Here is a 72,089-nt window from a genome sequence, read left to right as displayed (position 1 = left end):
ATTCAAGTGACTCCATCAACCCAATTTCAAGTGACCCCATCAACCCAACTTCATGTGACCCCATCAACCCAGCTTCAAGTGACCCCATCAACCCAGATTCAAGTGACGCCTTCAGCCCAACTACAAGTGACTCCTTCAAAGCCGGAACCAAAGAGAATCACAATAACAACTTCACAACATCCTCAGATTCAAGTCAGCAACCTGTCCCTTACTACTCCCCCAGCTGCTATCAGGTCACCTACTGTGCAGTCCCCTAAGGTGCAAAGTCCAACATTATCCTCAACTCCAGCTCCGCGGGTCCAGAAGCAAGCAGCAGCAACAACATACAAACAGGTAAGATTTTTTTTAAAGAGCATTAATTCTGCATCAAATTGAACTCGTGGACTTTTGTTCAAGTTTTGAAATGTTTCTCATAATCTCATGTCATAATTTTTTTTTAAATATGGGGTTATAGTGACTGATGCTCAGCATAATTGAACTCATACTTTTGTTCAAGTTTTTAAACAGGGATGTCAGTTTTGAGGCTTTATAGCCCAAATTTACACGCTTTTTCAGGTTTTTCCTGCCAAGTCACTTCAGGCCACTTTCATCCCTGTTTAAATGTTTCTCATAATGTCATAATCTTGAATCTGGGACTGTGAATTTGTTAGTTACAGGAGTAAATAACTCACTTTGCTTCCAAGTTGCATGTGTTTTTATGTGTTGGAAAAGTCAAATGGAAAAAATCATTAGCCAACAGCATATTTTGATTTATGTTGATTCTACTCCAGCTCTACAAATCTACATGGACATAGCTTAATTAATTGTGTTTTGTCTCAACTCATGTTAATAAGAACTTAATAAGGTACATCATATCCATACCTCACAATATCCACCCATTAGCAATTGCACATAAACAACCCAGGGTTGTTATAAACATTTATGTTAGTTTCTGGTTTATGGCACTATAAATTCTCTGAAGCTTTGAATAATTTGAGGAAGATGAACCGGCAGCCCCAAATGACCTTCACCTTCCCATGTATCATGTCTGCATTCCTTTCAGGTTGTGTTACAGCCTCATGTACAGATCAAGACAGAAGCAGGTCAAAGTTTACCTGTGGTTACCACGGCAACACTTCCAACAGCGGTTAGTTGCACCACTGCACCAGTTATCACAAGCATTCCAGTGTTGGTGAGCAGCGAGGCTGCTGGAGACAAAATCCCCATCACACGATTGGCGAGTAGCAAGACTTTGGAACTGCCAGGCATACCCAAAAAGGGGGAGAAAAGAACGGCTCATAATGCCATTGAGAAGCGTTACAGGTCGAGCATCAACAGTAAGATTTTGCTGCTGAAGAGTATGGTAGTTGGACACGATGCCAAGGTCAGTGTGTGTGAAAATATGCAAATTAATTTGTGCATGCATAATTTAAGAAATCAACTCTTTGCAGAACTTTTGGGTTAAATCAAGATATATGCACGTACCTGGGATGGAAGTTTGTAAGACATAGCAGATTTGGTGTTCAAGTGTGAGAAACTTGTTGGATTTGTTGATACAAATTGTGATTGCACCTATTGTGGAAAGATGTTGTGATTTTCTCCCCGATTTACACATAGCAGAGCAGCATCAGGTAATTTTAACTATAAAAAAAACTAGAGGCAAATGGTGGTCATAGACCACAAACCTAGCTGGGCATGTTGGTACTTTGGAGGTATCTGACCCTGCAAAATGTTCCAAAAATGTCCCCGTGGTCATGAGGTTTGTTGTCACCGAGTTTGAGCCTCGTACCTCTTACAGATGTCCAGAAAATAAAATTCTAAGATTTGACCCAAGATAACCTTTGACCTGACCCCTGCAATGTGTTCCAAAATGTTCCCATGGTCATTAAGTTTGTTGTCACTAAGTTTGAGCCCTGTACCCTTCCAGATGTCCAGAAAAATGCATTTCTAAAATTTGACATCTGCATGACTTTGACCTGACCCCTGCAAAATGTTGGACTGGTCATGAGATTTGTGAGCCACATACCCCTTACAGATGTCCAGAAAATGAAATTATAAGATTTGACCCCTGATAACCTTTGACCTGACCCCTGCAATGTGTTCCAACATATTCCACTGGTCATTAAGTTTGTTGTCACCGAGTTTGAGCTCTGTACCACTATCAGCTAGATGTCCAGAAATTGCATTTCTAAAATTTGACCTCTGCATGACCTTTGACCTGACCACTGCAAAATGTTCCCATGGTCACAAGATTTGTTGTCGCTGAGTTTGAGCCCCTTACCCCTTACAGATGTCCAGATAATACAATTGTAAGATTTTACCCCCTTAATGACCTTTGACCCCAATTCTGTGTACAAGTTATGGGCACTGGGTATAGCCAATGCATATGTGCAAGTGATGTCATTGAACTATATAATACTAGATTTTGCGGTTCTCGGGTTGGGTGGTTCTTGTGACTATCTCTAATTACCCAACACCTGTTACCCATATAGGCCTACTTGCCTTGACCTTTTAAACTACTAATAGGCCTCTGCACGTGTGCCGTTTTGGAATCCGATGAGATGCACCTGCACGATTAACCACACTGTAATGCTTTCCGATGCTCACTTTGCGCCGCCGGTACTCCAGCGACTACGCGACATCGCACCGATCATTTGTACCCACAAGATGGCGAAAGGCTGGCGGCCTCTATTATGATGATGTGGCAGAAGAAGCATTTTGAAGGTATCTGGTTATATACCGGAAATGCCCCTTTAATGACCTTTGACCCCAATTTCGTTTACACCCTATGGGAACTGGATATAGCCGATACATGTGTGTAAGTTTTTGTTGCCAGAAAGAAGCAGAATCAGATAGCATTAGAATATTTAGGACCTAGCTCGGGGGTTGTAAACCCCCAGCTAGGTAAGAAGAAGAAGCAGGAAAGAAGAAAGATCGGATAGCAAAACAGTACCTAGCTTGGGGGGTTGTAAACCCCCAGCTTTAGGTAAAGATCGGATAGCAAAACAGGAATTGGATAGAAAAACAGTAGCTAGGTAAGAAAGAAAGAAGCATCGGATAGCATTAGAATACCTAGCTAGGTAACAAGAGCAAAATGCTATTCGCAGATCGTGACATCGCAATTGCGTAATTGGTGCCTTTTGATTTGGTGGTACCGTTTGTTTACGTTCTGCCAAGTTCAATTTCACGCGATACTGCAGAGGTCACATTCAGCTTTCGGTTAATAATCCTCAAACTGACAGGCATTGCGAAACTCGAGGATTACAGACCACGACAGAGTCGTGTGGACATGCACTCAGGGATTGACTTGGGGATCGCAATCCTCGAGCACGCCGATCCTCGAGGATCTAATGGCCCCGGCTAATGGCCGTCCTGAACACGCCTACTTTTAACAAAAACAAAGTGCCTTGGTATAGGCTAAGCATGTCTTCAACACCTACATTTGGTCAACTAACTTACTAAGGGACTTCACTTAGCAATAATAAATAATTATCAACCCTGCTCATCATCGGAGAGGGTTCGTCCGATATCATTTGGATATTGTGCCACGCAATACAGGAGCAGGTAACAGGTAATACCTCCCATAAAAAATTATTGTCATTTTAAAAAACAATATCCCCTCCTATCACTTATCAGTTATCACATTAAATAGAACATTAAGGGGTGGTGCAATAATTATGTGTACCCCGGGGTGAATTATAGGGGGCAAAGATTTTTGGCAGGCCAAAAGGGGGGCAAGCATTTTTGGCAGGTCGAAAGGGGGGTCAAGCGATTTTTGGCAGGTCGAAAGGGGGGGGGCAAGCAATTTTTGGCACAGATATTTTGGGCACCGTTTATATTACGCCCTAAAAAGGCGTGAGGAAAACGCTTCTGAACATGTTCAAATATGCAAAATTTCCTGCTCATCTCTTTCGCATTATATGTTAAGACAATTTAAGGTTTTAAATTGGGTTCCCAAAATCTTGCATGTGTAAGGGGGGGGCAAAGATTTTTGGCACGTCAAAAGGGGGGGCAAAGGTTTTTGGCACGTCCGAAAGGGGGGGGCAAAGGTTTTTAGCACGGCCAAAGGGGGGGGGCAAGCGATTTTGGCAGACCATTTTGAGAATTCACTTCGGGGTACACATAATTATTGCACCACCCCTAAACAAATCATATCACTTGTCAATATTACAAAAGACAGTGACCACGAAAGACAGGTGACTGCTATATATTGTATATACACACATTACTTGCCTTCAAATGCAATCCACTTTAAAATCCTAAATTACAAACTGACTATATAGAAAACCAGGAATCCACAACAAAATGACCAACTCCAACAAATTCTAGGTCAAATCTGGTAGTTTTCCTGGATTGCTTAGGGGTGGAGCAATAATGTGTACCCGGATGGTGAATTCTAAAATGGTCTGCCAAACATCACTTGCCCCCCCCCCTTTGGCCATGCCAAAAAATCTTTGCCCCTCTGTTGACGTGCCAAAAAACCTTTGCTCCCTCCCCCTTTTGACGTGCCAAAAAATCTTTGCCCCCCCCTTACACATGCAAGATTTTGGGGAACCCGAATTTAAAACCTTAAATTGCCTTATCATATAATGCTTAACGGAGCGAGTACGAAATTTTGCATATTTGAACATGTTCGTAACGGTTTCCTCCACCTTTTAGGGCGTAATAATATAGAAATGGTGCCCAAAATATCTGTGCCAAAAATTGCTCCCCCCCTTCGACCTGCCAAAATCGCTTGACCCCTCTTTTGACCTGCCAAAAATGCTTGCCCACCCCCCTTTGGCCTGACAAAAATCTTTGCCCCCTAATATTCACCACCCCCGGGGTACACATAATTATTGCACCACCCCTTATAGCATCAAGACTTTATTTCTGCTCTGGCAGTAACCTTCTGAAGCGAAAATCTTCACAACCTGGCTTTCACAATTTACAATGCTGACAACAAGATTTTCCACAAAACAGGTGGTGTCCAATTTCAGATTGGTTCATACTAGGGCTACTACATTTATAAAAAGGAGGTTAAGTCTACCTCCCATACATTGTAAACACTAAACAGCCCCTACATAATTATTTGCACATGTGACATATATACTGCGCCAATAAAGTAGGGGAGATTGGGGTTAGTTGGAACGCGGGGTAAGTTGAAACATTGTATTTTTTTCTGACACAAAGAATTAATTTGGTAAAATACTGGCACCTAGTAATAGGTATTAGTAAGGGTCATCCACCAAATTAGCAACAGCACTGATGCCCCACCAGTGTTGGCTTGGGAAAGGAATATCTGTTTTTTGACTTACTTTTATGACGAAGTTTTATACCCCTCAGAAAAGATGCGTTATCTCCATGTTGTTAGAAGATTCAGGGGATTATTTTTTGAGTATCATAAGCACTAGTAGTAAGTCCCAGAATAATGTTAAATAAAAGTTTTATTGTATTTCTTATTTTGTGTAATGAACTTTGAAATGTAAAAATAGGCATCGGGGTTAGTTGAAACTTTTGAGGTGGGGTTAGTTGAAACGTGAAAATCGCATAGAAAAATATGGTTAAAAATTTGACTTTTAAAAATTTGTAACATGTTTACCATTTCTTCAATATTGCAATAATATGGTTAAAAAGCAATAATACAAGCAAAAAGTGCACACAGAAAGTACATTTTATAATATTTTAGGCTTCTCATAATTTGGTCCATGGTGACACTCGTCACCTTGTGTCCAAAGTATTGACCCGCACTCCCACATATTTATTTATTCATTTTTTCACACTGCTTGTATGTTAAAGGGTGCCTTCAAGGGAAGTATAACCCTAACAACACAATAATAATTATTTTGACATTTTACAAGCCATGTTTCAACTAACTTCACCTATGTTTCAACTTACCCCAGGGGTGGGGTTAGTTGAAACACTTTTTTTCAAATTTTCAAATTGGATTATATGAATAATCATAAGCAGGTCCAATAAAGTTTAAGGTTGTATTTGTAGCATGTATGTATATGTTTATACTGATATGGTTAGTGTTTCTTGAAAGTAATCGGTTTGCGTTAAAAAGACGATTTTGTGAAAAATGTTTCAACTAACCCCAATCTCCCCTATCCTTACACTTAGAAAAATAATCACATTTTCCAAACTGAACAATATTGGAGTAAATTTGTTTTTTAAATAAACTATCTAATCCTACAGAGTGCACATTATGACACCACATTGAATCCAATGTGACTTCAACATGTTCAAGAAGTAACGTTACAAGCATTTGATTAGACGAAGGTTCAGTTTCAAAAGTGACACACTGGCCTATTTAAAACGCCACAGACCACAAATCTGGTTTGAGAGTGGTGAATGGCTAATTTATGCGTTTGGCTTTAATTTAAAAAAAAAGGAACAAAAGAAAACTGAAACAAAAGAACTGACAAATAAAAGTAAAACTGAAATAAAAACTACTTTAAATAACGCTTCATTGAAGAAACTGTGTTGTCTCTTTGTTGCGCTTTTGTTGGAATCTTTTTGTGCCTTGTATCTAATAGGCCAGTTTGTCACTTTTAAAACTGGACCTTCGTTAGTGCATCTATTAAAAATTTACCCCAATATTGTTCAGTTTTGAAATTGTGATTATTTTTCCAAGTGTAAGGATACTTTATTGGCGCAGTATACATGTACTACATCAAATGTAAGGTGACACCACATCAGTGCTGCAGCATGGATATACCCAGTAGACAAGTAGAGAGTTCATGACCTCGACCTGTTCCAATTATTACAGTTTTAAAGGCTCTGATACTATTTTCCCCAACTTCATGAACAAAAAAAGATAAGGAAAACAAATGAATTCATGTCCCGCATTCATGTAGGCCTATTCCATTTGCAAGCTATTTTTGTGTTGCGCATAATCTTAAACCATGTTTAATTTCACTGTAAAATACAAGAACATCAATTGTTAATGTTTAATGTTTAATTGTTAACTGGGATTCAAATATAAAACTTAATGCAAGATGTTTTTAATCAAACAAAATAAGATACATACTCTAAGATATAAGTATAAAATAAAAAAAACCTAACATCAGAAAACAAGAAAATCCCCCGACAATCATTTACTTTTAAAAACAAAACATAGAGCCTGTAAACAAATGCTAGTTAGAGTTTGATATTAACTGCCATGATAATGGCACTGAAAGAATTAAAGTTCCTACTGCAAAGGAAACACATCTGATAGTTTCATATACCGGTACTAACATTGGAATTACTAACCAAGCCAAAAACACATTCATTACAAAGAAAGAGGCCGGAGAACACTTTCATTACAAAGAAAGAGGTCGGACATAACCATACAGAAATAAATGCTAAACATTTTAAAGCTTGGCTCATTAATCCCCTGTTTCCAAACATACCACCAAAGTCTGTAAAAAACGGGTGCAAAATCAAAATCAAAAGATAAGCCAGAGCCTAATAATACTTCAAATAGTAAACATAATGTTAAACCCACGAATTTATATACTACAATTACTGTTAAGGAGTGCCTTTAACACACCTGATTCATATCAAAAAATCGAATTCCTATTATTATTATTCCTATCAGTTATACCATTATTGTTTCTCATATTCTGCCAGTTTCAGGACATATTATACAAACCCTGTGTATCCATACCTTCCCCCTCACTCACAGGGGATGAGATTTCAAACCCCAATAACTAAATTTCCACTGAATCTAGTGATCTACCACACTGAGATCAAACCATGTCACAAAAATGAGGCTACAACAATGCTATAATTGAAACACAAATCGTCAATTACATGAATTAGCTGGCAAATCTCTTGTCAACATGCCAATGCCTCAGTAATACATGTAGTAATCACCTATCAAAATCAGCAAAATAGTTAACATTGGTCCTCTCTCGATACTCTCATAATTTCCACTGCATTGACATTTAACCTTAAAGGAAACCTTTGGCTTTGCTTTCAGCTAAAGTTATTCACGTTGTTGATGTGTCCAAATGCCATTATTTCAACTATTGCTTACTACACCAACCACTGTCACTATTATCCAAGTTTTCTGCAACAACCTTTCAATTCCCAAGTGAGCCCATCAAAAACCATATTAGCCATCAATCCTCTCATACACACATTCCCTGCGCTTGGAGGAAGAACAGGTGATTAATTGCGTTTTTAACTGATTAAGTGCCCCAGGTTAAATAAGAAATTACACGAACAAACTAACAAACACATTCATTCCTTAGGAAAAACAATGATTCAAAAAGGCCAAACCATATCTTCACTAGTCAAATAATTCTTACATAGCATCAAGTCAGGGTTTCATACTCAAAGGGTAACAAAAAAAACATGTGCAATTTCACTTAGTTGCCAGCGGAAGAAAACGGGAAGATTACAGTGGTTTGTTTCCAGCGGAAGAACCCAACGATTACAATACCTAGCTGGGGGGTGTAAACCCCCCAGCTAGGTAATGACATCCAAAGTTTAGTCACCATAAATAAATTACATTACACAGTACAGCTGTTTAAATGTCTACTTGCACCATTGCAACCCGCAGATCCAGAAGTCGGGCATCCTTCAAAAAGCAATTGATCACATCAGGTACTTAAGGAATGCAGTTCAGAAGCTGAAGCAGGAGAACATGATGTTACGTGTGCAAATGGAAAAGAACTCCATAACGGTCCAGGAAAGCTGTATTGGTAAGTTGTTGTTATTTGTTTGATTTTAAATCAATTGAAGTCATTGAAGAGAATAAGCTCAATTGTCAGTTTGTACATTTAGTTTGTTTGAATGTATTGTGTGTTCTCTAGACTATGCCATAGTCTATTTTTGATAAATAAAAGCATGATAATCATGATGAAAGCATTCAGTTGAACTCGAAATTATACTGATATTTAATACATCAAAATACTAGTATAAAATTGTTATGAAAAAGTTAATATAATTATATTAGTGACAGTAAAAGTAAAGTGGCTTATATTATTGAATGCAACATATCATAATGTCATAATTGTATTGGCACTTCAGTACTGAACAATTCTGATTTTAGAATCTGCCAGTTTATTAATCATGCGAAATTCCAGGTTAAAAATAGACTATGGACATTCAATTAAAAACGTGATTTTGAACAGGCAAAGTCCCTAACACTCACACTGTCAATCATACTTGTTTATCAATCAAATTTAACCGCAAGCAAATACAAGACGCGCTCATTGACTTACTGACGTTCATGCAATTACACAACACAAAGGCGGCGTAGGCCACATACTTGTGTACCATGTAGTTATTAATGGTAATGACAGGTACCGGAGGATTTAAACCATAACGAGATCTGGGCGACCAATCACAAGCCAGATCCATTTAAAGATGCATTACATCATCGCCAATTTTAGTAGGCCAGATTTCCGACAATCTCATCCATAGAAGCTCATAGACAGCCGTGTTAAGCATGTAAACCGCAATCCAATGTCAGTAGTCCACTTGGGAAGCTAACAAACAGAGGGAGTAGGGTGACTGAAAAGATCAGATGTGAAAATCTATCAATTGTGCACACATTAATTAAATCAGAGTTTTAAGCTTAAATACAATATCCAGAGTATGCACAATGGGCAAGTGGACTACGGGGTAGTCTATGTGTTCTCTGAAATCTTGGCCAAACAATCGTCATTATGATATATTCTTTGTTTGTTATAGATACCGAAGACATTCACATCAAAAATGAGCCACTTACTCCGCCTCCATCTGATACCAGCTCCCCTCATCGCAGTCCATACAGCACTGATGTGAGTAGCCCAGAGATGTGCGATGAGGAGGCTATGGATTCGTATGATGATCCATTTGATAGTGTGAAAGAGGAACCCATCAGCCCTACCGCCGGACTGCTGGATCGTACCAGAATTGCTTTGTGTGTCTTCATGTTTGCAGTGTTGGCATTCAATCCATTTGGTATTCTGTTTGACAAAGGGTTTGCAGGCATGAAGGTTGAAGATGGTTATGCGAGATCGATGGGTACAGGACGGAACCTTGCTGGAATAGCTGGTAAGTAATTTCCCATACACAGGTTGGCCCAAGTTGACTAGTTTGGAGCGATTACCAAATAGGGTGCAACTCTACTAGTCACAAGACTGCTCTATATCCTAAACCCTAACCCTAAACTCCGTAAGCGAGGACTGGCCTCAAGTTTAGCAAGTTGCACCCTATTCGGTAATTGTACTACTAGTTCTCCCAGGCATTCATTTCTCAAAATTGCCATTGTTTGATGAAGAATTACGATGCAGACTAGGTTGCAATTTGTTCTACTTAACAGATATGAATACTTGTGAGTCGTGACATGTAAAACTTACCACTTCCTTTCCTCTTGTTGCAGATGAGCCAGAAATTGGGTGGTTAGAGTGGCTTGGACCTGCTTTACTGGCTTGGTGCATCAACTTTTTGTTGGTATTTAGTTTTCTGTCTGGGATGTTCATCTTTGGTGAACCCATCACAAAACCATTGACTGATGCTGCCACTACTTTCTGGAGACATCGCAAACAAGCCGACCTAGACTTAGCTAGGGTAAGTATGGGGATTAGAAGGACAAACTCTTGTGATAATTATATGGCACTTTTGTGGCTTTTGAAACTTTTGATTGGGGAAGAAACCACATCTTTGTAGATGTAAATTTGTAGATTGAATTTCGTCTAAAAAATGTCCATGGATGCAAAATATTCTGTGTGCTAGAAAATAGAGCAAGTCTCCTTACCATTCACAAATTTAAATGCATGCAAATATTTACCGTATACATACTGATCTGCATCCGGATCTTTCATCGACACTGTCAAATTCCCGACTCTGTTGACTTGCAATTTGATAAAAATGGCCACCATGAACAAAATTAACAATACTAAGTTTTAATAAAAATATGTCTGTTTGCTTGAATCGAAGGGAGATTATGCTGCTGCAGCAAGCCAGCTTCGACTGTGTTTGACGGCACTAGGTAGACCATTACCTACATCAAAACTGGACCTGGTGTCTTCCTTGTGCTGGAATTACATGCGTCATGGGTTGAATAGGTTGTGGATCGGACATTGGTTAGCCAGCTTGGCTGGAGGGTTGCGTAAAGAGAAGAGTTCTGGCAAGTTCAGCAATGCGCAGACATCTGCAAGAGAGGGGGCTCTCGTCTACCACAAAATGCATCAGTTGTACATGTCAGGTATGGATATAAGATAACAATGGAAAGATTGAAAAACAGTATTGGCATGTGATCACTGTAGCACTAGCAAGAAGACTTGTTTCCCTTCATAAGTAAATTATATTGTTAGCACAATGTTAATTAATCTTCAAAGATTTCCTTGTGCGCCCATTTCAAAGAGAAGCACACATGCCAAATTTTGCGAGTGGAAATTGCTCTGCAATTCAGCTAATAGGTCTAGCTGACACTAAATATTTTCAATTTGGAAGTGAACTGAACTGTATGTCGATGTCATTTGCCTTAGGGCTTTTTTCTGCATCATGCACATTCCCAGGGTAGTCCATAACCTTTCACCAGCTAGCTGTGGATTGTATTTCATGCTATTAGCTCATGATGCATGGGAAGTAGACAGGTGCTCATTTGTCATTGTCAGTAGTCAACACCATAACAAAATTGTGGGTTAAGTGAAAGATGACCCTATCTGCAATTATAGCTGCCAGGGAAAAATTGTGTACAGTAGAATGCAAAAAGTGTCAAATGTCTTCAGGGCAGCTATAATTGCAGATGAGGCCTTCTTGCTTTAAGTCTAACCTTGGCCCTCAAAATATGATATGGAAATTGTATTGCACAGAACTAAATTTGAAATTTGTTGGATTTCTCTTTGCAGGATATCTTTCTGAGGGACCATTGTATGCTATCAACATGGGTCTATGTGCCATGAATCTTGCTGAGAGTGCTGGGGAGGCCATCAACAGGGAAACAGTGGCAGAGATCTATGTTACCCAAGCCTTGTGCATCAAGACATGCTTCCCACAGAGGCTGCATTATGCTGCAGTAAGTAAAAGTCACTCACATGGACCAAAAATTAAAACAAAGCACTTTTTGCAAGCAGCTATCACAAAAGTAATGTACAAATAGAATCTTTTTCTGTATGTAGGTATATGATGAGATGTCAAATGTACCAGACATAATAACTTTGGAAATGGTCCAAAATCAGTGGAGGGAGAAAAATTGAGAAATGTCTACCTTTTTAGGAATAGAATGAAATGTTGTCTGCAAAGTGATCTTTCTCTCAAATGTTATTTCTTCAGTATATTTGTTACTTCAGTAATGTTTGTAATCTTGGTTTCTACCTGACAAGTCAAATAACTAATGGTTTGCATGTTGAAATTTTTGTTGCAGAGATACTTTTTAAGCAGAGCTCGCCACACTTGTGTTAAAGGCGGCAATACAGCACCCCCGTCTTTGCAGTGGCTCTTCCATCCACTGGGTCACCGATTCTTTGTAGATGGCACATGGACTTGCCAGGCCAAAGAAAGCATGTACAGCATCACAGGCAATCTCAGTAAGTTCTTTGAACTTCATTACCAATGTTTAAAAACGTGCAAGAGATAAAATTGATTCAGTAGCAGGAAAGCTGTCTTTGAAATAAAATATTAGATGGAACTTTTTACTAATATGACAATGCCAGTGTGAATTCAAATAACTGTAATATATAATCAAGTATTTTCCTCTTATTTTCAACAGCTGATCCACTTTCCTTTGTGAGTCAAGCATTCCGTGAATATCTCTTGGAGAGGGCATTGTACTCTTTGGTGTCGCCAGTAGGCAAAGGCAAAGCTGCTGAGAGAACAGAAAGGTGAGTACAGTTGAGCATTTTAATTCTTACTTTGTACCATTTTTGTTGGTCTGTGGGAAAAATAGTTTTATTTTCGTTTTTTAAGTCGGTTAATAGCTAGCAAACATGTATAATTTTAAACATCTCTCTGCAAATTCTCTTAGCACTATGATAATATAAAAGTTTTGAATCCCATTCAAGTTATATGATTAGATTAACATGATAAAGGCAATTTTCAACCATCATAAATAAATACATATAAAACAGGTTTTAAAATTAAGAGCTGCTTCACATTGAAGGACAAGTGAGCAATTATTTTTTCACAAAAATCAAACTTGTCCTCCATTTATTCATGTGCCATCATGTTGGACACAGCAGAGGCACCTACCCCAACGTCCCTGAAATACCTGACCCACACAATATGAGGTGAAATCAAATTTGTAAATTGCACACATGCTTTCTTGCAGTGATCCTCAATGTTCTGAGACGTTACAATGCCTCCAGCTGCTGAGTGAGTGTGCAGAGGCAGCTGGTGCACCAAGGCTAGCTTCATTTGCAGTTGGCTCTAATATGCTCACAGTATCAGGACCTGACCCAGTTGCTAAATGGTGGTGTAACATGGTGTCTGTAGCAACGCATTGGCTGCTAGGGGATGACTCTGCAGCAGAACGGCTCTACTCTGGTATGGATTCACTGCCACAACAACTACAAGAAACAGAGTAAGTTGGATCATTTCATTCATGTTTTTGTGGATCATAAATAAAACAGGAAGGTGGTGGTGTTCTTGATATTCACAAGCTACTAGAATATCTTGCCAAAGTTCTATGAAATATTGAATACAGCATATTTAAACAATGATACATAGTCAGATGTTGGGCCATGCACTCGCATTGAAGAGATGGAGCAAGTAAATTAGGACACAAGCATATTAACACAAAAAATACTATATTAATTGACACAATAAGTTTATTACAAGCAAATTGACAAAAAGAAAATCGTGTTTGATTAACAAGAATAATTGATGAAGTATGCGGATTTGTTCTCATTTTCTCCATTATAGGGATGGACTACCAAGTGCTACTCTTCAAGCCTTCAAAGCTAGGAAAACCTTCCTGATGGACAAATCAGACCAGCTTCAAGAAGAATGCGTCAAATTGTGCAACAAATCCAGTACAGATTTACAGACAAGTCTCAACTATTCAGGAGCACAGAGACATGAAAAAATTACACAGGTGAGTTGCAAGCTGATTTATGAAGACAGAATGGCAATGCTCTATTTCAGATAAGCCAGGTGGACTCGACTTCTGGAGCTGACTTAACTTGTGAGCAGCGGCGACTGGGAAGCGATGATTTCTACGTTTCTTGTGTGCCGTGGTGCATTGTAGTTGCATTGCATGTGAATTGTGAACCTGCAGTGTATCTGCAGTGCAACACGGAGGCAAGATGATTCAACAAGCTCTACCAGAAACCTGTGACGAACATCGGAAACTGATGAATGCAAGTGGTGGAATTGATAGGAGCCAGTTGTCACTTTCATCCAAGTTGTAATATAAAGTAACAGTATATCTGTGTTGTACTTTGTTTTCAAAGATGTTTGATATTGGCCTGAATTTTAGTGTTCGGGTGAAATTGGGATACAGTCAACAAAAAATAATGGTGTGTCTGAAAGCTCGCAAAGATTTTCAAATCCAGTGTGAAATGCTGTTTTCTCCCACCCTTTCTGCTTCCCCCAACTCAAAATTAGGCAATTTCTTTGAGGCAAATATGCATCGCAAAACAAACTTGTGCGCAAGCTTTGAGACAATTATTTTTTAATTTTTGCCTAAAATGAAAGTACCGTACTAAATGAACTTGGAAGGATAATGAAATAGTTTATCAGCTCATAATCTGCGGGAATTGTTAGGCTTTTCCCACTACGCGGAAGAGTAGACCGACCTTTGGAGTGATATTGTTGACCTGTATGGTTCATATTTTGCATGAAGAAAGTATAGGACTTAAATGAATATTTCGTGACATTTCTGGTGAGATGTCACAAGACGATTCACAAAATAAAATAGATAATCCCCGCTGATTACAAGCTGATCAAACTGTAGGAAGAAAAATGTTATTTCTCCAAGATTTAATGTTACATGATTGTTTCTAATTTTGTTTTCCTTACAACATGTTTGGAGTGGATGGTATCTTTTAAATATTGCTCATGTTTTCAATGCATGTTAAGATAAGTAGGGCGGAAATTGCAATTTATTGGATAAAGAAGAAATATTTGAAACTGTTCACTATGTTCTAGAGTAACAAGACATTGAATCCCAATTCCAATTTTTGTTCTTTACAGGCCATGCAAGTATTGGTGTGTGACTGGTTGCTGGCAACCCGTACAGCAGTATGGCAGAAGCAAGCGGACGGCTCCAACCAGGTGCTGCAAGTTGTGCCCTCGGAGCTCTCAGCCTTCCAGCATGATTTAGCCTGTCTAAGAAAACTGTCCACAGTCATCAAAGCAGTGGTCCCCAGGGTGTATCTGTACCAGGCTACAGCTAGGCTTATAGCAGGAGCCCATCCAGCAAAAACTCAACAGTTACTGGACAGAAGTCTGAGACGAAGAATAGTTACCAATTCGCATGGTGCTCATTTGAAAGGTGAGATGCCTCATATTGTCAGTGGTACTGATTCTGTAACTAAAGACCCTTTGCATGGTCATCTCAAAATGAGGTTCATTTGCAAGGGCATTTGCATTGCAGATATGAACACTTAAATTCCGTAGAAATGAAAAATAAGAAATATGAAAAGTGTGAAGGGTCTATTTTTAGGTTAGGCTCTCTGATACCCGCCCATCCTAAGGTAATTTCTGGAAAGGGTTACCTGTAGGTCATTATTTAATATGTTTACAAGCCATTGAGGGCACTGGCCTTGTTCTCTGGACAAAGCTCGAAAAGTTCAATGGTATCAATCAGGAAGTTAAACTAAACCTGGTCCCTAGCCACAAAATCTAAACACAAAGGAGGCCAGAGCTCAGTAACTTGCACCATACATTTTAAAGATCCAACCATGTCAAAACCTGAAAATCCCAGACTTCATTAGGAACTTTGCATACATTGTATCATGAGAGAGTATTGTGTAGCCGAAATGTCGGTAACCTATTTAAAACTTTAGAAAACCATGTGTTCGATTTAAAATTCTCAATGTTCTTTTCTTTTGATAACAGATGATGAAGAGATTGTGGTGAGCGATCGTGACCGTGCAACGGCATTACTCATGGCCTGCAGGCACCTACCCTCTGCACTTCTTTCATCTCCAGGGCAGCGTGAAGGCATGCTAGCAGAAGCAGCAAGATCATTAGAAAGAATAGGTGACCATAGAAGGTTACAAGACTGTCAGCAAATGCTGAAGAGTTTACAGTACACAACATCTACAACAACACAGGCTGCAGCAACACCCATTGCTTGTTGCTGATGACTGTGTATGTGTGTGTGCTAACTTGTTATAATCCTGAAACTGAAAATTGTCCGTCCAAGTCAAGTGTCACACTTAGTACTATTAAATTCACCATTACTTTGCAGCTCTTTATGCCAAGTGGTATACATTGTATATGCCAGGTTTTCTTGCTGTATTTTCAGGTGAAAGGGAAGAGATTAATTTGCATTTTTGAATTTGCTGGCAAACTTGCATGTAATATAAACTCATCTAGCCAGTTGTGATAACTTGAGGTGGATGGACAGAATTGTGAACTTATTTTGTGTATTCATGGTCCGATTATTGAAGTTGGAGGTGACTAGTTTGTTTCAATACAGTGAATGCCATATTGAATACCTTGCCAATTAAAATATCTACTTGAGATTTATGGGAATGATGCTTTGTTGATTGAAAAAGAATGAGATGTTGGAAAATGGGTTGCCAAGATTTTTAGAGGTTGATTGAAGTATGTATGTATGTATAAAGGTAATGATAAGAATAAGTGTGTTGAGGTTTCCAGTGGAATCTTCTTCAAGAAATGTACACTTGGGTCGTACTTTATCACAGTCAACATTGCAGTAATAGTTGCAGCCAAGTGCGGTTTGGAAACAATTACGTATGAAGTTTCTTGCCTAGAAACGGACTAAACAACTTTAAAAGACTGGACAATAATTTTCTTGTCTTGGAATAGGTTGAAATGAATATAATACTACCAAGTTGAACTGAGCATTTTTTTAAATAAATTTTTGTTTTCTTTCATTTCAAATTATATAAGGAGTTTGTTTATTATGTAATGTTATTTTTTCCCAGATGAATGTTAAATGTAAATTGCAATTGACATATCAAAATCAATTACAGTGCAAAAATATTACCCACTCGTGCTAATTTTCTTGGTGAACTGAAATGTGTGGAAAAGGTGATCTGAAAACAAGCTAATCTCTAGTGATCTTGCTTTCCACATAAAATCACCTTTCATGTTGAATGAGATGTATTTTCAAAAGGAAATTGCTTGCCAAAGTTTTTGTAGTATGCTAAGACTAAGAGTAAATGCATTGCCTGGGTAATGACCAAGTCAAGTACTCATCAAACTTCTCTTACGTTGTTTTGTTTATGGAATTTTTGAATTGGGCCATAAATAAAACTGCAAGTATCATTCAGCTTTTCTCAAGTTTCAACCAAAACATAAAATTATGTTGTGGATTTGTTCTGTGTGAAAGGTTTGGTGCCAATTACACTGGCATGGTTAAGAAAGATTTAGAAATTGAAATATGTTACTTGAATGGGATTCAAAGATTTAAAATTTGAATATTCTATTTTTTTTTTGTTCTATGATTTACTAGCAGCTATTTATTGCAGAAAAAAGAATTTTGACAAGTCAAAATGAGACAAAGTATATTTTATCAAGAGACCCTTGTTTTTGTATATACATGTATGTAAAGAATTACTACACAGACAAGTGATCAACATTGCAGCAGTACATTCTTTTATTTATGAGAAATTTCTATGTGCCACAAGTGTGGTTGAATAATAAAATAATTTTTGAAACAAAATCTGATGTGTTCATGTTTCGTTTGCTGTTATGGTAATTTTGAAGAAAAAAAAGCAAGGACCAATTTCGATGGAGGTTTGGTTCAGTGGTCAGTTGTAGGGGGAAAAAGATAAAAATTCCTGGTGGTCCCGTCATTTTCACCAAAACTCAAATATTGCTCCGAAAACAAAAACCAGTCCTGCACCTTCAGGGGTTTCATTCAGCTGAAATAGCTAAAGATCAGGGGGTGCTCAATTATATTAACTCGCGGGCCACAGATGACCGAATGCACCTTTTGCTATACTCCCCATTCCAGAAAAATACAGCACTAATTTTTTGGGATTAAAAATTAACTTCTGCCAAATGAAATGTAGCTCAATCCTAATCATTCATTTAGTTCTAACGGGCAACAAAGCAGTGGCGGAACTAGGGTTGGTAGCGCCAGGGGCAAGAAACAAAATTGGCGCCCCTACCCCCACCCAAGAATATCTTGGATGCAGGGGTGTATTTTGATAATAAGACATGAAATTGCAATCGTGCTCATGCATGCCAAATGGTAGGTTCAATATTTTTTGAAGTGAGGCTGATTTGGTGGTAGCGCCCAGGACACATTGCCCCCCTAGTTACGCCACTACAACAAAGGTCAATTTTCACTATTTGGCCAAATTTATGAATTGAGGAAAAGCATACATTTTTAAAAGGGTGTTAAAACAATCAAGTCTAAAGACTTTCAATTTATGCATTCTAATTTTTGGAAAAGGTGTTTCATTCTTAAAAACAATCACTTTTAAAAATTAAAACACTAAAAAGTGAAACTTGAAGCAAAATTTCTACATATTTTTATAACTTTTTCTTTCATCTCCAGTTAGTACTAAATGATCGAACGATTAGGAGTGAGCTTTATTTCACTTAGCAGAACTTGCTAATATTTTTTCAATCCCAAAAATTAGCGCTGCATTTCGGAGCTGTTCAAGGGCTGATGACCACAATTGGTTGATATGCCAGATATCATCTTGCCCATGAGCCACCCATAGAGGGCCCCTGCTATAGATCATTCGCACCTTGCTGCTGTTGATGAGGTGAACGATGTCACATTAGAAAAAAGCGAAAAGGGTATTATACCATTCTTGAACTTGCTTTCCTCGCTTTAGTGCATGATACGAGGTTTACAGAAATTACACCCCACAAATGGCAGATGGGTGCCAATTATAAGAATGGGCGTATAATATTAGGGGTCATGTCATTAAATAGATATTCAGATTTCCTTTTACAAATTAACCATCGCGTATACGTGCACGACGTCAAGTGTGTGTATTGGACCATGTGCAAAATAATACGCGCTGGACGGCTAGCAGTACGCTTAATTTGTAAAAGGAAATCTGAATAATACTTTAAATGCACATACAGTAAGCCAAAAAATTAAGGTACCAGTTGTGTTCACCCCTGTATATCCTATATAAAGAAAGATGTGTCAAAATTAAAACAAGCAGCTAATACTTGTGTTCTTTAGCTCTGATTTAAGACCTCATTTGTTGAAATTGGTTGAAAATTAAAGAAGCGGTGGTCTAAAACCTAATAGAGGAACAAAATCAAGTTGCACTTTTGTGTTCAATCAATGAACTAATCAATGAAAGCACGTCGCTAATTTTAATGTGTTAATCAATGGAAGCACGGCGCTGGTTCTCTTGTTCGTGAACGCATTGTGTGCAAATCAATATAGGGCACGCATGGAACAAACTCCAACTTTTACATTGGCATCTTCCTTGGGTTTTTGGATTGTCATATCTTTATTTCTTGAACAATTTCAACAAATGAGGTCTTAAATTCAAGCTAAAAGATGCAGCTATTGGCTGCTGGTTGCAATTATGACATATCTGTCTTTGTTTAGGATATACAAGGGGTAAACATAACTGGTACCTTAATTTTTTGGCTTACTGTATTTACTGTGTGCAATTTTGCTGGCTAGAGTGCAAAGAAATACATGTATTTGAATGGGCTTTTAACTATACTGCGCCAATAAAGTATCCTTACACTTGGAAAAATAATCACAATTTCCAAACTGAACAATATTGGGGTAAATTTGTTTTTTTAACAGATGCACTATTTAATCCTGCACATTATGACATCACATTGAATCCAATGTGACTTCAAGATTAGATAAAGGTCCAGTTTTAAAAGTGACACACTAGCCTATTCAAAACTCCACAGACTAGACATCTGGTTTGAGAGTGGTGAATGGCTAATTTATGCTTTTGGCTTTAATCTAAAACAAAAGGAACAAAAGAAAACTGAAACAAAAGAACTGGCAAGTTATGAAAAGTACAGAGAAGTAAAAACAAATAAAAACTGCTTTAAATAACGCTTCATTGAAGTACTGTCTTGTCTCTTTGTTTCACTTGTTGGAATCTTTTTGCGCCTTGTATAGGCCAGTTTGTCACTTTTAAAACTGGACCTTCGTCTATTCAATTGCTTGCAACTTTACTTCTTGAGGTCACATTGGATTGAATGTGGTGTCATAATGTGCAGGATTAGATAGTGCATCTATTAAAAAAACAAATTTACCCCAATATTATTCAGTTTTGAAATTGTGATTATTTTTCCAAGTGTAAGGATACTTTATTGGCGCAGTATAGGTCAATACTGCTGTTTTCCTTGTTTTTTGCCAAACTTATCTAATGACTATTTTAATGACTTATCCTTCACTTCGTAATTTTTAAATATTCTATTTTCTTACACTTTTGCTGGGATCATTGAATGGGCCTTTCCCAGTCAACACTCAGTTACTCATTATAAATTCAACCTCCCTTACGCACAAGAAACAAATTTGTTCGATCTTTGGATCGACTGTCGATGCTGCTTCGATGCTTGTTATTAATGAACTATCAGCTAATTAATCGGAATTAACCCTAAATATTTATTGGTCAATATCACTACATACCCAACTTTCTATTTCATCACCACTAACAATAGCAAATCAACTAATTTCATAAATAATAAGCAAGGATCGACTAAGCATCGATGGTCGATCCAAAGATCGAACTAATTTGTTTCTATTGCCTTATCCTGACCTCTTTTATACATATTTCTCTATTATCTTCATAGAAAAACATGTTTTTAATGCTAGCACTTCAGACATTCAATGCAGAATTACGTATAATTCACTTATCTGGATTGTTCACTATTCGGCCAATGCTTGGATGGATAAGAGAGGTTAAGACTGTATAGACAATTACAATTGGTTGAAAACACTATTTTCTTCCATGTGTTTGATGTGCACAGTTTTGTGTGTCAGTGCACCTTATTTATTATAATACATGTACAATGACTATAACATGATCTTCTAACCAATGGATACAGAAAGTGACTTATAGCCACTCTAACAGCACGCTGAAAGAGCCTCTTGAAATGCATCCTGAATTAGAAATTTTAACAGCTACAGTTTCTTCGGCTTATAATCGATGGATGCTTCGAAGTACTTCCTTGATCCGATTTTCCTGTGCATGACATACTGACGTATGTGTGACGGAGACCAACATCCGTCACTATGTAATGCACCCGACGACATGTTTGTGCACTCATAAAATAGCCATTTAATGCAATGGATGTATTATTAGTTACCCCCTGCTTGTTCATGAAATAGTAGAAAATACCTACAGTCTGGTGCCATATTCCATAAAGCCAAAGGCTGAATTGAATACAGTACCAGACTGTAGATTCATGTAATTTCCTGTATTCCTTGAGAACAAGCAGGTGGTAATGATTTAATCCTTTAGTGAACATGAATTCCATATCTTGCACCTTGATGGTAAACTTAGGTGTAGTACAGTACTTCAATTTTTCTCTTTTAATCATTTTTAAAAGTAGTCCAATATATTCCTTGATTTTATTATTATGCAGCCATACCTTGTGAAGAACTTCCACGTCTTAGGATATGCATGTTTGTATTACGCATATGCGTACATGTAGGAGTATGTGGGGAATATGGAAAACATCTGCCTGTGTTATGCTATAAATATTCATGAAGGTAATATGGATTTTTATCCAAGTGGTTGACCAATTGAGATTACAGAATTTAAAGTCAATTAAAGGATAAAAACATGATACCCAAAATATGAGCTAAATATTACAGCTGCCATTCTTGAATAGCTCAGTTACTGAACTATGTAATTGGAATGAGGTCATTTGGACCCATAGTGGGTATCAGCTTTAAAAGATGAGGCCGATTACTATTAGGCAATTTCAGTTGAAATCCATACACCCCCTATGGAAGACATGCTGCACAGGGAGTGTGAATAAGAAATGGGGTTACCTGAATGGGTGATGACTCAACATTTCATGTCTTCCATATAGTGGCGTGTATGGATTTCAAATGGGATAGCCCAAGCAGGCGGCAGATGACATGATCGAGCCGGCAACTTGTGAAACTGCCCGGCCGATGGCATTTTCCAATATACTCGGTTAGTTTTGTGGGGTTCATTATCGAACCCCAACGGTTTTAGCTTGTATTTATATTATTTATCAACATAGGCCTATTTGTTTGTGATATTTCAAGCGTTTTGAAATTTCAAAATAATCCCATTCAATTACACGGTTGACGATGAAAATTTACTGAATTTAGAGAATGCAATGTGGCCACCACCTGAGCCCAAGGTAAGTTCTTAATGAGTGCCAATGCAAATCCAATATACACCATTTTCAAACTTTTTGAGATAGACACAGGGCCTATAATAACGCTGGCTTTAAATTGACACCCTACATAAAAAATCCAAGTAAATTTGTGAAAATATCGAAAGTATCACATATTTTTGTATTATTTTCTTCATATTTGACTAGTTTATATTTGACAATATCTCAAATTGAGAAAAATTGCTTTTGCATCGGACCTCTTAACTTCTACATCAAATTTGACCTAAATCCTTTCAACATTTGTCCAGTTTTCAAGCCTTTGTAGACTCTTCTCATGGATCCACCTTCTTCCTACCAAGATGTGGTTCTCCCTGCAAATGAATGCGCAAAGGTGCATTTTTGTTATTTGCTGTTCTTGCACACACTAATGCAATGCACCAGAATGCTTTTACAAAGTGTACATGGTAATTCAATCATGCGTATAAAAGACACACAATTCAAGTTGAGTGTGAGAAGACTGCAAAAAGGTCACAGACTTCCAAGGCTATCTGAATAGCTATGCACTTTCATGTTACAAAATCTGTCCTGACATTATTTAGTACTTCTTTTTCTTGAGAATTTCAGGCTTCCAGTTGAGGGGATGTGTTTCTTCAGTCTGCAAAACAAAGAGAGAGAACAACATTTGAGTATCAATTCCAAATCAAACAACTGTATATAAGTACAAACGAACTGTTGTATTTATGGTAACCTAAATCAACTGTATTATCATCTTAAAGGAGCATTTTGTGATCTTAGCATCCGGTTTTATGACATTTTTCAGTAGATATCCACATAAAATGCTTACTCCCAAAATGTCAGTTGATTCCGATTTTGCCTTTGCGAGTTCTGCAGTGTATTACACTGCTTCATAGGCCACTGTTGTAATTTCGTTCTGGTGTACCAGAACGAAATACATATTGGACAATATTTTTGCTAAACAAATTAATCTGCAAGAAATTTTTTGCACATAAACATGTAGTCAGGTTTCCAGTGATATAAAAATCTCAACTTTTTTGTGATAAGTGGGAAGATGAGGTTGTAGACTACAAAAATCCAAATTAGTGTTCAGAAGTACCTACAATGCTGCAGAAATGGGATTCATTTTGACTTTCTGGTTTATAGATGGCACTTTTTGTGTGTGACAATATATCTATAGATGGGGCAGTTTTACCAAAATATTTTCAGATATAAGTCTCGTTTTCAGGCTTGGAGGCACGTCCATACCCAAATCAAACTTCAACCCCCCCAAAACAATTGGCTATTCCAGTTAAAATCCATACACCCCTATGGAAGACATGACCATAATCTTCTTTACATGGAGTGTGAATACCAAATGGGGTTATCTGAAGTGATGACTCCATCTGAAATCTACACCCCTTGTGTGGGAGATTAAGGTCATGTCTCTTACAGGGAGTGTATGGATTTCAACTAGAATAGCCAATTTCTTTCACACTTACTGCTTCATCATCTTCCTTGTATATCTTGATGGTTTTATCGGCTTCTGCTGTGATGAGACGACTACCACTGTTGTCAAACATCATGGCAAAAACTCCTGCCTCGCTGTCTAGGGAACCTGATTGAGTAGGAGCCTGGGTACGCTGAAAGTTGAAGCCGGTTCTCCAGTCCCAGAAATGTAACGATCCATTGTCACCTAGGATAGAATAAAACAGAATCTTATAGTAATAGTATACCATTAAAGCATTTTTAGGTATGTACAGTTGTACACCCCTACTTGTAAGGCTAAAAACCTCCCCAGATGCTGGTGAAGTGACTTTACCCATTTGTTCAGGGAGTGTATACGAGTGTCACAACTCCGGTTGTCCATCATCCATTTGTTCCTTATTTGAAACACTGCTTTCCAAATTCAAGTTTCCTCCTTTCCATAATTTCCTCCTTTCCAAAGCTCATTGATGGATGCCCTTAAATTTATCATCCTGTCCATAAACAATGAAGTAATGTGGGGAGGGAGATTCTTTGACACTGACCCTATTCAGCTCAAAACATTTGATATTGAAACTTTGTATAGTCACATCAAAACAAGGCTCTACCTGCAAAGTCTATGTTGTGTGAGTATACCATTCATACGCAAGCTTTAATTACCGTGTACGGTTCGCAAAAACTTTCTGACACGTTGCTAAGAAAGTGTGAAAACAAAGATGCGTTTGCAGGGAGAACTTTGTTTTAATAGTAAGATAGTTGATCCGTGCACAGGGTGAATCGAGTTGTAAAAGTAAGTTATCTTACCTCCTGAAACTAGAACATTGTCTGAATTGACAGCCAAGCAGTTGACAATAGCTTGATGACCACTCAGGTTCTGGATGAAGTTACCATCAGGAAACTTCCATTCTTTGATGTTGTCTGGTGATGCTGATGCCATCATGTACCTGTCAAGAAGAAGTTTTACACCACATAACCATAAAATCAGGGCACCCGAAACAGGTACATGTATGTGACAAAGTATTTCAAAAGGAGGCACTTCTGACCTTGAATGGAGAAACAGCCAAAAAAAACAGCCAGGGTGATTTTTATGTAATTTAATTTGTTTGTTTTGTTTTTTGCAAATATGTGATGCTCATTATAATACAGTGGCAACTTGTTAACACAAACCCTCTTAACATGAAGTTCCTGATAACAAGAAGTATGTCTTACATTATCAAGCATACATTTCACATGTTATTAGAACTAGATAACACGAACACCTGATAACAAGAAGTAAAATTTGAATTCCGCACAACTTTGTGTTAATGAGTTTCCACTGTAATGTTAAAAATGTTTCGGACTGAAATTTCATCTGCACCTTCCATTTTTCTTTACACTTTTAGACGTAAACTTTGATCACCTTCCCACAAAACATCAAACTTAATCTCATTTTAAGACACTTTGACTTTGGAATTCAATCACTAAGCTTATGAATATCTGATTGTAACAATAAAAGCAGTGTTGACAAAGAAATTATCTCCTTTTCCAGTTAACTTACTGAGTGCAATTGGTAGATTTATGAGGGCAAATTTGTGCTCTATCTGCAACTGCCTAATTTGATTGTTGATTGGGAGGGTAAGTCTTAATTTATGTATGGATGTTACCAATCATGAATTAAAATAGAAACTCTGGTCAATATATGTGATGCGATCAAGCAAATTCAGTCGGAACTAGGATATATTGACTTTGAGATATAGCTAAACAAAGGAAATATTTCCTTTTGTTTTCTTTTGTTTTGGAAACTCTTGATTTGCTCATATCACTCGAACTGTTTGTTCGTTTTCAATGGGATTTTCGGCAAAATGCAGCTTTGTAAATGCTTTTTACTATCCTATAAGAAACTGACATTTTAATATTTCCGAGTTCTGACTGATTTTGCTTAATCGCATCACATAATATATATAAATACTGTACTTACAGCTTTGGATGTAGCACTAATGCCCTGACACTCTTTTTATGATTGGTGAGTGTTGCTCTGGTTTTGCCTCCTGCCAGATCCCATAACCTTACTGTTGAATCATGACTACCACTCACAATCTGTTCACACAATGACACAAAAACAAAGAGTCATCAAGTTGTTCATAATCAAACTGAATCATTCAGACCATTTCAATCTGGTAATTCCTGCCAGATCCCACAACCTTACTGTTGAATCATGACTACCACGATTCACAATCTGTACACACAATGACACAAATACAAAGAGTCATCAAGTTGTTCATAATCAAACTGAATCATTCAGACCATTTCAATCTGGTAATTCCTGCCAGATCCCACAACCTTACTGTTGAATCATGACTACCACGATTCACAATCTGTACACACAATGACACAAATACAAAGAGTCATCAAGTTGTTCATAATCAAACTGAATCATTCAGACCATTTCAATCTGGTAATTCCTGCCAGATCCCATAACCTTACTGTTGAGTCATGACTACCACTCACAATCTGTACACACAATGACACAAATACAAAGAGTCATCAAGTTGTTCATAATCAAACTGAATCATTCAGACCATTTCAATCTGGTAATTCCTGCCAGATCCCATAACCTTACTGTTGAGTCATGACTACCACTCACAATCTGTTCACACAATGACACAAATACAAAGAGTCATCAAGTTGTTCATAATCAAACTGAATCATTCAGACCATTTCAATCTGGTAATTCCTGCCAGATCCCATAACCTTACTGTTGAATCATGACTACCACTTACAATCTGTTCACACAATGACACAAATACAAAGAGTCATCAAGTTGTTCATAATCAAACTGAATCATTCAGACCATTTCAATCTGGTAATTGAATTTCCAGCACTTTCACAAGGACACAAATTTCTGAAGGGATATGATCAATGAGATGCAGAGAGTGCAGTTTATCGAAATAAAGTAAAACAAGAGCACCAATGGTGCTGTAGCTCAATTGTTTCTGGATATATGCATGTCATTGGAACTAATATAGAATTATATTATTGGTATCATGGTATTGTAGGTGCATAATATCACAACTTATTGTCGGTTACCATATTCAGCATTATTATTATGGACTGCGCAAATTGAAATTGGAAGTATGAGGTAGAGTTATTTGAAAAACAGCTTTTTTGAAGAGAATTGGACAGAGCTCCACCATCTGACAGCCATAAGGAACTGTCGGTATAGGGAAAGCTCTACCATCTTAAAGCCCCATTTAAGGAATTGTAAGTGAGAAATGGAGGATTTATCAAAGAAGGTTGAAAAATAAAGTAAAAAAATTGAAAAATTCCACTAGATTAAAAAGAATGATGAATTTGTTCAAAATGCTTATAGCTGAATCAACATCTTGTCCTCTCGACTAGCAACCATTACACCATCATGGGTGCATGTGCATAATCTCTCTCGTTTTTGAGCCAGTTTTTTAGTTTTTGGCATGAAATACTTTGTTTTTGGAGAATGTCATTTATGTAATTTGAGGAGTAGCCCTGAACAAACTATGCCCGAAAAGAAGGGCAAAAAACAACCAGCAAAGGAGCAAATGACACTGGAAGATATGTTACTAGACGATAAGAAGATAACAGTGAGAAAATGGCAGATAATACAAACAATGAAACAAATGTATTTTCTATACAGAGATGAAGCATACATGAGTAAGCATTTATTGATAGCGTAATTGTTATCAATTAACAAAGGCGTTTCAGAGTTTGTTCACTCAGGCATGTAAGGTGATTCGGAAAGAATCTAGGCATTGTCACTTGATGTCTTTCGCTCATAACAGTATAACAGCTAGACCGGTACATTTTCCAGAAGGTAAAAACTTTTTTCCTGCCTGCAAAGTGGGTAAGTTTTCAGATTTGATTGATTTGATTCGGTAATAAGGAGGCCTACAATAAAGTCAGGCCTAGTACGTTTTATAGACTCCGGCCCTTAGCTGCTGCGGTAAGACGACTCCCCAGTACAAGGACTTCAATGATTGTGTATATAACATGTGGCGCAAGCGTGTAAGAAAATGTTTTATTTGTGTTTAAGCAGCGCATATTTAGCAAATAAGTGATACTGAGCATGGATGGAAGATTCAACGCTCGAATGGATGCAATAGAGGCACAGGTGAACGGTACAGTGAATAGGGTAACATGAAATGAAAATAAAATCAAGGATTTGGTCAAGTCAGTGGAACACAATGATAAATTTATCAATCAGATCTTAACGCGGCTGTGTACTCTAGCCATTGTTTCTTTCTCAAAATTGAGTTTTTATGATATGTTTGTACCTTGTTATGTTTTTATAAATACAAGGAATGAAAATCCAGATTTGTAAACTCCAACTGCAATATTTTAAGGATTTTATTTCACTATTCCACTCGTGTTTGAAATTGAAAAGGAAAGAAAATCTTTGTTGTACCAGCAAGGTACATGCGCGCAACACCTCATCGCGTTGCGTATCGCGAAATTTGTTAACGCACAAATACGCGACGCAAACGCGACGCTTATCTGCATGCGCGCGGCGCATCGTATGGAAACATCACGGAAGCACTGATTTCACAAAAACCTAGTGGTCAAATGGCTCCGTTTTAGCTGATAAAATGTGGGGTTTTTCAAGTTCTTTCCCCTGATTTAAATATCAAGTTATGAATGGATTTCGCTCAAACTTCTCAAGGGGCTGTGGATTTACCCGATGTTCACGTAATATAAGTTACAAAAACGAAAACTGTCGCATTCTCCTGTGAGATTCGATGAAAGTGCAAAATGTGACCACTTTAAACTTCAACGGCCATTATTTCAATGTTCATTTTCTCGGTAAAATGACGATTTAGGTACACGATAACTCAATAAATACAGCATCTATAGGTAAGCAAATATGATCATCGTAAAAAGCATGATCGACTCAAGAAACGCAGTTTTCTCATTTTTTATATTTTGGTCTATTTCCGATTTTGGGCATCATTTTGTGCAAATAGGCGTTTTTGAATTTTAAAAAGTTCATTTTGATGCCTTATATGGTCAATATCTCAAAAAATAAGGCCAATATCAAAAAAATAAAAAACCGTTTTTGGAATGGAGCCTCAAGATTGAGCTAAAAACAAAATAAAATATTTTGAAAAGAGTGTTTTTTTGTTATGATGTACCTAACAAATATTGCCAAAAACTCACTTTTTTGTGATTTTCTTCAAAATTGTTGTTTTTACCCCAAATCTGTATTTATATTAAGATTTATTGATGTCTTGCCTTCATAAAATGTATATTTTTTTATGTTTTGCGCGAATAATTACAAAGTTATTGCACTTTTACTACATGCATGTCTGAGAGTACACAGCCACCTTAAAGGAGTGGATCCCGGATATCAATGCCAGAATTTTCCAGGCGAAGAATGAATTGAGAACAAATCAGATCTTAGCGGAAATTCATGATAGAAAGCAAAATTTGCTTTTTTATGGAGTTAAGCAGACGATGAGAATATATACGATTTAGTGCGAGAGTTTCTTGTTACGGACTTCATGTTTTCGAAAGAAGATGCCGACTCAGTCTTCATAGTGAACGCAAATCGAATACCACGTCGAAAGAGAATCTTTCAGGGACGCGAGCAGCAGGAAGGAGAGGAGCAACTACCGGATCCCATAATTGTGCATTTTGGTTGCATTAGATCACGGTTAGATCAGGGACAGGAAGCCAGTTATGTGCTACACGGATCTCCCTGCAGAGATGAAACGTACGAGGGGCGAGTTGGCTGCTCAAGCAAGAATACTACGGAGGGAAGGAAATGCAACATGGATAAGAGTAAATGGGGTGAAAGTCTACCTAGAATATCGTGCCAATGGCGCAAAAGGCAGTCCATGGAATTTGTACACCCAATAAATTAACAATCGATGCTATAGCAAGACTTTTTTGACACTGATAACAAGCTGTATCCATTGATAGACTATCAACCGCTTCCCTCTCATCGAACAATACTCATTTTGCTGGAACATAAACATAAAATTGCTGATATAAACTAGTTGAGTCCGTAACTGGTTTCAAATATAATATGCACACCATATAAATATACAACTTTGGGTTTGGAAAAGAATGTTTCAAAAGTTACGATTGGTGGAAAATGACATTGCGTGTTAAAAGAAATCACTTTCATGTCCGGATCGTACCATAAAATTGCAAAACTTAAGAAGTAAAATATAAACTTGGGGGAGAAAAGCCAGAAAAGATGAAAATGTGCACGACAACTTCACAACTGTAAAGTTACTGGCATGACCATTAACTAGGACTCTTTATATCCAGATTTTCACCTATCCGGCCAATGCTAGGTCCCATCATTGCTGGATAAGAGAAGTTGGACTGTATGTAATAAACCCTCACCTGTGGTTCTGCAGCTTGGCATTTCACCGTTGCTACCGTATTGGTATGTCCTGTTAACGTATGGATACATGCCTTGGTCCTCATATCCCATATCCTAATGGATGCATCTCTACCACATGAAGCCAAGATATCCAGTGTTGGGTGAAGATCTAATGCATGACAGGCACTCAGATGACCATGGTAGTGTCTGATAACCTATATGGATTGGAATAACAAATACAAACTAGTGATACCAGAGCAGCATGCAAATACAACTAGGAGGCCTGTCTTTGAGTGTGCCCCCCCTTTCCCAAATAACTTCGAGTGTGCCCCCCCCCCCACCTTTCCCAAATTTCTGGATCCGCCACTGTCTCAGAGAAGAAGTCAGTCACGCGTACATCTAGGCCTCACGAGGCCCACGCTGTAAAGCCAACATTAAGTGCGTCCATACCATGCGCGGCAATGCGCTGCGAAACCATGGTGCCGTAATGCGTGCAGGTGCGTGACTCGCCACTTACACGCGCTGTTGGACACCGCTTGCATTTGACGCGTTTGCTGTGACCTGACCCATAAGATCATTGACCTCAACGGCCTAGCAACCGACCATTTTTTTGTTATTTCCATAGTGATTGAATAGTTTTGCAAAAATGAACGTCAGATGGTTTAATGGCAATATGTACCCAATCAATGTACTAATAAATCAGAGCTGAAAGTCAAAGCATCGCGGAGCCTATTCGCGAACAGGATTTAGCGACTTCCTTTTATTTATATAGATATTATCATACTTATTTGGGTTGACAACCCTGGATAACCCAAGAAAGCCTCCTGCGCAGCTCCCTTGGTGTCTATTAGAGGTCGGGTAGAGGTAGCAGAACCACGGATGGTTCCCCTTCCCTTTAAGAACAGCTCTGACACTTCAAAATGCACAGGGATGGGACCAACGGTTGTATGTACGTAACTGCCGAGCCATGAGATGCTGCACACTCACTACCTATGCCTATACCTGCACATGCTAAGCAGTGATGGGAATGATATTTGGGTCCTCAAAATTAACTCAACTTGCATGAGAGCACGGTAGCATAAGACACAACAGAATGGTTAATTAAGAAAGTTATCTGATACCTCACGATAATTAATATGTAACATGGATAGTCTACATACAAAGAAGTCACAATAATATCATACCAGCATAATTTGCACCACTTACTTTATTCTGTTCAAGATCCCAGCATTTCACCTGTTTGTCTTCACCACATGAGAATAGATATGGTTGCCTTTTGCTGACAGCCAACCCTCTGACTGCACTGATGTGACCGGTTAATGACAGCTTTAACTTTCCACTTGCCTACATTGGACAAAATCAAACAAGTTTTGAATGTCGTATTACTTTGAAATATATTCAGAAGTGTACAAATTTTTGTCAAATTGGAGAGGAAAATAGTACTTCTTGTGATCCCCACATCAAATGGGTTGTTTCGCCAACATTTCTGATAGAGTTGAATTCCTTACATTATCAAGTCAACAAATGTGAGGTTCGAACATCCTTGGAAACCAAGAAGTACGATCCAGGACTTTCATCCAATTACCATCTATAATAAAGAAATAAAGGGTAATGCACTTTCCTTTACACCCAAATAATGTGCCAGAAGCAACAAAAAATGTAAATAATGGGTGAGGTGCATATTCAAATGTTTTTACTGTTTTCTTTATTTCTGGTTTGTATAGTAACTATATCATTTAGCTCACTTACCAAATCCCAAATTTTGATGACTCTGTCATTAGACCCAGACACAAACCACTCATTTCCCGGCTCCACAGCCAAACTTCTCACCCATCCAAGATGGCCGCTGATGACTCTGTATAGTTTCCATGGTGCATGCCATTGAGGTTTAGGCATTGTGGGTGCTTTCCTGGGTAGTAGGGCTTGGGAATTCTTGGTACCACCTGTCACTGCAACCAATGCCTGTTGGAAATTGAAAGATTGAAATATTACAATGCGAATGCATGTGATTGGTCTTTGCAATAAGGAAAAAAAAAATTGTTTGTTTGACCTCCACAGCTTTGAAAGAGGATGTGCGGTGGATGGATTTTTTAATTTTTTATTTATGAGTATTCCTGGATTTGCTAGAGCTAAATGTTACAATCATTCATGGTGACTTAAAAACCAAAATTTTGTTTCTTTAATATGCAGTTAAAGTTATAATTTGTGCTCATGTCATAGTCTTTTAATGATTTCAAATCCAATGTATTTTGAAGTCACTAAAATAATAGACTATGACATGAACACAAGTTATAACTTTGCATATTGAAGACACAAAATGTTTTTGGGGCTTTTTATTTTCAACCATGAAAGATCTTAGCATTTAGCTCTAGCTAGGTCCAGAGATACTCCAAATCTAAAAAAAATATTGGTCAGGCCTTAATCTGAGGAGCGGGCGGTGGAGGACAAACAAACAACTTTTTTTTTTGGCCTAAGTAAACAACAACAACAACAACAACAACAACAACAACAACAACAACAACATCTTTACAATCATCATGTGATGTAAAACACCTGTAAACATGTTCTCCTGTTTCTGAATATCCTAAATTGTATTACATACTATATTTTTGGAATGTTTGTGCATGAATTATTCCCATTATGTTTTCATCTTTTAGGTAGGCCTATATATATGCAACTATAGTAAATTCTGTATCATCTTGGAGGTTTGAGAAAGGGATTGGACAATGATCATTGCCTCAAAAAGGGAACATAGTACACTTTAAAAGTATTATTGATCTTTGTAACAGCACAATAGAACCATAACTTAATGTGGAGCGCCTTTAGGGTATACGATGTATTGTTGGTGGAAGCAGCAAAAAAAAATGTAGTTCACAGCATCTTGCGAATGGTAGTGAGCTTTAGCAAAAATTGCATTGCTCAATTCATAGCGAGCGTGTAGGAGAATTCAAATATCACAGATATTTTGTAGGTCCTGTGGTTCTTGAGTTATGTTGTAAAGAGGGCTGAAACAACAACACTTTTGTAAAACATACATAACTCATTAACAACAATAAATTAAGCAAGTTTTCAAAGTATATGATTTGTAGTATTGAACTTTTGCAAAACACCAAAGTGTTATTTTTCAATAATATATTGATTCAGATAATGAAAATCGATACCTTATATAACCTTAATAACACAACACAAAAATACAGGTTACTCCAAATCAATGCTCCAAATAAGCAAAAAATCTTCAAGGGCCATTCGGACCATTGGGTTTGTATGTAATAAACTCTCACCTGTGGTCTAAACTTCAAATTTTTAATATTAACCCAGTATCCACATTTGTGACACTTTGCAAGATTTCAGAGTGCAATGCAGACTCGCACATAAACAATAGTCAAATGGGAGGCAATGCCATGGCAGGCCTCCAGAAAATTTTCTGCTGTCTGGGAACTTAATGACAAGTGCTGAAAATTTTCTGTGAAATAACTGAAATAGGCCTATGTGCGCCAGTAGCGACATCACGAGCCTGAAATCCTAATCGGCCGGGGTCCAGGGCCCGCTTAAGGGCCCTGGAAGCTCTCAGGGTTTAGATGCTCTCTCGTGCAATCTGAGCCTTATTTTGGAACAGTTTTCTATAAAAATTTACATCCTTTTTCACAAAAAAACACAACTTAAAATTTCAAAAGTATTACTGTCAAAACTCAAAACAATTTTTTATTTATTTTTAACATTTTTTAGAAGTATTTTGCAACTTTGAAGAACCACTGGACCTATTCTGAAGGGTTAGGATTATTCACAGATAATTTGGAAAAAAATGGAAAAAAAATTACGAAAAAAAATTACAGTTTGTTATCCTTTTAAAATATATGCAAACCATTAACTTGTGTTTACCTCTTCATCTATCACATATTATAAATGCATGGAAAACCAATGCAGTATAATATGTGATAGATGAAGAAATAAACATTAGTTAATGGTTTGCATATACAGGATAACAAACTGTAATTTTTCGTAATTTTTTCTGATTTTTTCCCTTTTTTTAAATTAACTGTGAATGATCCTGAAGTTTCATAATAGGTCCAGTGGTTCTCCAAGGTCGCCGAAAACTTTCTTTTTTTCTTTTTTGCAATTTTTTTTTTTCTGTGACTTCTGTGACCTTTCTGGGAACGCCGTTCTCGCGGTTTTTGGAGGCCTGTGCCATGGATTGATGTTGGAGGCAACATTGAGTATCTCTTGCCGAGTTTGGTGAAAAAATTTCATGGGCCCAAGTGCAGGCCTGCATATCGAGGGGGGGGCATAGTGATTTCCACAGGCTTTGAGAAGGTCTGGACTAATTTCAAGCACTGCTCCAAACACAGAATTGGAGAAGGAGAACCGGGACTCCCTATACCACCACATACAATCGTGCCGTCAGCAAATGGGGAGAAAATTGGGGGTATTCGGTCCTTGCCGACAGTCTTGGAGACGAACGAAAACAATTCTCGTCTCATCTGAAGCGTCTTGGTACTTTCAGCGTGCAGGTCGCATCAAGTGCGCTCTCAAATCGCCCTTCATCCATGTCGCCTTTGCATGACAACGAATCATCGAGTGCATTCCGAGGGAAACCGAATACCCCCAATTTTTGCATATGCCTGTATCAAGATGGCGGTCGAGTCCTGGTTCTCTGTCTTTAATTCTGTGGCTCCAAATCATTGTGAAATTAATTATAATTTGACACTTACATTTGACGTAGGACCAACTCTTTCCTCCAGACCAGCATGTCTCTTGATATCTGTGACGCCAGCAGCCATCTTCCGTCTCTCAATTCTAAATAAATATACAAGTATATAATTAATTAATTGAATACACCATCATACCATCTCTTCATACACCTGTTGAGTTGTGCATTTTATTAATTTCAATCAAACTAAGTGCTTGAAGGGGCAGGGTTGCTGAAAGAATTTGGAATAACACTAACATATTTTTTAATCCACAAGGGAAAATAAAGCTTTTACCATGAAAAGAAGCAAAAACATGACACTTATTGATTATAAAAATGTGAGGAGAAGCGGCAAAGGCTGGGTACCGCCGAGGATGAAAGGCCGTACAAGAATAAAAGAGACTAAGAGAGTAAAGCAGCTCTAGATTGTCAAGATACATACGCTTGTTGTGATAATGGCAACCCTCTGAGTACTTCATCTATGCCTTGTTGACTTAAACCTTGCTGCTGAGCTGCTGTTTCTGCTGAAAGCTGAACACCTGTACAAAGATTAAAATAATGAAGGGAAAAAAAAGACATCATATTATGCCTGTAATTATGGTCCCTCTGGGTTTTTTTGCGCATTAATAAATCTTTTAAAACTGTAACAAAATGTCTTTGGTTGAAATGAATCATTTTCTTCAAATGCACATGCATGTACTTGAATGTAATGGTAACATACACAATCAATTTAAACAACTGTCTTCTTAGTATAACCCATTCTTGTTGACCAAACAAATTCACTGAATCTAATGTTTGTTGAAAGCTATCCACTACAGTCAGTCTACTCTGAAGTACAAAGTAGCGACGGGGACGCACACATTGTGCAGACTTTGAAGGCACGCATACATGCAGCAGAGACGCATAACTGCGCACTGTTTACGTGCTGTATACGCACGCGTTGTCACTTTGTACTTGAGAGTGGACAAACTGTATCCTGGAGAGCTGCATTGCATATTACATCCATATCTTCCAAAGAGATTAAAACTTAAGACAACAGACTCCACCATATTTGTGTGTTGCTCATGGAGGAATAATAACTGTGCCTCTGTATCATTTTCCCATGCGGCAGGTAAACTTCCATTTCAAGTAAACTTCCAATTAAGGTTATAAATTATATTAAACTGTTGTGATTTGGTAGTTCACAGCATCTTACGAATGGTAGTGAGCTTTGGCAAAAAACTGCATTGCTCAATTCATAGCGAGCGTGTAGAAGAATTAAAATATCACAGATATACTTTTATAGTTGCTGCGGTTCTTGAGTTACGTTGTAAAGAGGGCTGAAACAACAACACTTTTGTAAAACGTACATAACTCATTAACAACAATAAATTAAGCAAGTTTGCAAAGTATACGATTTGTAGAATGAACTTTTGCAAAACATCAAGGTCTTAATTTTCAATAATATATTGATCTAGATAATGCCAATCGATTTTTAGGTTGCTTCGACCAACAATACCTCGTCTACCCTTAAAGTGTGTGTTTGTTAGCATTCTGCATCTAATTTGCTGTGCCACTAACAACACATGCTGCTACACAGCAACCTTGTAACACTCAAGCTTAAAGACACAATCATACAGTAAGCCAAAAAATTCAGGTACCAGTTATGTTCACCCCCTGTATATCCTAAACAAAGACAGATATGTCATAATTGGAACCAGGAGCCAATAGCTGCATCTTTTAGCTCGAATTTAAGACCTCATTTGTTGACATTACTTGAGAAATAAAAACACGACAATCCAAAAACACAAGGAAGATGCCAATTTAAAAGTTGCAGTTTGCTACATTGCCTGCCCTATTGATTTGTACACAAAGCGTTCGCAAACAAGAGAACTAGCGCCGTGCTTACATTGATTAGCATGTTAAAACTAGCATCGTGATTTCATTGTTCAGAACACGAAAGTGCAACTTTGGATTTCGTTTCTTCGTTAGGTTTTAGATCACCGTTTGTTTAAATCTCAACCAATTTCAACAAACAAGGTCTTAAATCAGAGCTAAAGAGTCCAGGTAGTGGCTGCTTATTTAGGATATACAGGTCTGAATACAACTGGTACCTAAATTCTTTGGCTTACTGTATATCATACTATTTGGGGCTTTATGAATAAACGTTGGAGGTACATTATTTTGGTCTCCATGCATGACAAATCAATATGGCAGACTTACAACAGCATTGCGCACACCGTACAGGGCAATAGACCTTATCAAATCAACATCGGAAACGTTTGGAAAACCAGTTGACCTGCAGCAGGTGTGTACGCAGTGTAATAAAGCGTATACAATGTACGAGGGTCATTCAAAAGTTCTACCTGTTGGGTCATAACCAACAGGTAGAACCTTTTGAATGACCCTCGTACAATCATCCATAAGCTCAAGTGTAAATTCACCTAAGTGACACATAGTATGTATTACTCAAAGCACAACTGGCGTATAAGAGCTGCACCCAACAGGTACGTAATGACCTGGAATATTAACATAAATTGTGTCATAATAAACAAACGGCAGCAGTCTTCGGAAAACTTCGATTTGCAGATATTCTGAGTGGGAAAATATGAAGAATTTCTGATATACAACCGTTTTTGAAAGTTTCCAATATGAACATGTATACATATTAAATGTGCTGTGCCTATAAAATATATACCAAGCAAAAACTTTTGCAACACTCACGACTTACAAGATTACCATTTGATTTCAGACTTCCGACATAAGAAAACTGGAGATACATTACTTGGGTCCCCATAGTAACCACTCGCTACTTATGCATGGGTCCTAGCATTCCCAGGCAGGGGTAGCACTAGCCTCTTAAACTTAGGAGTCCATGAAGGGGTTCATAGGCTCTTTACTATATCAGAAATTCAATTTTAAACTGGTGAACATTGGGGTCCTGGGCCCCCAAGTACATGTTATATTTAGTGCCACCCCTGTTCCCATTGGTACATACCTCAAGTAGACTTGCTGTAATATTTTAAAGCTTAAAATAGATTTCAAAGCATTGCTTTCTTACCTGGTGCATTTGGATACGGATAATTGAGAACTACTTGTGTTGGCATATCAAGCTCACTGACTGAAAAGTCATAACAAAATAAGAAATACATGATGAGTTACACTCATCTACTTATTAGGACAGGTACCTTTAGCTAGCTACATTTAGAAAGCAACATAAACATAATATCTTGTACCAATCTTGGGTTATGTATAAACACTGGGGAAAAGTATGTTTTACTACTAGTTAGTACAAGCTTACTTATGATTAAATTATAACATTATCCCTGCTACGTGCAAGGGAACTAAAGACCTAACATTTACACTGAAAATCTTCTTGTTTTCTTTACATGGATGGATATACAATATTTGACATTGTACATAAGTTTGAATAAAATCCATCCTAAATCAATAGGGTCACCCTCCCCCTTAATCCAATTTTGGACTCTTGTTGAAATCACACTCTACAAAGTACCAGCAGCATTAAGACAGCCAGTTGGCATTGGCAATTGCAAGTACTTTTAGTTAAATTTTTACCACACTTTACTACAGGTTAAACAATTAAAAGACATAACTAATGTTATTTTAGGCTTGTTACAAATATGCAATTGCATTTTTTGCAGCGCAAATCACACTTTTTTTAACTCCAAAAGAAATGTGTTCTTTTGACATTTGGAAACAAATCTATACTATGGTTCACCTCAACGTTGGTAGTGACGTATGTGCGTATTTCGTTGGCCTTAGCAGTGAATCACGCGCGTCAAGTTAATCACGCAAAGTGGACACTCACACGCATAAGAGCGATTTGTCAGCACGCTTGCAGCGCAATCGCGAAAAAGCATTGACATCACTACCGAACTTGAAGTGAACCAAATTATAGTCCCTGGACTTAGAGTGAAGTGTTACTGTTAGGATCATTTGTGGTTGATTTAAAACAAATAGGAAAAAATGACCACAAAATTACAATTTTTACATTGTTTTTGAATCCAGAATTGCATACATGTATTTCTAGCATGCCTATGTTATTATCATCACGTTGGGCTATTCCAGTTGAAATCCATACACCCCATATGGATGACATCACCTTAATCTCCCACACACTCAATGGAGTCACCCATTCATCCAACCCCATTGCTTACTTGGTCTGTCATTAGTTCCATTGTCTTGGTCACTGTCAGGATGTCTTGTTGAATCTCTTGGTGTCACCATGTCTTTTACCATCCCATACTCATCTCTGGCTTTGCAAGCCAGCTTTATTCTTGCGCTGAAAAATTGAAATCAAGAACAAAAATCTACTTCATTTCACTGAGCTTTACAATTAAAGATTTTTAAAATTTATTAATTTGGTCCTTATGGGGGTGTTAATTTAAAATGAATACTTCATGTCGGTTGTGAGCACGCTCAACAGTTGCCATGTGTGAAAGTAAATGTGCATGACAACCAGTGCACGTAACACCACTATCAAACTTAATTTTTTGTTTGTAATTTAAATTATAACACAATTTTAAAAATCACAAATATGAAAGATAAAACGGTTTTGTACAATACCACAAAAATGTTGTACAAATTGGCGTAAATCATCTGGGAGGTAGACAGTTGTCGGCGAAGATGAAATGAGCTTTGAAATTTTCAGTCTTTTTTCATTTTGTTTCCTTTTTTATGGTGTGACTTTTTAAACTGAATCGCGTTTAACGCTGCCTACCACTCACATGGCGCAGAGCGTCACACAAAGTTCATCGCGCACGCTGGGGAGATATGCATTTGGGCGCAGATTCAACTCATTTGGGCGCAGATTAGGTTTTTGCCTCAGTGACACAAAATATGCCACAAGAAATGCAGCAATTGACTGTAATTCGGTAAAATTGCCACTTTTCCATCATTTTTGAAGAACAATTTGTACAAGAAATCTATATAACACATGTGCATAAACATACCAACCAACCTAACGAGAATTATGTGACAGTGAAGTACATGAATAGGACGTTAAAAAGTTTGTAATTTGATAATCAAAGAGGGGGTAGACGATTATTAGTATCTCATGATGTTTTCAATCTGAATAAATTCAACCAAAAGTTTGTGTCATTAAATTGACCTAAAACTTGCAAAGAAAATAAAGCAAATTTGGCCTAGTTTTTTATCACAAAATTAAATGTTTATGCCTCCTTAGCAATTTGGAAGCAATTCTGAAATGTTTTCCCGAAAACAGAATCAGATACCAGTATACACCCTATCTTTTAGGTCAGCCAGTGCTCAGTGTGTAATATTTGTCTAAATTATTGTACACGGATTGCGAGTGAGAAACCATTCTTTGAGATTCGCATTTCACAACTAGTGCCTAGCGGATCCAGCTCATTAGCGACCATGCTCACGACTGACTGTCACCAGTCACCACTATACATGTACATGCTATGGAAATGTGTGGAGGGACCTGAAACTCTGACACATGTCAGCAAGGGCTTAGGCAGCCAGCCGTATAGGTAGTGTTGGAATTAAACATTTTTTAATGTGTAGCAAAATTTGCTTTCATTACTTTTCTCTTGGTACATTCACATACTTCAGTGTGTAAGTCTATATGGCATAAAAATGCTACTCAACTCCGAAATTGTGTAGCAAATTGATAAAATTTTGTAGCATTTTGCTACATGATACCAGCTATTTCCAACATATCATGTAGGGAGTGCTTTACACACCCAAATTTGTAAATACACACCCAGTTTTTGCCCATGCCTATACTTTGTACACACATCTTAAATTTACATACTCAGTTTTTAAATTTACACACCCAAACCTTCAAATCCTGCCTAAGGTCATGTTCACATATATACATGAATTATTTACCCGGGACCCGAGTTAATCCGGGTTGTACCCGGGTCCCGGGTTCAAAAAATATCTGTTCACACTATAGCCACTCTCATGAAGAAAATTGACCCGGGTTGATTATTTTACCCAAGCCTACTGATGATGCAGGCGTATACATATTCTGTCATTGATTATTACCGGTATATATAACAGGCTCCCGGCCTAATTATGTTAATTTTTTAAATTTTATTTTCTAATTCCACCTTATGTAATTTATCTAGTTGCTTCTTGTAGCTGTTTTGGGTTAAAAACTCATAAAAATAATTGTTACTTCTTGATTCGATAATACTAGTAATTTCTTTGCATGAAAATAACTTTCTTATCTCAGGAATGTTGATTGATTTTATTGCCAAAGAACTGAATCATTCTTTTCCCAGTGCAGACAGAAACAATAGAAATGGGGTGATAATGGTTGCGTTAACTTCTAGTAATGCGGGTCACACAGTGAATTTCTGTTCACACTACAATTGACCCGGGTCATACCCGGGTTTGACCCGGCTTTTAACCTACTCTTTCCTAGGTTGAAAAAAATTGACCCGGGTCGATTTTTTTTTGAGGTTTTCTCCTGTTCACACTTATAACCAACCCGGGTCTAACCCGGGATCCAGGGAAAAACAGGCATAGTGTGAACACGTCCTAAGACCCTGCATGTCAGCCCTGATTTACAGACCCATCCTTATGCTGCCTTACCTTAATTCATCTTGTGGCGGTGGTTGTGTGTTGTCCGATATGAACATATCATGGGATCTTTTCAAGGATCTGAAGACCAGTGTATGTACTGAATGTTTGCTCACCTCCTACACATAGACAGAAAACAACCACATATATTTATTATATCACAAAACAACATCATCAATGCATAATTGCATACATCTAGGAACATCCAAAGTAATGGAGCAAACTAAAGTGATGACCATGCCTGCGACTTTGTAAACATGAAAAAGATTGGTAGCGCTGGCGCAATTCATGAGATGTTAATTTCTATTGTGTTGATTTCTGTTAACACAGAATTCTCTCTCACTTCAATGGACATGGCTATGGCGCACTAGCTGAAATACAGTCAAGATAATCTGCTAGCCTACAGTAGAGTAAGAGTATGTCGAGCTAGGCTAGATTATGTATTATATTGACATACTAAATATTAGGCCATGGGAATTAAAGTAGTAGATTTGCATCCAGAACTTTTTGAAATCACATGCGGCTTTTTTTCATCATTCATTATTTTACAATGATACCAGAACGAAATTACAACACATTGTTTTATTTTCCTGAATTTAAACGGAAAACTGGACAATCCAGTTTTTCAGTGTTTTGGGACACAGAAAAAGGGACAATCCGGGGTAAAACTGGACAGTTGGCAAGTATAATTATGTATTATATTTATTATAATTAATTATAGTCATACTGTAGGTATGCCAGGCAAACCTTAATTAACACATTTGCTAGTCAGTCAAATTCGCCCTAGAACACAATAGGCCTACATATTTACATAGAAATTAAAAAGAACAGGTAGGTCAAGGAAACCTACATGTTGTCTATACGGTCAAGGTCTTAGCCAGCCATGCGTCCACCCGTCTTTAAGACGGCCTAATCTGATTTTAGACGGGTGGATTTAATGGATTTTACAGATGTGATAGCTCTAAAACAGATGATTTTAAGGTTATATGAACTTAAGACTAATTCAGAGTGGAAAGGCCAAATCAGGACATATTTGACCCTAGGGCTAGTGACCCTTCCATGGGTAGACAAGTTTTATATTTGAGGGTCAAATTTTGGTGTCTTCTTGGACGGGTGGTTTCTGATTTCTGGCTAAGACTCTGTGTACGGTACTTCACTTTACCCAAATGTATGATTTTTTATGGTGATGAGACACTCGCACATGGAATTTTAGAGGGATTTTGATAGCAGTTCCACATAGAAAAGCTGCTATCATCATGAGACTAAGATCTAGAAACACCACCGAAATGCTGTTTTGTTTATTCTGTTGGTCCGCGCCACGTCACTTCCGGTTGATGATGTGACTCACGGTCGAGTGAAAACAAGTCCCTGATTCGATTTTTGTTGATGATTTCTGTCATTTTTGACATTGGTGTTATGTAAATTTCGATCGCAAATAGGCAGTGGAATCAAACAACTGTTTCTAAGTCTTCAGAGTGGAAGAAACTTACTTGATTTACTGTTTATGTTATACTGACAAACTTAAAATTAAATTCCATGGTCGAGTGTTGTTTTTTCCGAAACTGAATGTCACTCCAACAACATCGCTATGTAGCCTCCTTCACAGCCGGTTTCTGTTGTTCATAACAAACCGTGAGCCACATGCAGTTTGGGCCCGAGACTAGAGATAGCCCGGATGTTGGACCGACAGAATATACGTATGCCAGGTGAATTCAAATTTGCCATCAAACTGCATCATATCAAATTAAAGCCATTGAGTAAAGAAAGCCAAAACTGAAAACCTTTTTTTTATAGCAGGGCCAGAGCCAAAATTCCTGTTTGTGGCGGGACGGAATTTTGATAGACCTTTTAAATTGTAGCTCTGTGACTGTTAATTTTATGGATTCTTCATGTTCTTAATATAAACAAGTAAGTTACAGACTACATTCACACGCAAGAAAAATAGTCCAAAGAATCAACATGTTGCCACGGTAACACAAATTCATCGATGTGGCGGGACGGAATGATAAACTTCATGTATTTGTGAACACAGTACATTTGTTGAATTTTTATCAAAAGTACTGGGATAAAACATTTGTTTCTAACATTGGTATTCACTTCAACTATCCTTCTTTTGTTATGGAATGAATTATAAAATTCACCCCCTCTTTAAAGTACGCTCATTCATTTTTAGAAAGCATCTCATTGTCGCAGGACGGAATGTGGCGGGACGGAATTTTGTCCACCATGTCAAAATCAAGAAAAAAAGCAATTGATTCACTTTAAAACTGACAAAATTGTCTTTTCTTTCACTTCCAATGAAAAATTATTGCAAAATATAAACTGTGAAAGAAAATTTTCATCCCTTCATGAACTTAAAAAAATAATCTCAAAATGTGGCAGGGCCATGTTTTACACCACAGACCCTGAAAATAGCCTTATTGCTGGCATCCTATCAAAAAAGGCCTGAAAAAGAAGAAGTTAATATGGCTCTGAGTCTAGCAAAGTTGATGAATTCAATTTTTGTGTACTCAGGAATGTTTATTACCATAATAGTTGATATTTTGGAAAGTTTTGACTAAAATTTTTTTTTTTTTTTTTTTCCGGAACGTAAAAAATCACCTCAAAATGTGGCGGGACGGAATTTTACCCCTATTTTAATTTATTTCTTTATTTTTGCAAAGTCCACTGATATTTTTTTTAGTGCTGAAATTGCCTATACAGAAGACCTTTATAATACCATAAACAAAAAAATCCTATCTTTTTTAAATATGTAGTAACATCATATTTAGCAATTTCGTCCCGCCACACCAAGAGGGCGCTACATGTGTATTTAATTGCTCGCAGTCCGAAATTGATGGGCAAATTTTACCTTTTTTTTGCCGATTCATAATCTTTGGTTAGTAGTCTATTAATAAACCAGAGGAGAAATTCACTCCTGTGACAATTTCTAAATTTTAGGTTGAGTGATGACCATTTTTGGCTCTGGCCCAGCACTTTCCGTAGCAACGTTACATCTTGTCAAAGATTGACTTGTCATCAAAAAGATTCAGCTGGCAAAATTCCCCAAAAAAGCATTTCGGTGGTGTTTCTAGATCTTAGTCTCATGTTGATCGCTTTTTTAATGGAACTGCTATCAAAATCCCTCTAAAATTCCATGTGCGAGTGTCTTATCACCATAAAAAATCATATATGGGTTAAGTGAAAGTATATATATAGTAGGGTGCATCTCTTGCCCCTCATGTTACCCAAATTTCTTGTCCCTAGTCTCAAAATGTTCCATTGGTCAAAATATTACTCCATACCAAATTTAAAATTATTCGAAGTCGTTTAGGGGGCCTCCGTGGCGTTGAAATTGTTAGTCAATTGCCATACCATATGCATAAGGCAGCTATTTTGTTTAGATGGTTAACATTAGAAATTACTGCTGCCTTATGTATTTTGTCCATGTAGTTAGGACTATTATGATTCAAGATGTTAAAAAAAGCCCATGTCCCAAAATTAAACATAAGGGAGCTATCTACAAGGACCAAGTTAAATGTAAACATAAATGGCTGCCCTTTGCTGTCTTTACTGTGTAATTGTGAAATTACTTAAATATTCATAACTTTCCTGTTTCCATGCCAACTTTGAACCGTTAGGCTGATAGTTACTACTACAGACTATAGTGATCACACACTTGCATCTAGACCTTGCTGAATTTGATGAGACAACACACATAGGACTGAGATTCTTCAAATCTTGATATTGGATATCTCCGACTGGTACTGGCATGATCATTTTACCTCATACGGCTTTATACATTGTCTTCAAGTTATTGCCGTTTAAGCCAGTGCTTTCTCCTGTGTTGGTACTTTGTCAATTGTCACTGCAGAGTGCAACTGCAAAGTGTACCATTTGGTTTGGTTTTACATTGCAACTTTCTTTTATGTATTATGATTTAACTGGCATTGAAATTATATGATTCACAAAGTAACCTTTGTAGGCCTATGAATATTTTCATGAGAGGTACATGTAGTTCTTCTTGGATTGGAACCTCTCAATTCAAGTAAGCAGATCTTTATGGGGAACAAAAGTTTTGCCATTCATCTGGCCTAGCATCTACAATGCTCTGGAATTTTAAACTTAACTTCTGAGTTTGCTCACCACTACCCACAATAATGCAATTCACAACTTCGTGAAATCATATCTGCTGAGAACTCCGATCTGAAGATTTGAAGAACCTCAGCCTTCCATTCTTTTTAACATATAACATGATGCCGTCTCATCCAATTGAGCAAGGTCTATAAATGTGCAAGTGTGCGATCACTCTTCTGTAGTAGTATCAGCCTAACAGGTCAAAGTTAGCACGAAAACAGTAAAGATATGTATATCTAAGCAAATTCACAATTACACAGTAAAGACAGCAAAGGGCAGCCATTTATGTTTACATAAACTTGACCTCTGTAGATAGCTCCCTTATGATTTATTTTTTTGAGTTAGACTATTTTAACATCTTGATTCATTAATAGTCCAACTACATGAACAAAATACATAAGGCAGCAGTCATTTCTAATGTTAACCATGCAAAACAAAATAGCTGCCTTATGCATATGGTATGGCCATTGACCAACAATTTCAACGTCACGGAGGCCCCCCTAAACGACTTCGGAATAGTTTTAAATTTGGTATGGGGTAATATTTTAACCAATGGCACATTTTGAGACTAGGGACAAGAAATTTGGGTAACATGAGGGGCAAGAGATGCACCCTAATATATAGACAACATATTTATGTTGGTTTCCTTCTTAGGCCAGTTCTTTTATATTTCTATGTAAATTATGTATTGTGTTCAGGCGAAGTTGGCTGACTAGCAAATGTGTTAATTAAGGTTTGCCTGGGATACCTACAGAACAGAATATAGGTATCCCAGCCAAACCTTAGTTAACACATTTGCTAGTCAGCCAAATTCACGACAATGTCAATGCATATTTACATTGAAATTTAAAACAACTGGCGAAGGAAACCTACATAAATATGTTTTCTATACTTCACTTGACCCAAATATATGATTTTTTATGGTGATAAGACAATGCATCGCACATGGAATTTTAGAGGATTTTGATAGCAGTTCCATTAAAAAAACTGGTATCATAATGAGACTAAGATCTAGAAACACCCCCGAAATGCCGTTTTGGGGAATTTTGCTAGCTGAATCTTTTTGATGAAAGTCAATCTTTGACAAGATTAAGATGTAATTTTGCTACGGAAAGTGCTCTGAAAAAAAGGTTTTCAGTTTTGGCTTTGTTTACTCAAGGGCTTTAATTTGATATATAAAATGATGCAGTTTGATGGCAAATTTGAATTCACCTAGCATACCTACTTTTTGTTTTTGATGAAAGTCAATCTTTGTCAAGATGTAACTTTGGCTTTGGCTTTGCTATAGAAAGTGCTATGACAAAAAGGTTTTCAGTTTTGGCTTTCTTTACTCAAGGGCTTTAATTTGATATGCAGTTTGATGGCAAATTTGAATGCACCTGGCATACCTACATACTGTTTGTAAACACACGAAGAGGTTGCCGAATTCGGCAGTCATGACATTGTCTCATATGTATCTGATCGGTGGCAGTCCCAAATATTGGGTTCACCTTGCCAAGCAGAGACAGATCTTACCTCCATTGTGACCCTTGTTATACTTCAAATCGGCCTTGTACAGATTGATATGTTTCTGCAGCAATAGGGCGTGAAATTAATGAAAGAAATAGACGTCGAACCAACGCGAAATTCAGAGTACCACTTTTCGCCACCACGAACAACCAGTTTATTAATATTAATGAAGTGACGTCATGCACAATGTTTCGTGAATCCAGGGCATTGAAAAAGAATACCACGAAGCGTTCTGAATCAGGGAGGTCAGGGTCGGATTTACCATAGGGCCAGATGGGCCCGCGCCCAGGGCCCCAAACTTAATTTTGCGGGCCCCCAAAATTGCCCTGTGCAGTATGCATCTTCCATTGTAGCCGAACACCATGTTTTGGGCCACTAAACCTACGAAAATTGCAAAATCATGCTCGCTTCGCGCGCACTGGCCTGATATAATAAAATTCAGCTTCAATTTGGGTTAAACATTGAATTTTTTTCGCGAGCTTCGCGCGCATATGTCCTAATAAAATCTAAAAACTTGGCCAATTGAGTGCACATGCCTTCCTCACGGTGCGTTTGGGGCCTCCAAATTTTAGCCTGGCCCAGGGCCCCCAAAAGGTAAATCCGGCCCTGAGGGAGGTAAATATAAACATGGCTAACTGGGCCCGGGGGGTCACTCCCATTGTGGCCTGTACACCATCCGCGATAAGGGACCGTTCATTATTTCTACCGGAGGGGGGGGCCGGGAGCAGACAGAAAGTCACTGCCGAAAACTATATGACCCCCTTCTCCGATAATAAAAACCATATGACCCCCCTCTGAGCTACATGAAAATCATATGACCCCCCGCCACCAACCAAAATAGAAAGTATTGCTGCATGCTGCAGAGGAGTGGGGTCTTCTAGTTTGTAATTTTGGTTACAGAGATGGGCCAGCCACACAGACCGTTGAATGCTGACTTTCTCGCATCTGTACCATTTTTCATCACCATGTAGGCCCCTAGGAGTGATGTCAGTGTGCATTTCATTTATAGGCACAGCTTCAAGTAGCTACATGTAGTGGACACTTAAAGCGCTGACGTATGCAAACACGCAATGACGCGCGCATGGATCAGCTGCCTCAACGCATCACGTCACTGCCACATATCAGACTGAAAAATTATGCCTTTAAAAGGAATAAAAAGTAGTAAAAAGTAGAATAAAAAGTAGTGACATCTTACCATAAATCAGTGATGTATACAGTGGCATAGATTTTTTTTTTTGACATGGGGGGATGGGGTTGGAAAAAAAAGTATAGTGAATCCAGCACCTTTTGGCGGCAAAATAAGTTTATGGTTCAAATGCGCGCAAAGCGCTCGAAAAATTTGGAGAAATTTGCACTTTTTGGGCTAAAATGGGCAAATATGTGGTCAGAAGCCTATATTCAGGCGTCAACACAGGGGGGGGGGGGGGGGCATCCCCCCTGGCAAAAAATTGGGGGATCTACGCCTATGTTGATGTATCAATTGGACTCAAGTCCACTTTTTGCCGGACTCGGACACCAACAGACTCGGTTCGACTCAAACTTGGACACAGAAGGTCCAATAAGATCCATGTAAAATGTGAAATGATTATCTAAAAATGTCAAAATAGATCTCAAATGTGATTCAAAATTTGTTGTCATAATGATGATGATGATGATGTTATTTTTCTATAATGTATTTGAATACATTGCCCAAGTTTACTGTCATGGTGGTTTAGGCGAGTTAACTAGGGTATGGAAATGACACCTGTGTGGGGTGGGGTTTGATAGTAAAAGAACAAAGAAGAGTCTGACCACAGCATTACTGTGCAGCAGCTTGCAATTCTCTATTACGAAAATGGCAGTGTACATGTATATTTATGAAATATGGTTCAAAATTCTCTTATTTCAGCAAATTTGTAATGTACATTTGGCAAATTAGAAGCAAAATCTAGAGTTTTTCTCCATTTTTTGGAATGTTTTACACAATGAACCATTTTTTCAAAATGTTCTAATAAATTCCTTACTTTTGGTGTAAATTTATGTCAATTCACACCGTGGCAGGTGAAAACAGGTGAGGCCCGACTTAAAGTCCGGACTAGGACTAAAGTGTCGGCCGACATGCAAAGCGCAAATTTAACGGTCAGGTGTCATGGGGCAATGTTCCAGATGGGGGTCCAGGGGGCGAAGCCCCCGGAAGCTCTAGGATTTTTGAGATGCAAAACCATCTGACCCCCCCTTTCAATAACTAAAAAACCATCTGACCCCCCTTTTTGCCTGACAAAAACCATCTGACCCCCCATGTATTCTCCCGGCCCCCCCTCCGGTGGAAATAATGAACGGTCCCTAATAAACTTTTGAAAGGGTTGGTACAATTTGTGACCCTACTTCTCATACCCGACTTTTCATACCCCACTTGACCCAACTTTTTATCGTTATAATAAATCATTTTAGATATTTCAATGAATACTAAATAAAGTGTAAATGAAGTCTACCGAATTGAAAAGGCTAAATCAGTGTAATTGGTGAAAAATTATGATTTAGAAATTATTATTTATAAACATCGCCCTTCCTCGTGCGCAGCCATAATCTCCAAACCAGTCGTTCATAAGTTACCTTTTCATGAGGAAGTATATCTGTCTGTCACATTAAGATCTACGCATGGTGACATTATAAACGTCAATATTGTCATTGCATGTTATTCAGCCCTTTCACTGCTACCAACATTTGAGATAAATTGAGTATTGACTTCAGTGTACCGCTTAGTTGCTCCAAGCAAGTTCAATCAAGTTAGCATATCAAGGCTTAATTGGTCAATGCATTGTGATATAAGCAAACACTTATTGATTGGCTTGAGCAAACTTTATAACCAGGTTTAGGGAGTGTTCAGAACATGGGGGGGCTGGGCACTTGAAATTGGAGTCAAAAGTTTTGACCCCCCCCCCTCTTCCTTCCTTCCTTCCATATACGTGCTTACCTCAACAGTTTGAGTATCAACGCACGGGCTTTACGTATACGTCCACAGTTTTCCAGAGAACCTGACAATTTTTTGACCCCCCCATCTTTGGACATACAAAACCTTTTAGATCAACCCTTTCCAAGAATTTAAAAAACAACTTAAATGATTTGTGCAGTATAACGAACTCAATCCCAATTTACATATAACAAGTATGCACTACGTTTTAATGGTTATATATTTTTTTAATTTATAGGCCTTTAAGCCTATTTCCTACACTGAAACATGCAAGTTTTATAGGCTGACTTGTATGAAGATTAATTTCATTGTATGCATTCTAGTTTTTTCATGTTTCATTCTTAGAACCAATAATTAAATAAAAATAACAAATTGAGAGAAACATCTGGGCACATACTCAAGATTTTTAGTGCTTTAGACTTGTTTATCAGGGGCGTAATTTTTCTTGGTCAGTGGAACGAAAATATAAATTTCGGGGCAAAGACGAAAAAAAATGTCGGTTGCATCATTTTGACCCGCTATTATCAGTGGAATATATACATATATACTCTTTTCTTATAGAGACTGGATAAATGTAAAGTCTTCGAGCTTCCAAAAAGAAATGTTGTATGTTCTTGTTCTTTTGGTATTTTCTTGTTAAAACTTTTTTGACCCCCGCCCCCTATCAGGAGCAAAAACTTTTTTGACTCCCCTTTTTGAAGACATAAAACTTTTTTGACCCCTCCATTTTGCCACCCCCCTCAAAGTATTTCTGAACAATCCCTTAGTCCAGGCGATTAGAATTGCACAGGGCTCAAAACTCATCAATACTAATCACAATTTTGTATCTAAATATGGCTGAACGAGGCTTTGAAATTTGAGATGAGAAAATGCTTGAAAACGCTGTTCTTTATCAATAATATTAAGGAAATGTGTATGGTATTTGCTTAATATTTGATTACCAATGGAATAAACTGCGAATATCTAACAAAACTTTAAAACTAAGTCGGGTCAGGTGGGGTATGAAAAGTCGGGTATGAAAAGTAGGGTCACAAATTGTACCAACCCCTTTTGAAAAGCAAACAAGGATTTAACCCAGTGGCTAAAACAATACCCTAAACAGGTGTTTTCACACCCTAAACAGGGATTTTATTCCTTGCATCAAATTTCATACCCTAAATTTCATTTCCGCGTATTAGCAATTGCAATTTTGCTACCCCTTTTCCAATATTTCATGTTTTTGACACCCTAAACGCGTTTATACGCGCGTATTGTGCTTACCCACGTAAAAACTACCTTGACGCGTTTTCATTATCGCGGATGGTGTACAGGCCACAATGGGAGTGACCCCCCCCCCGGGTAACTGGGTGGGCAAATGCCCACACAGTAAATTATTTTGCCCCCCCAGTAAATTCAACTTGCCCATTGCCCAAAAGTGCCCACTCAGTATTTTTTTTTGCCCACAAAATTTTGGGCACCATATTATCATAAAATTATTATAAATTTAGTACCAACGTGCATATCTTGAAATCAACTTGCATTTTGAAAATGATGTTAAATAATGAAAGTGATGTATCCTTTCTTAACATTTGCCAATTTACTCATTTACCATGTTTACAACTTTGGAGTAGGAATAATTATCACACAGTACAAAATGGTAGGCCTATATGAAGCCAAAAATTGATATTATTTTGAGCAATTTCCACACAAGACCTGAAAGAATTCTTATGGGACCATAAATTTAGATATTCTTGAACAGCTTGGTGTGTTTTTAATAGACTTGGAACATATATGGTCGAATCCAACGAAAAGTGTACACGGCATGTTCAGGGCCATAACTTAAAAGTATTAATCAATTGGCATTCATTTTTGTATTGTGTTTATTCGCCTTGATCATACGCTTCGCGCCATATATAATAAGACCCCTTCTGTGAAAAACTTAGACACAGAGACCCCAAAACATGCTATTTTTACCCATTTTTTCAAAATATTTCTTAAAGTATTTTTAAAAACGTCTAAATCAGTTATGAAAAGAAGTCATTGGATTGAATCTAAATTGATTTCCTGAAAGGCGTGTATTCAAAGATTGCCTGTTCAATTTTTCACATATTTGTACATAATTATGAATTTTTGTGATCATTTTTTGAGTGGTATTTTTTACATTACCTATACGAATACAATTTTTCATAGCACTAGATATATCTTTAAAAATGGAAATCACTAATAAATGCGCAATTGATACAAGCTTTGATATGTCCAATACTGAAATGCATTGCATTCGGGCATCTTTATTATTGTGTTTAGCTGCCAGAAATTCTAAATGGCACAAAGGTAGGTTTGGTAAAAAATATGCATTACCTCCGAATACGTGTTAAAAGCTGTGTCATTTCCACAAAGTGAGAGAAATAGTAAACAATAGTTGAGCAATAGGTGCAGGGTAATACACTCTTTATTTCTACCAAGTTTCAATAGCCTGCGTTTAAATATTTCTGAGATGTCAACAATAAAAGCAAGTATTCGTAGGTAAATTTCGGTAACCGAATGTTACCTACGAATACAATTTGACATCATGACAGTATTGTGAAACACCGCCATTCATGCCAATGCCCATATTGGTACATAACGAAGGCCTGTATGTTTGCTATCAAATCATATGTCAATGAAAGTTGCGAATTCACATACATGCCCACCATGCAAAACTGAATACGGCTTAATTGTTGAAAAATATGTACTGAAATAGATGACGGTCTGCTCATTTGAAAGAAAAATCAGATTCAAAGAAGATTAGAAGGGGATAAATACTTGGATTTTTCAACTGTCATGTCATGTGTGCTTCATTTTAAATGTTTACCGACCTTCTGGTGTCTGAGTAATTTGTGTCCAAATTGATTTATTCGAAGGTAACCTTTGACGTTTTCGCTAAGGTTACCTACGAATACCATGGAAAAAACTACTGTTCTCATTGTCTCATGATCTAGACAACATAATGATGGACCCTGGTATAAAGCTAATTGTAGTTGCCCTCAAACGAAAGGCCACAAGACGTAACTGACTCCAAGATGGACTTCACAAGTCTGCAATAACGGTTTTAAGCGAGTTGTGTGCAATTAAGCAAATTAAAGTCACTTTAGTGCCTTTGTTTCTTACTTCAATACTCTTTCAACCGCTGTGAACCGACATTATTAATACATGATAGGGTCTAAAGTATCAATAAACGCACATAAAGAAAATGATACATTCAAAGTGCTTTATAAAATGAAGTTTTGATTGGGATATCCACCAAAAGTCTAATTCTTACCTTAATACTGAAATGTTACTTACGAATACAGCATAATACATGACATGTGTAATGAAGTGTCGCTACCAATGGAAATTAATTGTCAAAAACTTTAAGCGGTACCCCAGGACACTATTATTACCCATATACGGATTCATTCAACAATTATTTATTATGTAAAATTGCTGATTAACTACTTGTATATCAAAATGAAGTGGTCAAAATCTTGCTAAAAGCATCAAAAAATTTTGATCTAAGGTAATAGCATTTATTCATTTGGACGTACCATCTGAAAGAGATCTAAAACTACCATTTTATTAATTCATTACCATAATAGCAAACTTTAAACCTCTAAACTCAATATAGATATTGTTAAATCGCTCATGTTACCTACGAATACCCGGGTTTGTTCACCTTTTCATTGTATAAAGCGTTAGGTGTATGCTTATAATTCCTAATATTCTTGAAAACATATATCCTACTCGTTCTTATACAATGTGTAAATTGATTCATACTCATTTGATAAATAAAATACAGAAACTGACCTAAACTTCATTTTCAAAAATAAACTAGCATAAATTGACTAAGATCATACAGGGTGTATCAAAATGATTGGTACCGAAGACTTCTCATTTTTTGCCGATTTTTTTTACTATTTTTTGTGCCAGGTTGGGGTTAATTGTTTAAATATTTGTAATTACAGTAGTGTTATCTTCTCTAAGAATTTTAGATCATAAAGATAGCACATTCTATTCAGAAGTTACATGATTCTAAAGGAAAGTAGGTGTTTTTACACTTTTCATCGTAACGCTGGATCAGTAGCGCACCATTTTCAAAGCTCTATTTTACTGCAAATACCTTGTGAGGATGATATGTTGAAAATCATGGAAATGTTTAATATTTTCCCTGCCTATTTCCTCATTCATAATATATATTAATGTAATTTATTGCTTGAGAGTCATATTATTGACTTGAATAATTTAGGTGGGGTGAAAGAAGTTTGTGTATCAACACCATCAAGGGCGGTAAATTAATTTTTTTTATGAGATTACTAAGTAGATGGTGTGGCAGAATAGCTATATACTAGTACTGTAGACAGTATAGGTTAGTTTAGACCTGGTAAAAGTTATTGGAATGGCTCCACAGTATTCCACACTTCAGTGTGCATTCATAGTTAAGAATCACACAAAGATATGGAGAAGTGCAGAGAAGATTATAACTTGCAATGCTTCAAAATTTGATATGGGCAGTTACAGCTTCACCTCACACTGCCAGAGTCGTAAGGCATGGACTTCAGGAACTATCTTTCTAAATGCATGTGTAAAGCAATTTTATGTTATGTATACTGAGGTGAGATATTGAAGAGTATGTATGCAATAAATGGTTCAAGCAGTGAACATATTCATCTTGTGTCAAACCATGATTACGTCGATCTTCGTTTAAATGACAATAGCTCCCAGATGCATCAATCAATCAACTTCAGATTAATAGATCAATAAGTTAACATATGCCCCTTTCTATTTATAGTACAAAAACTATATTAATCAGCAATCTTATATTTTTTATATATTTTTGAAAATGTCACATAGCCCGGTACCAATCATTTTGATACACCCTGTATTGATCGCGTTATAAAAATAAAACAAACATTTTCTGGTTGAGCTAGCATTTTCCTGACACCCTGTGGTCTACATTACACGAAAAAAGCGTTAATGGGAAATATTCCATTTGTTTTAGGTTGATTAGTATTGCGATAGTGAAAGCATCCTCCCAGCAAACACAAAAACGTTTTTAAAACGTTATAAATAAGTTATATTTTGGCTTTTGGTTTAAGTAAAAACGTTTTAATAACATTAAAATGTCGGGTTATATAAAGGTCATGAAAACGTTTTAAAACGTTTTATATGAAAACACTCTACAACTATATTTTTAAATGTTTTTTAAAATGTTATTGTAAACTATTTTCGCAAACGTTTTTTGCCAAATATTTTGTCAACACTTAGATAACATTATGTTAAAATATTTGCACTCAGCAAACACAGAAATGTTCTTAAAATGTTTTATTCAAAACGTTTTGATAACATTTAAATGTCGGGTTACATAAAGGTCATGAAAACGTTTTTAAAACGTTATTGCAAATATTTTGGACAAACATTTTTCACAAAATATTTTTTCAACTCCCCAAATAACATTCTGTTTAGAATGTTTTGTAAAAAAGTTTTCAAAAATGTTTTTGGAATGTTATTAAAACGTTTTTATACCCTTTATATAACCCGACATTTAAACGTTTTCTGTAAAACATTTTGTGTTTGTTGGGCAGTAGATTATCAAAAAATGTTATTAAGTGTTATGAAAACGTTTTATGCCCTTATTATACCCTTTATATAACCCGACATTTAAACATTTTCTGACAACCTTTTATAACCTTTTGCGAATGATGTCGAAAACGTTTTGTGTTTGCTGGGCTAGTGGTATTCGTAGGTAACATTGGGTTTTGATATCACATTTACTATCACACGTCCTGGATTTATTTTTCAAGATTAGTAATGGCACTTTTGGTTCCTATAAGGCCAATATGTCATCAATCAATGGGCAAAAGGAAAAAATTGTGGAGACATTTTTATTTCGGACTTTTATTTTTGGCCCGTGGACACTTTTGGTTGGATTCGACCATATATTAAATCCAGATATACATTGCTCATTTGAAGTCTTTGAGCATACACAAATAGGTAATATTATTATGAAAATGATTTTCTGAAAGCAATCTAAACTTTAAATGTTGAAAGATTACTTTTTACACCTTTTGACTGTGATTCTACATCCGTCGTTATTATTTTGTGCAACATTGGGGCCTATGTTATAAGAATTGGCAAAAATAAACATTTTAATTATAATTTTCTTGCTTGTTTTTAGATTGTTTTCTTGTGTCATTTTATAATAAAGCCTGAAGAAGGTACGTCTAGTATCGAAAATTTGCTGCTAATGTACAACTGTTTCCCGTCTTCGTTTGTTTTATTTTTTGTTTATTTTCATATTGTGTTTACAAATATTCCTGGCGTTCAATTTTATTGATCAGTTATCTTCAAGGTTCGCAGAAATATATTTTACAAGAGGTGGTGTTCACAGAACATTTTCAGATCTGCAGGCAATTGATATTAAAAGATACGAATGTTTCAAAATATTTTTCCCGTCTTGATTTTTTTCTGCGACTATGATTTTTTTTCTTCTGGGAACGCCGGTACCACGATACCGTGGATTTCGTAGCCCTGGCTGCCTGGACCCCCGCTGGGGCTTCACCCCAAGACCCCACCCGTTCGTACTCGCGCTCCGGCTCCGCGCTCGCAGAAAATATTCCAAACAGCAGTTCGCGTTCCCAGAAAGGAAATTATTTGCCGCTGCCATGAGTGCGTCCATATGTTGTTTTCAACAGATTTACCACATTCGCCTTGCTATAAACATTGAATTGCGTCATCTGTTGACGTAATGGAAAAAGTGTTTATAGTGGGAAGTGTTAGGTTTCGCTTGGTATTAAAAAAATTTCTGATTGGATGAAGCAAACACTTGAGGTTTTGACAAAAACCAATCACAGATGCCATATTTTCCACTTGTAACCAGCTAGAAGCTTACACAGCTCTTATGATGCTATGCACTCAACAGTGTAGTGTCAATAGTACTGCTGCTTGGACGAAATTGTGTGCTCAGGTGTAACGAGGTGGAAACTGTGCATATACGTTCATAGATGTCGTTATAAGTGAATCGTTTTGTAGCCAAACCTTAATTCCATATGGCAACACTGTCTTTGTGACCAGTTTGTCATGTTTGGAGAGTAAACTGCCATCCAGATTGGCAATGGACGAGCTAGCTCTCAAGGGCATGACTCTTACTACTGAGCTAGTGGCGCCTTCCCTATCATCGTCCATGTGGACCGTCTACTCTGACCGTCTACAATCCCGTCACTGGCCAAATTGCCTCATCTTATGTGAATGTGGCGGTTACATTGGAGAAAGGATGGAGAGCATGTACATCTCAGTCTCCCTGATTGAAGACTACAACGCAATCATATCAGTTTATACCCCATAGACAATAATGTTAACAAGTAGTCAAGGACAACAATGCCAGGCCAGCAATAGTCTACTAGACCAGACCTTAAGAACATTTTTCTCATTTTTCTCCGGCTATTGATGATTGGTCAGCGACGACAGATTGCACTTGGACCCTGTAGACCTATATACGTACCTACAAACTTGTGCATGTCCTTCATCGCTCATCGATCAGCATGGTTGTCTCTGCAAAGAAAACAAGTCGGATCTGGTCAAACACCTTGTGTGTTTAGTTGAGACCTTCCCAACAGTTGCTGACATTGTCAACGTGGCTGTTTCGATATGATACTGTTTTACGATATTGTGGCCACATGGTACCTCAGATCTGATTGCGTCTGATTGTTTCGGTCGCTCTCCAGATGGTACTGAGGAAGTTGTTTTCTTTGACAAGATGTCTCTGCCAAGGATCATGAGGAAATGCTGGTTATTATCATGGATTATGAGTCCACTAGCTTCCTCTACCACAAAGAGATGCAGTCATGGATCAAGCGGATGCTGACGAGCATGTTGTGTATCTTCAATCCAGGAGAGAATGCGACAATGGATACTCAGGATGGTACCGTATGTTTGGTGTGCTTGGTAATGATGGGGTGAACGTCACCATGATCTCATGCCACTTGCGCTGAGGACCAAAATGTCTGCAGCTGCTTGACATGCACGCCCTCACCGGGTGCAACACAAAGGCAAGAAGGCAAGATCAGTATTATACTAAACACTTTGCTCGCCGGGGCCGGGGACTTTCCAATATTTATGTGCTTTATGAAGAAACTTTGCCTGTCTGTAAAGAAATTTTAGTCTAGAATTTACTTTTTTGTATGGAACAGTGTATGGTATTATGTAAGAAATGCTGCACCAAGGCACGTGACTGTCACACAGACATCTTTCGTGCACGGGATACTGTAACTGCTCTGCTGCCATCCATACACTAAGACACGTGATGCTCAGCCTGAGTATGAGGAGGGTCAAGACAGGAGATCGATGTTGGGGAATCTAGTTGCAGCTGGATATCCAAAGTATGCGGTTTGTGGTTCGTTGTAGTCCTGCGGGCCAATCTAGATGTGTATCCCTATTGAGTGGCGGTTGTTGGCGTTCTTTCGCGGTTTGTAGTTTTAATTTCCCTCATTCTTCAAGCCCTGGCTAATTTGTAGTTTAAGCTTGTTAGATAGCCATTCGCGGTTCGTGATTCTTTGTAGCGCTGCGGGGCAATATAGTTGGACATCCCTATTGAGAGGCAGTTGTTTGCGGTCTTTTTACGGTTTGTGGTTTTAATTTGTTGGATATCCATATTTTGCAGTTTGTGGTTCTTTGTAGCACAGCGGCGCAATCTAGTTGGATATCCGAATTCGCGGCTTATGGTTCTTTGTAGCCCTACGGTCCAATCTAGTTGTATATCCATATTGAGCCGCGGTTGTTGGCGGTCTTTCGCTGTTTGTGGTTTTAATTTGTTGAATATCCATATTTGCGCAATCTAGTTGGATATCCTAATTTCGCGGTTTGTGGTTCTTTGTACAAAACTTTCACAAAACCTTATTAAAACCTAACATAACCCAGCGTCACCTTAATGCATGGCATAGTTACACCATCGAGATATCATTAGTAGATGGTTACACATACTCTCCAGGATGGGAATTGGCTAGCAGTAACCATGATCAACCGCGTCTATATCTTAGACGTATTTGATTACAGTTCACTGCTCAAGAGTGTTTGACTTGACAAAGTTGATGTAAATGCAATATAGTGGTGATGGACATTTTTGAGTGAATCGTGACAGCTGGGTTCTTATGCGGATATGCTTAATACTATCTAACTTGATATTTTTTTTGTACGGAAGGGTTACACTTTAGTCCTTCATTTTAATATCATGTCTTATCTCTGTTCCATAAATAGACAACACCTGATAAACTGTCCATGATCTGGGGTATTACAGGCTCATGTTCAGACAAGTAACTATTGGAACTAGATTTAATTATTTAATTATTTAAATTTAATTATTGCGGCCCCTCTATGCCATGGAAGTGTTAAAAGAGTACTACTATCGATTAAAGACTTCTTATCAATGATTACTACAGATTGTCTATCACTCTAAATATAAAATACTAAAAAATACCCAATGTTGAGTAAAAAGGGAACAGAGCAACAAAAATGAATGAGTCAAATACCGTAAAAATTCAATAATTCGAAAAATTCAATAATTTTGGAAAATAGGACCAAATATAAATGCATCAACCCGCCCGAAAAATGAATCAATCCTAACGCGACGCGAACACGATTCAGGTTAGAGCATAAAAAGTTGATGCTTTGAAATTGTATATTTTCTGTCATTCTATGACATTTTTGTCTAAATATTACCAAAATTCATCCGCACGGCACATGTTTTAGTAAATATTCGCCCTACCTATATAATTGTAGCTTTCAGCTTCGAGGGCGCACTGCCATTTGAAGGTGTTTACGATTACGCGTTAAAACAAGAAAGTCAATAGAGATATTGCGAAATTTACGTGAAACGTGATACGGGAACGGCAACCGCATGTTACACAAGTCGAAAATAAGTTAGTATGCCCTCTAGAGGGTGAAATCCATTGTGAATTGGTCAAACACAAAGCTATATGGGACTAGTTTGAATGCGAAAGCATCATGACGTTCCACCGCACAATGTCGTAATACGTAAACCGTATGGCGTTACCAGTGAACGTCTCTTCGCAATCTCTCTAGTGTCCATTGAAAACTGTATAATAAGCAATTAGTGGCATTGAACGTATGTGGTTAACGAGTTTTATGGGGCTGACTAGCTTATTTGAATTACCGGGCAGAAAGTAGACCAATATTGCAGTGTGCGTCTTTTTTTGACCCGTTAAACATTACACTTCAGTTTGCATTGAGCTAAGGTAAAACATTTCAGTAATATCATTAAAAAACAAAGTACAAAATCAATCAAATTCGTCAAACCTCAGTGTTGTACAAGTTATAATTAACTTTACCATCGATACGTGCAATTTGAGACGAATTTGAAAACAAATCTTGACCCAAATCAAGAAAACTCCGCATTTCACATCTTGGTGTTCAGGCTATAAACTATACAAGAACCAAATTTTTAACAAAATCTTTAATTGGTGCAAACCCCTATCGCAGGAATTGAAGGAGCATCCCGACGTTGAAGTACACCTGAATGTTTGTGTGGATGAGGCAAATAATTACACTCACCCATGATAGATGTATTCGACACCTTCTCAAGGGTTCTCCAGACTGTCTATTGAGTGTTGGTACGGTATGATAGTAGTCTACTCCAATGAGGAACATGTGATATGTACGTCTAATGAATAGGTGAATTATTCAGATTAAGGACCCTTAGGCGTAAAATACATAGATGGCTCAAGTTGGGTTTCAAAAGCTCTTTCCCACTCTCTCTCCCCCTCCCCCTAGTTCCTATCCTTTTCTGTACAGTGGTCAATGTATGAGGATTTGGTCACACTTGCAGGCCTTGGTATGTTGTGCCCATGGGCCACGTGCGTATTTATAAAAACGTATTTATAATATAGTCGAAGCATACTGCTTATGCAGCTCCATACTCCATCTGACCGCGCTGATACTATTGGTTACGCTGTTTTTCTAATTGATCCAAATGCTTACATTAGCTTACATAGTTTGATGCCGGGGTTTGATGTGTTTATACATGTTATAAGCTGGTCTGCGCTTTGAATGAATAATAGACGTTTTCCTTCTCCACTATGTACTAGTATACCAATTCTGACCTTTACATGCGATCCCATGCGATGTTTAGAGTTGTCACTATGAAAAAGGCAACACTTTGCTGTAAAAATATAAATGTTGGCGACTGATAAATACACGAAGTAATATTCATGGGTTTTTGCATGGCGACGTTTGGAGGGTTTAGAAAACCTAAAACCGGGATAACAGACTTCCTGTTTTTGTGAGAGCTTTGATGATTTTGTTGATAAAGTCTCATGTGTGTTGAAGTGAGATTATATTACTTATGGACGGATTTTGTTACTTCTTGATCCGTTACAGTTCCATAAATAGATAATGGTTGACTCAAGACGAAAGCAGGGTCCGCATAAAACGTTTCAATGCGATCTCCACAGTCATGATATAATAGAAGACAGAGATAAAATGACCGGGAAAATGACCAGTTTGCGTCTAACGTCATCTGTCAATCAAACTCGAGGACGGTTCACACCGACATCGCCTGGCTAGTAATTACTTTGTCAGCAGAGATACTAAAATAAATACCCAGGATCGATACACGTGAATTTGCTATGCACGAGTTTGATATGAGAAGAACATCTTTGGATACCGGGGTAGAAAATGATGAATATCTCCCGTAAATAATTTCGTATAAAGAAACCAGATGTGGTTCCTTGCACTTGAATATATATTTTGAACAGATATGATAGTCGTTAGCTTGCGTCTTGAGAGAGTAGCGTGCGTCTTGAGTCAAAAACTGACAATAATTCTGATTTATATGTGCCGAATTATATAGCGCAGTGTATAGGCCAATCGTGGAGGTAATCTAAAAGCATATGACCTATGACGTACCATGCTCGACTCGACACACAGCGAGGTCAGTCACCGAGCTAATCGGGCTATTGTCAGTAGCCTTAGTCAGATGTCCTTCGGCCCATGCGACTCAAAACTATTAAACAGGTCGATACAAAATGGCCATGCGTGGCGATTTCTGCCATGAAGATATCGGGGCGATGACACTGTGCGGTTTGTTTACAAGTGTCGTGAGGATATGAGTTGCTGAACGCGGCGGTAAAATTGGGCGCCTTATTGTTAATTTTGTACCTTCGAACATACAAACCCTCTCAAAAGTCTATATAGTAGGAAACTTTCTTTCCCGAAAGCACCATGTCAACAATGCCTAGAAAAGTTGTTTTTGCCTTGTAAAAGTACGTAATTTTTCGCCATTTTCTGCTATTCCTTTTCTCCGAGCGGCACCAGATAAATCAACCTTCCTTTTACGCGCTATTAACCAATCAAGGATCATAGGACAGTGACGTCAGACGGAAACTAGACTTTTTATTTCCGTCTTAAATTATACCAGTGTCTACACGGCTCGAATACACATCCGGTAAGTGATCGTGTAGTGAGCGCGTTGCTTGTAAGTGCGTTACAGTGCGTGTTCGTGTAGGGCGCTCACATTGAAATACATCCCGCCTCCAGTGTGAAGTTAAAAATAATAAACATTTACTTTATTTCTGTATGATTCTTGAAGATAGAATTGTTGGCTATAAGTTCATACTTACATGGAGACATTTCGAAAACTGACAGTTTTCTTTTTCGATGTTATTGTTGCAATGACGACCTGTATACAGCTGATGTTGACTGTTGCTTAGCAACCAAGTTGTTGTCAGTTTTATCCATAAATCTGCCATTACAGACCATGTGATAGATAACAATCATGACATTGACTGGGAGGAGGAGGAGGATTGGATCGTGGGCAAAGAGAGCAACATTTACAAAAGATGGATTAAAGAAGCAAGCACCAAAAGTAAACATGGCAACATCATAAACAGAGACGAGGAGCAATACAACGTAAGTCAAGTTCTTGGTGATCAGATAACCGAGAGAGTTGCTAAGCAGCAGTCAACAAAAGCTGTAGTTAGATCGTCATTGCAACAATAGCATCGGAAAAGAAAATTGCTAGTCATATAAGTGGAATTTTGTTGGACTAGCCGTTTAAACTTATAACTAGCAATTCTCTAACAATAACATATCTGAGTAACAGAAATGTAATGAAACAAAGCAAGCAGGTTTTGTTTTAAACAGTTTTAGCTTTCGGAATTCCTGATCTGAATTCGGACAAATAATAATAGTAGGGAAAAAAGTAGAACAAAAGTAGCATGAAAATGTACCTTCAGCTGAACAAAACCCAATACTTATAATAGTGAAATGTTTCATTGTTTTGTTTAAACAACCCGGCATTTCAACATGTTCTGCAAAACGTTTTGGATTTGCTGGGTAACAGTACACTTTTCCAGGAAGAGATGTTAGTTTTGAGCATCTCTGTTGTGAAATGTGAGTGTACAGTTTTGCCTTCTTTATTAAAGTTTACTGCCTAGAGTGTGTAACTTGACATCGTTGAGATATTAACGCAGTACAATGTATCTGTCATGATGTACGTTTTGCAGTATACTTCCCGCCAAAATAATCTGCACTGTTCAAATATATACGTGAAAAAACAGTTTCGCAACTTTGCAATTTAAAGAAGAGGAGATGTTAAGATTGAGTTCTCCATAAGTTAAACAGTACTTTTCATGGGAAAACTTGGTAATCCCATTGTTGTCTGAAGGTGAGTGATTCCTAACGCCATAAGTGCTTGCTATGATTACACCAGAAAAAAATTGTTAGATCATTTAATGAATATTCTTTGGTTGCGTTTGCCATGATTTGTTTTGGCAGGGAGTATGATTATTATCACAGGTTGGCTATTGATTGTTGTCCTATATTGATATTGATATTCCAAGTTCTAACTTGACATTTATTGCCGGTAACTCGGATGACAGTATTTAGTTTAACGAGATGATTTACAAGTCACTCACCTGCTTACTTTATTATTACCAACCAGTTCTGCTTCACTTCGGTATAGCCTTTAGAGTCTAAACAGTAAACACCGTTGATTGAAAGCAAGGATGTTTGCGACCGTTTACAGACGAAATATTTCCAAAGTTTAAGTGTAAGCATTAGTGCCACACTGGCCAAAAATTTCAGAAATGAAAATTATAATTCCTAATTCCTTATCGACTCAAGAGATATAAGAGCAAAATTGTATACTTCATTTGTTGGGCGTGGTCTTTCTTTTCCTTGTTCTTTTTTCAATTATTATTCTGTTTTGTCATGTCATTCCTGTTGATACAGGCCAGCATGTTTATATAAGCTTTTTAGCTAAGCTTTATGATTTTGCGTGAGCCTCACCCCACGGTCATATGGTGTGTCCGCCCGGGGGAGGGGGGGGGGGTGTCAGAGGGCACCTACCCTGGGCGCCACCCTTAGGGGCGCGCCGAATTGACAAATTCAGCATCGATTCTGCGCCCCCTCCTTACGATGAAAGTCAAAACATTCGCGCCCTTCGTGCGCTTATTTCAGCACATAATCATTTGAAAGAACAATCATTTTTAAGACCGATATTCAACTTCATTATAACCAACATTAATTAGTGATAGTCCCTATTAGTGCAAATTTTCGCACACCCCGCGTGCACTTGTTTCAAGAATTGGGGAAGGGTGCCATTATGTATCCTTAGCCCTGAGTGCCACAACCCCTAGCTTCGGCACTGCTCGAAATGGGCTTGTTAGACAGAATTGACCTACAAATTCATCGCGATTTGATTCCAAGTAAGTAGCCTGTAAGTCACACCATCACCGTGATTATGAAGTACATTGGAGTGCGATTTTTTACAGTCAGTTCAAATTAATACACAAAAACCTATAAGAAGTACGATTTCCGTCCCTGTGATTTCGTGGAAATAAATCAACTGATAAATAGCCAGAGGTAGACATTCAAGTTAAACTTGATGAATAGTCTATGGAAGTAGACATGAGCAATGCTTTTAACACTTCTTATAGTGTTGCAGTGTACACGTACGTACTTCGCTGATAACATTCTCTCTTGCCCTACTTATTCTGACTACGGCCCCAGGGGGGCCACTTATATGCTTTTATGTGTTGTCATCATCAAGCAGACCCGCAAATTTCACACCCTAAACACGGATCTCGAGCATGTGAAAATACCTACCCTAATCACTGACCTTTTTGTAAAAAAGGGAGGCTTTTCACTGATCACTTATATTTATGCACTCTTTTCACCGACCACCATAAAAAGGTACCCTTTTCACTGACCAGAAATGCCAGAAAAGGTGGTCAATAAACCGGCCCTTCATCCTCCAAATCCATACCTTTAATCGCCGACCTCATGTCCGTGAAATCCATACCCTAAACGCTGACCTGTGTTGAAACGTATACCCTTTTCCCCAAAATAGCATGAAATAGCTACCCTATTCGCGGTCCGCGCGGACCGCGACTATGCGTGAAAAAAGTACCCTTTCCCGTGGATTTCTGCTCGGTGATGACAACACATATGTATTGAGTGGCCCCCGGGCTACGGCACTGTTTTTATTTATTAAGCATGATCACAATTCGGCATTTCCGATGAACAGGAAAGATGTGATAATGCTCTCATATTCTTGCAGAACGCTTTAGGTGATGTTTTATTTTCACAGCCCTTTTGACAGTTTGCTTACATTAGATTAATAAAGCTTTTACAAAATGGTTGGTTGAGATGCGTATTTCTATAGGAATTGTTTGATGTACAGTACATTGGTAAAACTGGTAAAAGGGCATTATTTGAAGAAGAAGAAGATGACAGGAGGAGGATGAAAAAGAGGAAGGAAGGTGGATCCTTGATCTTCGAGTTTTTTTTTATTGAACATCAATGACAAATAAATGATAATCTTATCCGTGACATCCTTGATCTTCATCTTTTTATAGAATACAATTCACCTTTAGCAATTTCATAATATTCCCATCACATCCTTGATCTTCGAGGTTTTTTTAATATAGAACATCAATGACAAATAAATGATAATCTCATCCGTGACATCCTTGATCTTCATCTTTTTATAGAATACAATTCAATTTTAGCAATTTCATAATATTCCCATCACATCCTTGATCTTCGAGTTTTTTTAAATATAGAACATCAATGACAAATAAATGATAATCTCATTCGTGACATCCTTGATCTTCATCTTTTTATAGAATACAATTCAATTTTAGCAATTTCATAATATTCCCATCACATCCTTGATCTTCGAGTTTTTTTAAATATAGAACATCAATGACAAATAAATGATAATCTCATCCGTGACATCCTTGATCTTCATCTTTTCATAGGATACAATTCACTTTTAGCAATTTCATAATATTCCCATCACATCCTTGATCTTCGAGGTTTTTTTTAAATAGAATTATAGAACATCAATGACAAATAAATGATAATCTTATCCGTCACATCCTTGATCTTCATCTTTTTATAGAATACAAATGAATTCACTTTCAGCAATTTCATAATATTCCCATCACATCCTTGATCTTCGAGGTTTTTTTAAATAGAATTATAGAACATCAATGACAAATAAATGATAATCTCATCCGTGACATCCTTGATCTTCATCTTTTCATAGGATACAATTCACTTTTAGCAATTTCATAATATTCCTATCACATGCTTGATCTTCGAGGTTTTTTTATAGAATTATAGAACATCAATGACAAATAAATGATAATCTTATCCGTCACATCCTTGATCTTCATCTTTTTATAGAATACAATTCACTTTTAGCAATTTCATAATATTCCCATCACATCCTTGATCTTCGAGTTTTTTTTATATAGAATATCAATGACAAATAAATGATAATCTCATCCGTGACATCCTTGATCTTCATTTTTCCATAGGATACAATTCACTTTGAGCAATTTCATACTATTCCCATCACATCCTTGATCTTCGAGGTTTTCTTTATAGAATTATAGAACATCAATGACAAATAAATGATAATCTTATCCGTCACATCCTTGATCTTCATCTTTTTATAGAATTCACTTTCAGCAATTTCATAATCACCATCACATCCTTGATCTTCGAGTTTTTTTAAATATAGAACATCAATGACAAATAAATGATAATCTCACCGTGACATCCTTGATCTTCATCTTTTTATAGAATACAATTCACTTTTAGCAATTTCATAATAATCCCATCACATCCTTGATCTTCGAGTTTTTTTAATATAGAACATCAATGACAAATAAATGATAATCTCATCCGTGACGTCCTTGATCTTCATCTTTTCATATCATAGGATACACTTCACTTTTAGCAATTTCATAATATTCCCATCACATCCTTGATCTTTGAGGTTTTTTTATAGAATTATAGAACATCAATGACAAATAAATGATAATCTTATCCGTCACATCCTTGATCTTCATCTTTTTATAGGATACAATTCACTTTTAGCAATTTCATAATATTCCCATCACATCCTTGATCTTTGAGGTTTTTTTTAATAGAATTATAGAACATCAATGACAAATAAATGATAATCTTATCCGTCACATCCGTGATCTTCATCTTTTTATAGAATACAATTCACTTTTAGCAATTTCATAATATTCCCATCACATCCTTGAACATCAAGGCCTAAATAAATGATGTCATCCGTCACATCCTTGATCTTCATCATTTTATATGATACGATTCACTTTAACAATTTCATAATATTCTCATCACGTACTTGATCTTCGAGATTTGATAGAACGCCAATGATAGGCCTAAATAAATGATAATATCGTTCGTCACATCCTTGATCTTCATTTTTTTACATTATGCAATTCACTCCTAGCATTTTACCGCTAAAATATAATAGCACCATGACAGCCTTGATCTTTCGCGCTTCTATAGAATAAGATTACAACTTCTCCTCTAGCTGAGTGCGTTCCACAGAATTCTGTGGTGCGTTCACATCCTTGACCTTTGCATTTGTTTTGATCATTTATTTTGTTTACTTTACTTTTAATAGCATGTCGAACGCGCTGCGTATTGTACGCTAGCGTGTCGCGCACGCTTACATGCGGTATATCGCGGTTGGTTGGGCGCAAATTACTAGATTTCAGCATCCTTGATCTTCGAATTTTATATATATAGAACATCAATGACAGATAAATGATAATCTCATCCGTGACATCCTTGATCTTCATCTTTTGATAGGATACAATTCACTTTTAACAATTTCATAATATTCCCATCACATCCTTGATCTTCGAGGTTTTTTTTTATATAGAACATCAATGACAAATAAATGATAATCTCAATCGTGACATCCTTGATCTTCATCTTTCCATAGGATACAATTCACTTTTAGCAATTTCATAATATTCCCATCACATCCTTGATCTTCGAGGTCGTTTATATAGAAAATCAATGACAAATAAAAGATAATCTTATCCGTGACATCCTTGATCTTCATTTTTTCATAGGATACAATTCACTTTTAACCATTTCATAATATTCCCATCACATCCTTGATCTTCGAGGTTTTTTTTAGCTTAGTGCGTTCACATCCTTGATCTTTGCATTTGTTTTGATCATTTAATTTGTTTACTTTAATTTTAATAGCATGTCGAACGCGTTGCGTATTGTACGCTAGCGTGTCGCGCACGCTTACATGCGGTATATCGCGGTTGGTTGGGCGCAAATTACTAGATTTCAGCATCCTTGATCTTCCAAATTTTATAGAACGTCAATGACAGATAAATGATAATCTCATCCGTGACATCCTTGATCTTCATCTTTTCATAGGATACAATTCACTTTTAGCAATTTCATAATATTCCCATCACATCCTTGATCTTCAAGTTTTTTTTTTTACATTATAGAACATCAATGACAAATAATATTACTTATTAGGTGAAGCGGAGGTACCGACGCTGAACCTAATAACGAATTTATCATACCACTAAGTCATTCTAAATTTGGAAATAATTACGTTTTTAAACATTTTAATTGCTGCTAAATAGGAAAACTTTGCAAAAAATAGATGACTGTTCCGCGTATTACAGATTGCGTGCATTTTACGCGCCCGGTTTACGCGAGTCTCCTTTATACGCGTACCTCGCCGTACACGCGTATCGGGCTTGCGAAGTACGCTCTTACTGACTAGATATAAAGCGTAAAATACGCACTCACTGACTAGATACGAAAATATATCAGGTTAGCGGTGTTCTTTGATATTTCCCTTAGTGGTATGATAAATGATAATCTCATCCGTGACATCCTTGATCTTCATCTTTCCATAGGATACAATTCACTTTTAGCAATTTCATAATATTCCCATCACATCCTTGATCTTCGAGTCTTTTTTATATAGAACATCAATGACAAATAAATGATAATCTCATCCGTGACATCCTTGATCTTCATCTTTTCATAGGATACAATTCACTTTTAGCAATTTCATAATATTCCCATCACATCCTTGATCTTCAAGTTTTTTTTACATTATAGAACATCAATGACAAATAAATGATAATATCATCCGTGACATCCTTGATCTTCATCTTTCCATAGGATACAATTCACTTTTAGCAATTTCATAATATTCCCATCACATCCTTGATCTTCGAGTCTTTTTTTTTATATAGAACGTCAATGACAGATAAATGATAATCTCATCCGTGACATCCTTGATCTTCATCTTTTCATAGGATAAAATTCACTTTTAGCAATTTCATAATATTCCCATCACATGATCTTCGAGGTAATTTTGATATATAGAAAATCAATGGCAAATAAATGATAATCTTATCCGTGACATCCTTGATCTTCATCTTTTTATAGAATACAATTCACTTTTAGCAATTTCATAATATTCCCATCACATCCTTGATCTTCAAGTTTTTTTTTTTTACATTATAGAACATCAATGACAAATAAATGATAATCTCATCCGTGACATCCTTGATCTTCATCTTTCCATAGGATACAATTCACTTTTAGCAATTTCATAATATTCCCATCACATCCTTGATCTTCGAGTCTTTTTTTTATATAGAACGTCAATGACAGATAAATGATAATCTCATCCGTGACATTCTTGATCTTCATCTTTTCATAGGATAAAATTCACTTTTAGCAATTTCATAATATTCCCATCACATGATCTTCGAGGTAATTTTGATAGAAAATCAATGGCAAATAAATGATAATCTTATCCGTGACATCCTTGATCTTCATCTTTTTATAGAATACAATTCACTTTTAGCAATTTCATAATATTCCCATCACATCCTTGATCTTCGAGCTTTTTTTATATAGAACATCAATGACAAATAAATGATAATCTCATCCGTGACATCCTTGATCTTCATCTTTTCATAGGATACAATTCACTTTTAGCAATTTCATAATATTCCCATCACATCCTTGATCTTCGAGTTTTTTTTATATTATAGAACATCAATGACAAATATATGATAATCTCATCCGTGACATCCTTGATCTTCATCTTTCCATAGGATACAATTCACTTTTAGCAATTTCATTATATTCCCATCACATCCTTGATCTTCGAGTTGTTTTTTTATATAGAACATCAATGACAAATAAATGATAATCTCAATCGTGACATCCTTGATCTTCATCTTTCCATAGGATACAATTCACTTTTAGCAATTTCATAATATTCCCATCACATCCTTGATCTTCGAGGTCGTTTATATAGAAAATCAATGACAAATAAATGATAATCTTATCCGTGACATCCTTGATCTTCATTTTTTCATAGGATACAATTCACTTTTAACCATTTCATAATATTCCCATCACATCCTTGATCTTCGAGGTTTTTTTTAGCTTAGTGCGTTCACATCCTTGATCTTTGCATTTGTTTTGATCATTTATTTTGTTTACTTTAATTTTAATAGCATGTCGAACGCGCTGCGTATTGTACGCTAGCGTGTCGCGCACGCTTACATGCGGTATATCGCGGTTGGTTTGGCGCAAATTACTAGATTTCAGCATCCTTGATCTTCCAAATTTTATAGAACGTCAATGACAGATAAATGATAATATCATCCGTGACATCCTTGATCTTCATCTTTTCATAGGATACAGTTCACTTTTAGCAATTTCATAATATTCCCATCACATCCTTGATCTTCAAGTTGTTTTTTTTACATTATAGAACATCAATGACAAATAAATGATAATCTCATCCATGACATCCTTGATCTTCATCTTTCCATAGGATACAATTCACTTTTAGCAATTTCATAATATTCCCATCACATCCTTGATCTTCGAGTTTTTTTTATATTATAGAACATCAATGACAAATATATGATAATCTCATCCGTGACATCCTTGATCTTCATCTTTCCATAGGATACAATTCACTTTTAGCAATTTCACAATATTCCCATCACATCCTTGATCTTCGAATTTTTTTTTATATAGAACATCAATGACAAATAAATGATAATCTCAATCGTGACATCCTTGATCTTCATCTTTCCATAGGATACAATTCACTTTTAGCAATTTCATAATATTCCCATCACATCCTTGATCTTCGAGGTCGTTTATATAGAAAATCAATGTCAAATAAATGATAATCTTATCCGTGACATCCTTGATCTTCATTTTTTCATAGGATACAATTCACTTTTAATCATTTATTTTGTTTACTTTAATTTTAATAGCATGTCGAACGCGCTGCGTATTGTACGCTAGCGTGTCGCGCACGCTTACATCCGGTATATCGCGGTTGGTTTGGCGCAAATTACTAGATTTCAGCATCCTTGATCTTCCAAATTTTATAGAACGTCAATGACAGATAAATGATAATATCATCCGTGACATCCTTGATCTTCATCTTTTCATAGGATACAGTTCACTTTTAGCAATTTCATAATATTCCCATCACATCCTTGATCTTCATCTTTTCATATGAACATCAATGACAAATAAATGATAATCTCATCCATGACATCCTTGATCTTCATCTTTCCATAGGATACAATTCACTTTTAGCAATTTCATAATATTCCCATCACATCCTTGATCTTCGAGTCTTTTTTTATATAGAACATCAATGACAAATAAATGATAATCTCATCCGTGACATCCTTGATCTTCATCTTTCCATAGGATACAATTCACTTTTAGCA

General features: G+C 37.1%; 2 protein-coding genes across 2 annotated transcripts in view; one reads left to right on the top strand and one right to left on the bottom strand.

The window, feature by feature from the left end:
- The window catches only part of LOC140160566 (sterol regulatory element-binding protein 1-like), a 23,391-nt gene extending 5,651 nt beyond the window's left edge, over window positions 1–17,740 (top strand). Inside the window, exons 2-14 of the mRNA XM_072183810.1 lie at window positions 1–333; window positions 1,043–1,363; window positions 8,513–8,654; window positions 9,649–9,993; window positions 10,322–10,509; window positions 10,879–11,146; window positions 11,793–11,959; window positions 12,308–12,470; window positions 12,653–12,764; window positions 13,211–13,462; window positions 13,804–13,975; window positions 15,076–15,376; window positions 15,943–17,740. The exon at window positions 1–333 is cut by the window's left edge and continues 539 nt beyond it. Coding sequence (XP_072039911.1) covers window positions 1–333; window positions 1,043–1,363; window positions 8,513–8,654; window positions 9,649–9,993; window positions 10,322–10,509; window positions 10,879–11,146; window positions 11,793–11,959; window positions 12,308–12,470; window positions 12,653–12,764; window positions 13,211–13,462; window positions 13,804–13,975; window positions 15,076–15,376; window positions 15,943–16,190 — 3,012 coding nt within the window. The 3' untranslated portion in view covers window positions 16,191–17,740. The remainder of the gene's footprint in view (window positions 334–1,042; window positions 1,364–8,512; window positions 8,655–9,648; window positions 9,994–10,321; window positions 10,510–10,878; window positions 11,147–11,792; window positions 11,960–12,307; window positions 12,471–12,652; window positions 12,765–13,210; window positions 13,463–13,803; window positions 13,976–15,075; window positions 15,377–15,942) is intronic.
- Window positions 17,741–20,970: 3,230 nt separating this feature from the next.
- Window positions 20,971–47,180, bottom strand: LOC140160565 (pleiotropic regulator 1-like). Its single transcript, XM_072183809.1, has 13 exons — window positions 47,040–47,180; window positions 41,421–41,527; window positions 39,011–39,135; window positions 37,894–37,953; window positions 35,296–35,392; window positions 34,876–34,960; window positions 31,916–32,128; window positions 31,373–31,510; window positions 30,187–30,381; window positions 25,781–25,899; window positions 24,628–24,767; window positions 23,841–24,034; window positions 20,971–22,999 (listed from the first exon to the last, which is right to left on the bottom strand). The coding sequence occupies exons 1-13, from the start codon at window positions 47,043–47,045 to the stop codon at window positions 22,940–22,942; spliced, it is 1,539 nt and encodes a 512-aa protein (XP_072039910.1). The 5' UTR covers window positions 47,046–47,180; the 3' UTR covers window positions 20,971–22,939.
- Between the last annotated feature and the right edge of the window lie 24,909 nt (window positions 47,181–72,089).

The sequence above is a fragment of the Amphiura filiformis genome, chromosome 9 (genome assembly GCF_039555335.1).
Source record: "Amphiura filiformis chromosome 9, Afil_fr2py, whole genome shotgun sequence".
Lineage (NCBI taxonomy): Eukaryota > Metazoa > Echinodermata > Ophiuroidea > Amphilepidida > Amphiuridae > Amphiura > Amphiura filiformis.
This window is presented reverse-complemented; position numbering and strand designations above follow the sequence as displayed.

Coding starts and splice junctions, on each gene's coding strand:
- LOC140160565 (XM_072183809.1), bottom strand. Junction 34,961..35,295: donor TTGCCATTATCACAACAAGC/GTATGTATCTTG, acceptor ATATTTATTTAG/AATTGAGAGACGGAAGATGG. Junction 31,511..31,915: donor TCATCAAAATTTGGGATTTG/GTAAGTGAGCTA, acceptor TGTCCAATGTAG/GCAAGTGGAAAGTTAAAGCT.